Raw genomic sequence first — 72,089 nt, 5'->3', positions numbered from 1 at the left:
GTGTCGGGAGCAGTGAGACCGGAGACCTAGTGAGTATTTAAACTCACTTTCGCGGGCTATCTTTCACAAGCTGTTGTCGGGAGCAGTGAGACCGACGACCCAGAGACTATTTAAACTCACGTTCGCGGGCTATCTTTCACAGGCTTTTGTCGGGAGCAGTGAGACCGGCGACCCAGTGACTATTTAAACTCACGTTCGCGGGCTAACTTTCACAGTCTTTTGTCGGGAGCAGTGAGACCGGAGACCCAGTGAGTATTTAAACTCACTTTCGCGGGCTTTCTTTCAAAGAGCCTGGCGTGGGGAGCAGTGAGACCAGAGATTCAATCAGTATTTAAACTCACTTTCGCGGGCTTTCTTTCACAGGCTGGTGTCGGGAGCAGTGAGACCAGAGACCCAGTGATTATTTAAACACACTTTCGCGAGCTTTCTTACCAATCTCGCTAACCACCGGCGGCATTCCAGAGCCACGTCATGATTCAAAACATTACGCGGGCAGGAGGGAGCAGCTGATTGGGTGAGTGTGGCCAGGGAGTATTTATATTACACTATAGTTTGACAGTTAAGGTTCATAATTTATAAATTTTAGAAGGTCTTAATTTTTTTGTGGTTATTGTTTCTAGTCCTAGTAACAGGGTGCCCTTGAGTATGTAATGTAATTGTAGTGTAATTGGTGGTATTGATTTGATTTAAGTTATTTGAAAGTAATTGAAGGGTAAATCATGGCAGGACAGCTCGGCGTCGTGGTATGCTCCTCCTGCACTATATGGAATATCAGGAACGCTTCCTGTGTCTCTGACGACAATGTGTGCGGGAAGTGTATCCAGATGCAGCTAATGGTAGTCTGCATTGCGGTGCTGGAGCTGCGAATGGAGACATACTGGAGCATTGATGATGCTGTGGACATTATGGATAGCATGATTAGGGCGTTGGTCACACCGCAGGTAAAGGCTGCACAGGCAGGAAGGGAATGGGTGACCGCCAGGCAGAGTAGTAGGCGCAGGCAGGTAGTGCAGGCGTCCCCTGTGGCCATCCCATCTCAAACGGATATACTGCTTTTGATATTGTTGAGGGGGATGGCTTATAGGGGGAAGACAGCAGCAGCCAGCTTCCTGGCACCGTGGATCGTTCTGCTGCAAAGGACGGGAGGAATAATTGTGGGAGAGCTATACTAATATGGGATTTTATTGTAAGGGGAATAGATAGGCGTTTCTGCGGCCGCAAACGAGACTCCAGGATGGTATGTTGCCTCCCTGGTGCAAGGGTCAAGGATGTCTCAGTGTGGCTGCAGGGCATTCTGGAGGGGGAGGGTGAACAGCCAGATGTTGTTGCACATTTAACTGAATATAGGGTATTAGGAGGTAAATTTAAAAAAAGACCTCAAAGGTAGTAATCTCAGGATTGCTATCAGTGCCACGTGCTAGTCAGAATAGAAATAGAAGGATATTTCAGATGAATACGTGGCTAGAAGAATGGTGCAAGGAGGAGGGAGTCAAATTCATGGGGCATTGGAACCGGTTCTGGGGGAGGCTGGCCACTACAAACCGGATGGTTTGCACCTGGGCAGGACTGGGACCGATTTTCTCGGGGGAGTGTTTGCTAGTGCTGTGGGAGAGGGTTTAAACTAAAATGGCAGGTGGCTGGGAACCTGTTCAGGCAGACAGAGGAAAGGGAAACAAGGATAGAAGCAAAACACAGGAAGGAGAAAGGCAAAAGTGGCAGTCAAAGAAATTAATGACTTAAATCAAACATGGCCACATTAAATAATAATTCTAAAATGTCTAAGTGTGTAAAAAATAGCCTGAAGGCGTTGTGTCTTAATGCGGGTAGCATTCATAATAAAGTGGATGGATTAGCTGTGCAAATAGAGGTAAACTGATATGATATGATTTGGATTACGGAAACATGGATCCAGGGTGAGCAAGGCTGGGAGCTCAACATCCAGGGGTATTCAATTTTCAGGAAAGGCAGGCAAAACGTCAAAGGAGGTGGGGTAGCATTGCTGGTTAAAGAGGAGGTTAACGCAATAGTAAGGAAGGATATTAGCTCTGATGACGTGGAATCTGTATGGGTAGAACTGAGAAATATCAAGGGGCAGAAAACGTTAGTGGGAGTTGTATACAGACCCCCAAACAGTAATGCACTGGTTAGGGATGGCATTAAACGGGAAATTAGAAAATCGTGCAAAAAGGGCACAGCAGTTATCATGGGTGACTTTAATCTATATATAGATTGGGCCAACCAAATTAGTAACAATACTGTGGAGTAGGAATTCCTGGAGTGTATAAGGGATGGTTTCCAAACCAAAGTGTCGAGGAACCAACTAGTGATCAGGCCATCTTAGACTGGGTATTATGTAACGAGAAAGGAATAATTAGCAATCTTGTTGTGCGAGGCCCCATGGGGCGGAGCAACCATAATATGATAGACTTCTTCATTAAGATGGATAGTGAAGTATTTGACTCAGAGACTAGGGTCCTGAATTTAAATAAAGGAAACTACGATGATATGAGGTGCGACTTCGGTATGATAGATTGGGGAATGTTACTTAAAGGGTTGATGGTGGATAGGCAATCGCAAACATTTAAAGATCGCATGGAGGAACTACAGAATTTGTTCATCCCTGTTTGGCATTAAATTAAAACAAAAAGGTGATGCAACCGTGGTTAACAAGGGAAATTAGGGATAGCAGAAGATCCAAGGAGAGGACATATAAATTGGCGAGAAAAAGCAGTAAACCTGAGGATTGGGAGCAGTTTAGGACTCAGCAAAGGAGGACAAAGGGATTAATTAAGAGGGAGAAAATAGAGTATGACAGTAAGCTTGCCAGGAACATAAAAATTGACTGTAAAAGCTTCTATAGATATGTGAGGAGAAAAATATTGGTGATGTCAATAGTAGGTTCCTTGCAGTCAGAATCAGGGGAACTTATAATGGAGAAAAAATAAATGGCTGACCAATTAAATACAAACTGAGGTTCTGTCTTCAAAAAGGAGGACACAAGTAACCTCCCACAGATGTCGGAGAGCATTGGATCTAATGAGAGTGAGGAATTGAATGAAATCAGTATTTGTAGGGAAATAGTGTTAGAGAATTTGACGGGATTGAAAGCCGATAAATCCCCAGGGTCTGATAATCGACATCCTAGGGTACTTAAGGAAGTGGCCCTAGAAATAGTAGATGCATTGCTGGTCATCTTCCAAAATTCTATAGACTCTGGAACAGTTCCCATTGATTGGAGGGTAGCTAATGTAACCCCACTATTCAAAAAAGGTGGTAGAGAGTGTTGAGTCTGAGTGTCCCAGATATGCTTATTCTAAATCACTGGACACAGACAACAAGAATAACTTAAACAGGTCTTTACTAATCGAAGGTCAGGGCTGAACTGCTTAGCAAATTACTACACAGAGTTTATATACCGGTGTGGTCACCACCGGTACTACAATATACAGTAGCCAAGAGAAAGTAGTCCATCTCTTAAGGTAGTCTCTTAAGGTTGTACAGGTTACATACACCACAGAGAGGAAACGTGGAATTATAGATCGGTAAGCCTGACATCGGTATTGGGGAAAATGCTAGAGTCCATTATAAAATATGTAATAGCAGAGCACTTGGAAAACATTGACAGGATCGGACAAAGTCAACATGGATTTACAAAAGGTAAATAGTTCCTGACTAATCTACTGGAATTGTTTGAGGATGTAACTGGTAGAATAGATAAGGGACAACCAGTGGCTGTGGTTTATTTGGAGTTCAGAAAGCTTTCGATAAGTTCCCGCAAAAGAGATTAGCGTGTAAAGTTAAGGCACATGGGATTGGGGGCAAGGTACTGACGAATAGAGAACTGGTTGGCAGACAGGAAGCAAAGCGTTGGAATAAACCAATCTAATTCCAAGTGGCAGGCTGTGACTAGTGGGGTACCGCAGGGATTGGTCATAGGACCCGAGCTATTCACAATATATAATAATGATATAGATGAGGAAACTTGATGTAATATCTGCAAGTTTGCAGACAACACAAAGCTGGGTGGGCGTGTGTGCTGTATGGAGGATGCCGAGAAACTCCAGTATGATTTGGACAGGTTGGGTGATTAGGAAGATGCATGGCAGATGCAGTATAATGTGGATAAATGCAATGTTATCCAATTTGTTGGAAAAAACAGGAAGGCAGATTATTGTCCGAATGTCAATAGATTGGGAGGAGGAGAAGGGCAACGAGACCTGGGTGTCCTTGTGCACCAGTCGCTGAAGGTAAGCATGCAGGTGCAGCAGGCGGTTAAGTAGGCAAATGGTATATTGGCCTTCGTAGCGAGATGGTTCGAGTACAGGAACATGGAAGTCTTGCTGCAGTTGTACAGGGCCTTGGTGAGACAATTGTGTACAGTTTTGTTCGCCTTATCTGAGGAAGAATGTTCTTGCCATGGAGGGAGTGCAGCGAACATTCACCAGACTGATACCTGGGATTGCAGGAATGATGTATGATGAGAGATTGGGTCGATTGGGCTTATACTCGCTGGAGTTTAGAAGAATGAATGGGGATCTCTTTGAAAGTTATAAAATTCTAGCAGGACTAGGCAGACTAGATGCAGGAAGGATGTTCCCGATGGCGGGGGATTCCGGAACCAGTGGTCACAGTCTAAGGATAAGGGGTAAGCCATTTAGGACAGACATGAGGAGGAATTTCTTCACCCAGAGTGTGGTGAACCCGTAGAATTCTCTACCACAAAAGGCAGTTGAGGCCAATTCATTAAATATATTCAAGAAGGAGTTGGATAGATGTCTTAAGGCTAAAGGGATCAAAGAATATGGGGAAATGGCAAGGACAGATTACTGAGACTGGATGATCAGTCGTGATCACATTGAATGGCGGAACAGGCTCGATGGGCTAAATGGCCTACTGCTGCTCCTAACTTCTATGCTTCGATGTGTTTATGTTCTTATCCATGTAAGTGTAAAACTGATGAAAGTGTAGAAAAGGGTTTTTAGAATGGATTTTCTTCCGTGGCCGATTTTCCTGCTGGATTTTCATGGCAAGAACTCTGCACTTGGAATATTGCTATAAGGGAAGTAGAATATCCAGGCTGCCTGGCAGAAGACTGATCGATAAAGCGATTGTTTCCCTTGGAAGCAGGAAGGCAGCAGCAGTATACTCACCACTGTTCATTTCACAGAATCAAAGACTCCATTTTTTTTGCAATAGATATGTTTGCAAAAATTAAAAGCTGCTTATGTCTTTGAGTGGGCTCGAAACACCAACCTTTCAGTTAACAGCCAAACGCGCTGACTCATTACACCACCTTTCGCTCACAGCTAATTCTGTACCTCAACTGAAACTTACCGACCAAGCCCCATATACCTTGATCCCCGTAATGTAAAAATCCATCTCGGTTAGGAATGTGCTCAACCTCTGAACAGCCACAGCCCTCTGCGGTAGAAAATTCCAAAGACACACAACTCTTAGAATGAAGCAATTTCTCCTCATCTCAATCATAAATGGCCGGCGCTTATTCTGAAACTTTGACCCCTAGATCTGGACTTCACAGACAGGGTTATCAGCCTCTCAGCATCCGCCCAGTCAGCCCTGAAAGAATTATATGATCTTCCTTCGTACAGTGTGCTGATTTCATTTCAACACAGAAAACAACGTTTAACTGGATGGACAAGCAGCAGGAAATCCAATGCATCTTCAGATTTATTGTCCAACTATATTCTCTGACACGCACGTGGCCGCATGAAGGGACAAAAGCAGCTCACGGGAGAAAAGGCGATTTGAATCCCATTCGTTGTGTCGAATTGCCTCAATTTGGCCGAACGCCATATGAAGCAACAATTTGAATCAGACATTGCACTTCATTTCAGTCTCAAAGTGTTAAGCGATCACACACTGCAAACCGCACGCAAAAAGAAAAGCACAAGGCCCGTGCGAGTCACTAAACCGCATTCAAACGCAGCAACCAAATCAGCTCGCGTCAAAGATTTTGTGATTGGAAATTCATACCTCTAGCATTTGGCTGAAAACAAGAGATTGTCGGCCGCGGCGCCAGCGACAGGAACAAGTCATCCGCTCATAACCCAGTCCTGCAACGTACTGGAGCTGATTGTGACGGAGCAGCTCATTCCTCAGGCCCTGATTGGACACATTCAAATGGGGGCGTTCTCGCGCCGCTGTATGTGATTGAATGGTTGTTGACACGTGATCAGGGTGCGGGTAGATGCAAGGAAGCTGAAGTTGTCTGGCAATTGCTGTTGCTTCAAGCTTTCCGTTCTTATCCGTGTAAGTGTAGAACTGAGGAAAGTGCAGGAAAGGGTTTTCAGAATGGATTATATACTGTGGCCGATTTGCCTGCTGGATTTTCATGGCAAGAACGCTGCACTAGGAATATTGGTATAAGGGAAGTAGTGCTGCCTGGCAGAAGACTGATCGATGAAGCGATTGTTCCCATTGGAAGCAGGAAGACAGCAGCAGCAAGCTCACCACTGTTCATTTCACGGAATCAAAGACTCCATTTTTATACAACAGATATGTTTGCAAAAGTTAAAAACTGCTCACGTCCCTGGGTGGGCTCGAGCTACTAACCTTTAAGTGAACAGTCGAATGCGCGGGCCTATTGCGCCACAGAGACAGACAGAAAATGCCGTGCAATTGGAAATATTCCACAAGAACCCATATGATTATATACCAGATCGTTCACAGCAGAGGCACCCATTTAGTAGCAAGTGACAAGCTGCGTGGATCAAATTAAACATCGGGGTAGTCGTGGCAGTGTGGTAAAGGCGATGAGCTAGAAATCCATTGGATTTTCCGCGTAGGTTCGAATCTTGCCGATTACGGAAATGGGGACGTCGGCCCAAATATCCCATTTTAACTGATGCCTTTCGATTCCTGTGCTAAGTCACATTCAAAGCTACAATCAAACAAAGGTTGAAGTAGAAAGTAAAACAAGCACTTCACCCCATTATTACATCACGGCATCGCGAGAGGCCTTGGCCACAGGAGAAATACTACATTGCTTCATGCTCTTGAAACCGTGAAAGCAATATTAACCATCGAAAATATTTATTTTGCAACCCATTGAAGAAAATGCACGTCGTCCGCGCAGCCATCTTCCAGTTTATGCTACTTCCTTCTGCGATGCTTATTAATGAACTAAGTCAGACCGGCCACAGTTCTCAGCCCCGCCGGCCAAGATCGGCGCATGATAACATAAGAAATAGGAGCAGGATTTTTCCATGCATTTCTCGAGCATGCTCCGCCATTCAATAAGGTTATGGCTGATCCTCCACCTCAACTGTTAATTACCGACCTAGCCCCATATACCTTGATCCCCGTAATGTACAAATCCATCTCAGTTAGGAATGTACTGAACGACTGAACAGCCACAGCCCTCTGATGTAGAAAATTCCAAAGATACAAAACCCTTAGAATGAAGCGATTTCTCCTCATCTCAATCCTAAATGGCCGGACCCTTATTCTGAATATTTGACCCCTAGTTCTGGACTCCACCGCCAGGGTAAACAACCTCTCAGCATCCGCCCAGTCACGCTCTGAAATAATTTATATGTTCTTCCTTCGTACAGTCTGCTGATTTGAGTCCACCACAGAAAACAATGTTTACCTGGATGAACAAGCAGCAGGAAATAGAATGCAGCCGCAGATTTATTCTCCAACCATATCTCTGACAGGCACGCGCCTGTATAAAGGGAGAAAAGCAGCACACTAGAGAAAAGGCGATTTGAATCCCATTCGTAGTGTCGAATTGCCTCAATTTGGCCGAACGCCATATGAAGCAGCAATTTGAATCAGACATTGCACTTCATTTCAGTCTCAAAACGTTAAGCGGTCACACACTGCAAACCAGACGCAAAAAGAAAAGCAGAAGGCCCGTGCGAGTCATTAAACCACATTCAAACGCAGCAACCAAATCAGCTCGCATCAAAGATTTTGGCCCGGTAATTCCGTTCCAAATGCGTGAGTACGGTCGGGGTACTCACGCGTCTGGCCGGTGGAAATACCGGTTTTCAGCATGCACAGCGCATGCGGGGAAAACCGTCATTTCCTGTCCTCTGAACGAAGGGGTTCAGAGTCACAGCACGTTCGACTGCACAGGCAGCACCTGCGCTGTGAACTTCGTCGATTTCATTCATGGATTCAGTGAGGTTAAGTCCTTACAACTTACACATGAAAAAAGCATGAGTAAAGTTGCTCCAGAGGCTGCGGAGGAAGATATATTTTTTATCGTGGAGCTTCTGAAAGGCAATATTTTTGTTTGGGAAAGGGAGGAAAGTTATTTTAAGAAATGAGGAGGTAAGTTTTAAAGTTTAATTTTTTTTTTAAAACGGATTTTCAGTACTGTAGGTAGAACGAGCAATTGTGGCTGTGTTTATTAAATGCGAAAATGACTGTTCTAAAATAAATAATGTAACATTTCCAACATTTTTAAGAAATAAACTTTTCATCAGTAAGTAATTATGTATGTATGTCCGTATATATTCCTTTACATATATGTATGTATGTATATATTCCTTTACTCATGTGAATGAATGTTTGTATTTAATTATGACTTTGAGAGGAAGTAACCTATTGGAAAATCATCTCGGGCTGTGATATTGATCAGGCGGGTATGATGTATTACCAAGACGATAACGCGTTTCTCCTGCCATAGACCGGGGTGATTTTCTAGCCAGTCACTTCATTAAAATTACTTTAACATCTCTTTCCATTTCTTCCTTGCAAGGACGTCTGTGTAAGCAGGTGGCCTGTGAGCGAGAAAAATGCCCGGGAACTGCTAGTCGCCAACACCTTCACGAGCTTGTGGCGCTTTGTACCTCCCCCTCTCCCCGCAAGGCAAAGAAAGGAGCAGACACAATTTAAAGTGAAACAGTGAACTTTTATTGCATCATAAAAAAGTTTTCAGGGTCAGTTTTGATGTAGATAGTTTATAACTTTAAAATGTTAACTAGCTATTTCCTGCTTTTCAAACATTTGTAAACATGAATAGTTCAGAAAAAAATGTGTTAACATTTTAAAGTGACTTATTCTGTTTTCTTCGTGCAATAAAGACATTCAAGGTGGAAACTAGCTATGTTCTAATTTTCAAACAGTTGTAAAAATATTTTGGCTCCGATAAAATTTGCTAATTTTTTTCAAACTGACTACAGGCTGCACTGTTTAAAGGAAAAGGTTACATATCCTTTCAGTCACAAATGAACATTTCAATGAAAATAGCAAACACAACATTTTACATGGCAATAAAATGAAAAATTTAACAATTGCACGATTTGCCCCCTCGCATCTGATACTTAGGTTCCAAGGAGGTGCATTGCGCAAGACGTCATTGTCGTATGTATCCTCACACTGTTCCCTTTTGGGAACTGTATGAAGTGGTGGGAGGATTTCTGGCCACGTTAACGCTCCTTCCATGAACATAACCATCTTCATACCAGCCATTAGGATGACGCGAGTGTTTTACAGGCTCCCACAACCCATCTGAGGGGGGGGCACCCACACTCGTGGACTCAAGTCTCCCGCTGGATGTCCACCCAGAATTTATAGTGGGAGCTCCGACTCCACTTGCCGGGACTGTCTGGAGCGGGGTTCGAAACACTACTCCTTCTGGCCCAGCGGCAGGGATGCTTACCGCTATGCAAAAGGTCCACTCCGCGCAAAAGGTGACACCCATATGTTTCCTGTGCCTTTTCCCTCCCCGTGACTGGAGACCTATGCAGCCACTTGAAAGACCAAGCTATCATCTGTCCTTTTTGCGGCACCTTGGACTTCTCATTAACAATGTTGAGCAGGCGCTGCGCCTCCACCTCATTGAGGAGATTGCTGAGGTCATCATCAGTTCAATTGTGAGTTTTTTTAATGCCGTGAATTGTGCTCATTCCAGCCATTTCACGTTGTTAAACGGAGTGGGCCTTTGGCGTAGCGGTAGGATCCCTGCCACTGGGCTAGACGGGGTAAGGTTTCATAACCCCATTCCAGACAGTCCGAGCAAGTGGAGTCAGAGCTTTGGCTCTAAATTCTGGGTTGACATCCAGAGGCATATTTGCGTCCGTGAGTGTGGGTGCCCCCCTCCCCTTTGTATAGGTTGTGTAGAGCCCGTAAAACCATCCTGCCATAAAACTAACCACCCTAATGGCTGGTACAAAGATGGTTACAGTCACGGAAGGAGCGTTAATCAAAGCCACAAATCCTTCCACCACTTCATACAGTTCCCCAAAGAAAACAGTGTGCAGACACTTGTGTCGGCGGGAACTCAGCGGCAGCAGCGCGGCTATAAAAGTCCCAGAGACCAGATAAGGCGTACCAGTCTCCAGTCTGGGAACTCGGAGGGAAGGAGAGAGCTAAAAAGTAATCCAAGTGCGACGTCACCAGAAAACGGGTAAGTGATTGGTTGGTGAGTATTTCTCCCTTTTTAAGCTTAAATCTCTTTGGTTTATAGTTTCAAAGGTGTGATATTAACCATCAAGAATCGGGGCAGAGGGTATTTAAGAATAATATTAATAAATTTAATTAATTACATAGAATGGGAGATCAGGTGATGTGCTGCTGCTGCAATATGTGGGAGCTGGTGGACACCATTGATGCTCACGGTGATCACATTTGCAGTTAGTGTTGGCTGCTCGAGGAATTCCGGCTCCGTGTTGAAGAGCTGGAGTCCGAGCTTCATACACTGAGACACATCAGGGAGGGGGAGAGTTAGCTGGACTCTATGTATCAGGAGGTAGTCACACCAATTAGATTAATTAATTCAGATGTAGTCCGTGGCCAGGGTCAGAATGGTGTGACTAGAAGTGAGGCAGGTATGTGGATCCAGGAGGTAGTATTGGAGGAGCCGCAGCCCTTGCACTTGTCCAACAGGTTCGGGGCTCTTACTCCCTGTGAGGATGGGAACAGGGACTGCGGGGAGGATGAGCAACCTGGCCACAGCACCGTGGAGCGGGGGGCCATTGAAGTGGGGGGAGTTAAATGAAATGTTTTAGTGGAAGGGGATAGTATCGTTAGGGGGATAGATATAGTTCTTTGCAGCCGAGAGCGAGAGTCCCGAAGGCTGTGTTGCCTGCCCGGTACCAGGGTTAAGGAAATCTCCTCTGGACTGGAGAGAAACTTGGAGTGGGAGGGGTAGGATCCAGTTGTCGTGGTCCATGTTCGTACCAACGACATAGATAGGACAAGGAAGGAGGTTCTGCTGAGGGAGTTTGAGTAGCTAGGGGACAAAGTAAAACGCAGAACCACAAGGGTAATAATCTCTGTATTATTACCTGAGCCACGAGCGAATTTGGGTAGGACAAATAAAATTAGAGAGTTAAATGCATGGCTCAAAGTCTGGTGTGGGAGATATGGGTTTTGCTTCCTGGGACACTGGCACCAGTACTGGGGCAGGAGGGAGCTGTTCCGTTGGGACGGGCTTCACTTGCCCAGTGCTGGGACCAGAGTCCTGGCGGATCATACAATTAGGCTGTAGAGAGGGCTTTAAAATAACTAGTGGGGGGGGAGTTTCCTAGAGTGCAAATAATAAAAATGACAACAGAGAAGGTCATAGACTTAGGTAGCAGTGGGGAAATTAAAAACCAGAGCGTGTCAGGAAGGGGCAGAAGGTATGGAGTAAAAGGTAAAGTAATAAAAAGGGCAAAAGCAGGAACTAAGTGTCACAAAACATCTTTGAAAGTTCTCAATCTGAATGCACGTAGCATTCGAAACAAAATAGACGAGTTAATGGCACAAATAACTACATATGGGTATGATCTTGTGGCCATTACAGAAACAAGGCTGCAGGGTAAGAATGCCTGGGAATTAAACATACCAGGTTATTTAACGATCAGGAAGGACAGGCAGGAAGGAAGGGGAGGTGGGGTGGCTATGTTAATAAAGGAAGAAATCACTGTAATACAGAGAAATGATATTGGGTCAAAAGATCAGGATAATGAAACAGTTTGGGTGGAGATAAGGAATAATAAGGGGAAAAAAACACGAGTGGGCGTGGTCTATAGTCCTCCGAACAGTTGCAACTCTGTTGGACGGAGTATCAATCAGGAAATAGTTGAGGCTTGTAATGAGGGAACATCTATAATTATGGGGGATTTTAACTATCATATTAATTGGACAAATCAAATTGGTCAGGGCTGCCTTGAAGATGAGTTCATTGAGTGTATTAGGGATGGATTTCTTGAGCAGTATGTAACTGAACCGACCAGGGGGCAAGCAACATTAGATCTGGTCCTGCATAACGAGACAGGATTAATTATAAATCTCCTAGTAAAGGATCCCCTTGGAATGAGTGACCAGAACATGATTGAATTCCATATTCAATTAGAGGGTGAGAAGGTTGGATCTCAAACAAGCCTGCTAAGCTTGAATAAAGGAGACTATGAAGTTATGAGAGCGGAATTCAGTAGAGTGGACTGGGAAAATATATTAAACGGTAAGACGATACATGATCAGTGGTGTACATTTAAGGAGTTATTTTACAACTTCCAAAACATTTATATTCCACTGAGAAGAAAAGGGTGTAAAAGAAATGACAGCCATCCGTGGCTAAGTAAAGAAATTAAGGATAGTATTCGACTAAAAACAAGGGCATATAAGGTAGCCAAATCTAGTGGGAGGATAGAGGATTGGAAAAACTTTAAAAGACAGCAAAAAATAACAAAAAGATTGATTAAGAAAGGGAAGATAGATTATGAAAGTATATTAGCAAAAAACATATCAACAGATAGTAAGAGTTTTTATAGTTATATAAAAAGAAAAAGGGTGGCTAAAGTAAATGTTGGTCCCTTAGAGGACGAGACCGGGAAATTAATGGTGGGAAATATGGAGATGGGAAAAACACTGAATGAATATTTTGTATCAGTCTTTACAGTAGAAGACACTAAGAATATCCCAACACTGGACAAACAGGGGGCTATAGTGGGGGAGGAGCTAAACAGGATCAAAATCACTAAGGAAGTGGTACTCGGTAAAACAATGGGACTCAAGGCGGATAAATCACCTGGACCTGATGGCTTACATCCTCGGGTCTTGAGGGAAGTGGCGGTAGGGATTGTGGATGCATTGGTAATAATTTTCCAAAACTCCCTGGAATCAGCAAAGGTCCCGGCAGACTGGAAACTGCTCATGTAACACCCTTATTTAAAAAGGGCAGTAGACAGAACGCTGGAAACTATAGACCGGTTAGCCTAACGTCTGTGGTAGGTAAAATTTTGGGGTCCATTATTAAGTAGACAGTAAAAGAACATTTGGATAATCATAATTTAATAGGACAAAGTCAGCACGGTTTTATGAAGGGGAAGTATGTTTGACAAATTTACAGGAGTTATTTGAGGAAGTAACATATAGGGAGGATAAGGGGGAACCAGTGGACGTAGTGTACTTAGACTTCCAAAAGGCATTTGACAAGGTGCCACACAAAATATTATTGCTTAAGATAAAAAATCACGGGATTGGGGTAATATTCTGGCAAGGATAGAGGATTGGCTATCTAAAAAAAGGCAGAGAGTTGGGATAAATGGCTCATTCTCAGACTGGCAATCAGTAACTAGTGTTGTTCTGCAGGGGTCAGTGATGGGTCCCCAAATCTTTACAATCTATATTAACGATTTGGAGGAGGGGACCGAGTGTAACATATCAAAGTTTGCAGATGATACTAAGATGGGAGGGAAAGTAGTGAGTGAGGAGGACATAAAATACCTGCAAGGGGACATAGACAGGCTAAGTAAGTGGGCAGAGATTTGGCAGATGGAATACAGTACTGGAAAGTGTCAGGTTATGCACTTTGGCAGGAAAAATCTTAGAGCAAGTTATTATCTTAATGGCAAGAAACTGGAAAGAACTGAAGTACAAAGGGATCTGGGGGTTCTTGTGCACGAAACTCAAAAGGTTAGTATTTAGGTGCAGCAAGTGATTAAGAAGGCCAATGGAATGTTGGCTTTCATTGATAGGGGGATAGAATATAAAAATAGGGAGGTATTGCTTCAGTTGTACAAGGTAGTGGTGAGACCGCACCTGGAATACTGCGTACAGTTTTGGTGTACATACTTAAGAAAGGACAGACTTGCTCTCGAGTCAGTACAAAGAAGGTTCACTCGGTTAATCCCGAGGATGAGGGGATGGACATATGAGGAGAGGTTGAGTAGATTGGGACTCTACTCATTGGAGTACAGAAGAATGAGAGGGGATCTTATTGAAACATATAAGATTGTGAAGGGGTTGGATCGGGTGGATGCGGGGAGGATTTTCCCGATGATGGGTGAAACTACAACTCGGGGGCATAGTCTTAGAATAAGGGGCTGCTCTTGCAAAACTGAGATGAGGAGGAACTACTTCACTCAGAGGGTGGTAGGTCCATGGAATATGCTGCCCCAAAAAGCTGTAGAAGCTACATCATTACATAAATTTAAAACAGAAATAGACAGTTTCCTAGATGTAAAGTGAATTAAGGGTTACGGGGAGCGGGCAGGAATTTGGACATGAGTCTCGGTTCGGATCGGTCATGGCCCTGTGGGTAGCGGAGCGGGCCCAGGGGCCGTGTAGCATGATCCTGTTCCTATTTCATGTGTCTAATTCTGTTAGATTCAGGAGATGGTTCTGTGATTGTAGATTGGCGGTTAGGATCAGATCACCCATGATCTTATTGAATGACGGAGCAGGCTCGAGGGGCCGAGTGGCCTACTCCTGCTCCTATTTCTTTTGTTCTTATGTCCTTATGACTACGACGTTGCTAATTAAATAAATGGAATGAAAAAAATGCTTTCAGGGCTTTTAGAATTCTTTAAATTCCTTTAATTCTGTTTAAAACTACGTCAGATTCTTCAAAATAATGAAAACGTTTTTAAAAGTTTATAAAAGTTAGCAAAGGCTTCATAAAAATACCAAAAACCAATTTAAAATGCTGCTCTGCAGCTTGTGAGAAACAGTGGGGGCGTGTCCTATTAAACTGGGACCTCAAGGGGCGTGTCTCGGTTGCACAGCGCGCTGCAGGCTTCGCGCTGGCTGCACTCCAGGACGGCGTGACGTCATACGCTGCACGGGATTCTTCTCTTTCAAAATGGAATTCCAGGCGTCCCTGGAGGTGAACGGCAGGCGCGTCGGGTAAGTGCAGATCGGGGGCTTGCACGCGCGGCAAGCCCCCGATCCGAATTTCTGCCCCTTTATGATTGGAAATACATACCTCTAGCGTTTGGCTGAACGCAAGAGATTGCAGCGGCTGCTCGCTTCTCGGCCGCGTCGCCAGCGAAAGGAGCAAGTCATCTGCTCACAAATCGAGTCCTCGAACGTACTTTAGCGGATTGTGACGGAGCAGCTCATTCCTCAGGCCCTGATTGGACACATTGCAATGGAAACGTTCTCGCGCCGTTGTATGTGGTTGAATGGTTGTTGACACGTGATCAGGCTGCGGGGCGATGCAAGGAAGCTGATGTTGTCTGGTAATTGCTACTGCTTCAAGCTTTCCGTTCTTATCCGTGTAAGTGTAGAACTGAAGAAAGTGTAGGAAAGGGTTTTCAGAACGGATTATATACTGTGGCCGATTTTCCTGCTGGATTTTCATGGCAAGAACGCTGCACTAGGAATATTGTTATAAGGGAAGTAGAATATCCAGGCTGCCTGGCAGAAGGCTGATCGATGAAGCGATTGTTCCCATTGGAAGCAGGAAGACAGCAGCAGCAAGCTCACCACTGTTCCTTTCAGGGAATCAAAGACTACATTTTTATACAACAGATATGTTTGCAAAAATTAAAAGCTGCTTACGTCCCTGGGTGGTTTCGAACCACCAACCTTTTAGTGAATAGCCGAACGCGCTGGCCCAATGCACCACAGAGACAGACGAAAAACGCTTTACAATTGGAAATATTCCACAAGAACCCAAGTGATTATATACCAGATCGTTCACAGCAGACGCACCCATTTTGCAGCAAGTGACAAGCTGGGTGGGTCCAATTAACCGCCGGGGTAGTCGTGGCCGTGTGGTGAAGGCGATGAAATAAAAATCTATCAAGGTTTCCCCACGCAGGCTGGCATCCTGCCGACTACGGAAATGAGGACGTCGTCCCAAATGACCCGTGTTACTTCATCTTAACTGCTGTCTTCCGTTTCATGTGATGAGACACATTCAAAGCGACAATCAAACAACGATTCAAGCAGAAAGTAAAACAAGGCAGCAGCAGTATTCCCACCACTGCTCCTTTCACGGAATCAAAGACTCAACTTTTATACAATACTAGCTAGGGAGCCCGGCGTTGCCGGGGCTGTTTTGGGGCAGGCGGTTTAAATCGAGTGGTAGGCTTTGGGGCGATGTCTGTGTCCGTTTGTGAATCTGGTGCTGGGTAACATTTTAAATCGAATGGCAGGCTTTAGGGCCCTGTGTGTGTCACTGTCTGTGTACGTTTTGAAAGGTTGAAAAATGAAAGTGAAAGTACTTATGGCTTTGGGGCCCTGTCTGTGTACCTTTGAGAATCTGGTGCTGGGTAACATTTTAAATCGAGTGGGAGGCTTAGGGCCCTGTCTGTGTGCTTGTATGTCTACCTTTTAGAAGGTTCAAAAATGAAAGTGAAAGTACTTATAAAACGTTTTTGGTAAATCTTATGTTATTTTTAAAAGACATACTAACTTTGAAAGTCGTTTTAGCTGCAAGCTGAAGTCATTTGAGGTGGAAGGTGAACAGAGCTGCTAGTGAAACAATGGCTGGAAGCTCCCCGAGATGAAAACGAATAGTCCCGCCCACACACACACCGATTGGCCAACCATCAGGGGACCGTACTGTAGGATTGGTCAATCGTGATGGAACAGGATTGGTGGAACCTTGATGTCAGTCAATCAATGCTAGCAGATAATGAGTTTAATTTTGAAGGTTTTTTGCATAAGGCGCGAATAATTTTCGTCCGACCGAAAAGTAAATACGCTTAAAACAGTCTCTGAAGCATAAGCTTTCTTTGGAGGTAACGCGCGCGGAGGTACGCTCTGTAACTTTTGAGTGTATACCCGAAACACGCACAGGAAATGACAGACAGATAGACAGATAGACAGAATGACAGAAGCACCGCTTTATATATATAGATGTATGTTTGCAAAAATTACAAGCTGCTTATGTCCCTGGGTGGGTTCAAACCAGTAATTTTTCAGTTAACAGCCGAACGCGCTGGCCGATTGCGCCACAAAGACAGAAAAGTGATTGCTTGCAATTGGAATTATTCCACAGGAACCCAGGTGATTATATACCAGCTGGTTCACAGCAGAGGCACCCATTTTGCAGCAAATGAGAACCTGCGTGGGCACAATTGGCCGTAGGGGTAGTCGTGGCCGAGTGGTTCAGGCGATAGACTAGAAATCTTTTGGGGTTTCCCCGCGCAGGTTCGAAACCTGTCGACTGCTGAAATGAGGACGTCATCCCAATTGATCCATTTTTACTTCATTTTAACTGCTGCCTTTCGGTTCCTGTGCAAAGTCACATTCAAAGCTACAATCAAACAATGGTTGAAGTAGAAAGTAAAACAAGCACTGCACCCCATTATTAAATCACGGCATCACGAGAGCCCTAGGCCAAAGGAGAAATACTACATTGTTTAATGCTCTTGAAACCGTGAAAGCAGTTTTAACCTTGGAAAATATTTATTTTGCTACCCATTGAAGAAAATGCACATCGTCCGCGCAGCCATCTTCCAGTTGATGCTACTTCCTACTGCGATGCTTATTAATGAACTAAGCCAGACGAGCCACAATTCTCAACCCCGCCGTCCAAGAGGGCACATGAGAACATAAGCAATAGGAGCAGGATTTGGCCATGTGGCCCTCGAGCCTGCTCCGCCATTCAATAATGTCAAGGCTGACCCTCTACCTCAACTGAAACTTACCGACCTAGCCCCATATACATTTATCCCCGTAATGTACAAATCCATCTCGGATATCAATGTACTCAATGACTGAACAGCCACAGCCCTCTGCCGTAGAAAATTCCAAAGTTACACAACCAAGAGAATGAAGCAATTTCTCCTCATCTCAATCCTAAATGTCCGGCCGCTTATTCTGAAAATTTGCCCCCTAGTTCTGGACTCCACAACCAGGGTAAACAGGCTCTCATCATCCGCCCAGTCAAGTTATTCTGCCCTTGCAGCGCGTTCCTATGCAGAGCTAGACAGATAGCTAACAACTTGATAACTTCCCATAAAAATCACAAGGCTTGACTTTTCTTGCAAACTTTACTGAAAGATTCTTATTGGGAAACTGAAATACAATACAGAAATGGAAGCACACATTAGTATACAAGCATATAACTGATATGCATACACAAATTTAGGTAGGCCTGAGCAACACAGTACATTTGGCATTTAACTTACCAAAACACGTGGAAACACAGCTTACTGTGAATATACATTTAGCAAACAGAAAGGCATTCTCTTACATTCACTTTAAATTAGCCCTGTACATAGTGCATCAAAATACAGCTACAAGTTAACCAGCTAGACACAGAGCGAGCACCTCACGGCTAGCTGTGCAGGTGTGCTTACCGAGAAAGGTTACAACTAAACATTTTCTGCAAAATATATTGTACACTAATCATCTATAACATTCTCAAGTACTTACAGACAAACAGTGTCCAAGGCTGGAGCGTGACAAGAAAATAACTTCCCAGACCATGTGTGGCTGCAGGCCTGTGATCTACAGTAGCTTGCTTTACCGCACTTTACTGTCCTTTACTGCACTTTACTGCACTTTACCGCACTTGCTAGGTACCAAATATCCACTAGGTGGCAGCACACAATGGAAATCGACCCAAATTACTCAAACCCCTGAAGTAACTGGAAAACTAACATAAATTCCTAAAGGAAGGCAGCACACAAACCCTGAAAGAATTTATATGGTCGTCCTTCTTACAGTCTGCTGATTTAATTTCACCACAGAAAACAATGTTCACCTGGATGGACAAGCAGCAGGAAATAGAATGCTGCCGCAGATTTATTCTCCAACCATATTCTCTGACAGGCATGCGGCCGTATAAAGGGACAAAAGCAGCACACGAGAGAATGGGCGATTTGAATCCCGTTCGTAGTGTCAAATTGCCTCAATTTGGCCGAACGCCATATGAACCAGCAGTTTGAATCAGACATTGCACTTCATTTCATTCTCAAAACGTTAACGATCACACACTGCAAACCGCATGCAAAAAGAAAAGCACAAGGCCCGTGCGAGTCACTAAATCGCATTCAAACACAGCAACCAAATCAGCTCACGTCAAATATTTTGTTATTGAAATTCATACCTCCAGCATTTGGCTGAAAACAAGACATTGCAGGGGCTGCTCGCTTCTCGGCCGCGGCCCCAGCGACAGGAACAAGTCATCCGCTCACAAACCGTGTCCTCCAACATACTGGAGTTGATTGTGACGGAGCAGCTCAATCCTCAGGCCCTGATTGGACACATTCAATGGGGGCATTTTCGCGCCGCTGTATGTGATTGAATGGTTGTTGACCCGTGATCAGGGTTCGGGGCGATGCAAGGAAGCTGAAGTTGTCTGGCAATTGTTATTGCTTCAAGCTTTCCGATCTTATCCATGTAAGTGTAAAACTGAGGAAATGTAGACAAGTGTTTTCAGAATGGACTATCTACTGTGGCTGATTTTCCTGCTGGATTTTCATGGCAGGAACGCTGCACTTGGAATATTGGTATAAGGGAAGTAGAATATCCAGGCTGACTGGCAGAAGGCTGATCGATGAAGCGATTGTTCCCCTTGCAAGCAGGAGGCAGCAGCAGTATGCTCACCACTGTTCATTTCACGGAATCAAAGACTTCATTTTTATACAAGAGATATGTTTGCAAAATTAAAAGCCAGTCACAGACTTGGGTGGGCTCGAATCACCGACCTTTCAGTTAACAGCCGAAAGCGCTGGCCCATTGCACCACAGATACAGTCGTGAACTACTTTGCAATTAGAATTATTCCAATGGAACCCAAGTGGTTATGTGCCAGAGAATTCACAAGAGAGGCACCGATTTTGTAGAAAATGATAAGCAGCGTGGGGTCAATTGAACGATGGGATAGTCGTGGCCGAGTGATTAAGGCGATGGATTAGAAATATATATCGGGATTTTCCCCGCGCAGGTTCGAATACCTGCTAACTACGGAAATGAGGGCGCCGTCGCTAACGACCCGTTTTTATTTCATTTTAACTGCTGCCTTTAGGTTCCTCTGCCGAGGCACATTCAAAGCTACCATCAAACAACGATTCAAGCAGAAAGTATAACAAGCACTTCACCCCATTATTGCATTACGAGAGACCTAGGCCATAGGAGAAGTATTACATTGTTTAATGCTCGTGAAACCGTGAAAGTGTTGGAATGCAAAAATAGGCCTGTGAATCGAAGCCTGAATCCTCCAGACTCTAATGCATAAATCATTAGGCTGTAATACTAGAAGTCATATTTAAAGGATGTTTAGCTTTACATTATTGAGATATATAAGTATTAAAAGCTTACATGTAGAATTTAGATAGCTGCAAAGCATGATGAGATGCTTGACCACTTTATATTAACTTTTTTTAAAAGGAACTGTATAATTGCTGACCAAAGCAGATTCGCCAGACTGCGGGCCACCATCCCACGTATCTCCAAACATTTTGGAATGTTGTTATCAGCTTCACCGAAGCAGTGTTCACCATAGCTTGCCGTTCTAATAGATAAGGAACACTATCAACAGAGTATATGGTTTCTTTGCTCGCTGGATTGGACACATGACCTTTGAAGTTACAAACCTTCAGTCACTAGCTTCTACTGTAGATTTGGGCTATACACCATTTATAACAGAAGTCTCTAAAACCCCACAACAAGTCCTGGCCAGCAAGTTAAACACAAAAAGGAATGAGCCATTTCTGAGACAATCCTTGCTTCAAACACTTTATCTCCCTTTGGACTGTTTGCTCGAAGCTCGAGCTGACAGTTTTTATGACAGCAAGCTTTTCGCGAGAGATTAATGAAGTAACCGCGCATGTCCAGGGCTAGCACAATAACACCAGGGGTGATGAGCATGGTTGCGGCCTTGCTGAAAGCTACTTTGTGGAGTCTCAATGTCTGAAAACTATGCGCTTACTGATAAGAAGTAAGTACAACTAGTGTGAGATGTTTAGTGTCACAGGACACCTCAAGGCAGGCCCTGACAGCTGAGTGACAACCACGTCATCTAATAAGAGAGTAACTGTAGTGACGCTGTTTGTACGTGTAGGCCCACATTTTTTAACCGGTGGGTGTTGCCCATTGAAAGGTATAAACGTGCTTGTATTTCTGCTTTTCCTTTGAGAATTAGGTGCGAGCTTGAGGAAGCTCGCCTCTCTCCCTTTGTGCACAAGGCCTCCCGGCCGTTTTCTAATAAGCTTTAAATTGAACAGCTGTTCCTTTTATCCATCTGGTTTTTCTCCGAAAATTAGAGTTGGTGTAGGAAGTGGGATGCTTCAGGTAGGACGCTAAATCCTGTATTGTAGGGTGGACGTTTGAGGCAGGGGTTCGCACCTGTGCTCGAGACAGGGAGTTGTCCTGTATAAAGCCCTTGAGGGCGATGTCGTTAGGCCTACAGAATGGAGACGCGTGTCTCGGCAGAAAGTGGCTAGGCTCGCCATTGGAGACAGGGTTTGATGGAAGCACCTGCCACAGTATTAACATTATCCACGTAGTTAAATTATTCCTCACAGAGACCATGGATTGACGGAATTGACTCGACCTGAATGTGTATTTCTGTTATATATTCTAAGTTGATACATTTGTGCCAATTAAAGTATAAGATTAGTGTAAAGTAAGTAAGTTAAAGTATAAGATAGAGCATAACGATATATGTAACGATAGACATGGGTGACGAGGGGAGACCCCTTTTATCGGACGTTCCGGCTATGGCCAGCAGTGTCACTGTTGGTAAACGGGTCCAAGATGATGATTTAAAATAGCAAAAGGAAATTATCAAGAATAGGTGGAAAGAAACGAGTCCGATGGCTGATCAAATAAAGTGGTGGACAGGGCAAAAAGATGCTAAACAAGCTAACTGCGGGGAGGTTTTGTTTGCTAGTTGTTTGGATCAGATGGGACACATAATCGTGGATAAAACGGGAAATCTGTCTCTGCTGCAGGACTTCATGAGACGTGTTCAGGAGGCTAAAGTTCGAGTCAGTAGTCTCCTGCACCTGGAGCCGCCAGAGACTGAGAATTAAGATGATTTAAAGAATTGATGGGGATTGTCGAGGCCATAGAGGCTCATCAAAACAAGACCCCACAAACCACCGGGGGGGTTTGACTGACTGAGTGTTGGAGGGACCAAGGGCCGTCCTCCTCCCAACACCACCCCGTCACGACAGATTCTTTACATGTCCTCTGGACCCCAGGTCTCAAAACGCTTCTCGTTTACTGTCCAGTTCACTCACTATACAGGGACCTTGCTGCCCCAGGGATTCCACAATTCCCCTAGTATTTTTCACGAGAGTGTGGAAAAGGCTCTCCAACCGGCACTAGCGGATAACCTCATCGGCAGCCCCTCGCCCTCAGCTCATTTGGACGCCCTGTCGTGTGTCTTGGAGAGTTTAATCCTGGGAGGGTTGAAACTGAATCCGACCAAAGCTCAAGTTGGGCTTCCCCAGGTTACTTATCTCGGTCAGATCATCTCCCCAGAGGGAAGAACCCTGATTCCCGAGAGGGTTCAAACACTTTTACAAATACTGCGACCTGTCACTGTCTCTGGCCTGCAGAGAGTGATGGGATTGTTCAACCACTGCCGCACATACGTAGCTGACTTCACTGAATTGGCAAGTCCCTTACATAACCTCCTAAAGGGAGGGCTCACGGGAGAGGAAACGCTGGATTGGACACCTGAGGCAGTGGAAGCCTTTGATATGGTCAAAATCACTTTGGCCAGTGCGCCTGCCCTGGGTCTCCCGGACCCCACAAAATCGTTCCACCTGTGGAACTGGGTGGGCAACCGGGCGTATAGTGCAGTGGTGGGACAATCCCGGGACGATCGTCTATACCAGTAGGTTATTATTCTTGCCTGGTACCATCCTCCATGACGGGACAGCCCCCATAAAGCCCATGGTAGGTCCCAGTAAGGTAATCCTACACACCCGTCACAGCCCCGTTAAACTTCTCATGGGAAACTATCTCCAACCAGAGGCAAACGAGATGGGAGAATTGTTTGTTAGTTAGGGGGTCCCGGATCGAGGTGGTAACTGACACTCGAACGACCCCACCATCCTTAATGATAGATGAAGGGACACCTCCCAATTCCAAACTACCCTCCTGACGTACCTATGTATGCACAGTGAGGTCAATCATGCCAATCAGTTTCGAGTTCAACACCGGACAGGAGAGACAACGGAAATCCAAGGTAACTGGGCGGCTGGATGGAACTTTCCAGATCCTCCTTAGTACAGGAACCTCCGTTTTCTTGCAGAAAAAAATGGATGTAAGTTGGAGACACTGGAGCCAGACTTAGCCGGTGATGACGCCCGGGTAAGCAATTTCCCCTAACCCTCAGGAACACTAGGGCTGAGGCTAAAAAAACTGCAGAATGTGTTCCTTGGTCTTCAGTGTACTTTCTCTTTAAAATCCTGCGCTTCCGTTTTCAAGGTTTCAGACAGCACACTCTCTCTCACTCTTTCTCTCGCTCGAGATTGTTACTGCTGCATGAATGCATCTGATTGAAGTTGAGTGGAGCGTGTGTGTGTTTGTGTCAACTAATGTGCAATGTGCATTAAATTAACAAATGAAAACGACCCTATCGTTAAGAATAATGCGTGTTAACTTTCTTTGCATCCAATATATTAGGTTAGGACCAAATTCGGAGGATTACTTCGATTCTTCGGGTTGTTATTTACCTCTCTCTTCCTTACAGATGGAGTCGTGGTTGCTATGGTGAAATCTTCCAAAACAGTTTAATTTGATCTGTTTAAATGTGAAAAACTAAATTTTCTCCAGTTCTATTCAATATTTTTACAATATTTTGGAAAGACACCTGAAGAAAGGACAATAAGAAATATGAAGTAATTTACTGTTTTCTGCAAGAATGTGTTATTTTGTTTTGATTTATTTGTTCACAGTTTTACAAAAGATAAGCTTCAGCCTTGAAGTTACAGTTGCCTATGTGTTTGTAAGAAAATGAATTTGAATGTTTACAAGGCATGAGTGAATCTTTCTTTGCTAATGTGGCTTCTTTCTTTTCCAAGTTAGTTTAAAAAGTGATCTGGATTAAATTGGATTTGTGAGGTTAATTAACCTATTACAACCAGACTTTCATTGTGGCCACGGTGACATTCTGGTTTGTGTAAATTTGTGTAGACTGCATTGAATAAGATAACACTGCTCCGTGAGAACATCCGAGAGTGGCAAGACCCTCTACAATATTTAAGTGTTCATGTTTGGTAAAGTGGGACAACAAAATTGTCTTTTCGATCGGGAAAGTTTTTTTTGTAATTTACGTGAAGTGACGCAATTGCATGGAACCTGATAATGTTCTTCTCCACTTTCTTTATAACCTGCAAAGGAGTTAACACTTTCCACTGAGAGCTGTTTAAGTTCACCGAGCAACAACTTTAGTATGATGTATAATGATATTGGACATTATTAAATTTAAGGTTCTTAATTTTAAGTTAATGTTTCCCCACAGTGATAGAAGCAAAATTATGATTTGATAAATTAACCCCTCAGGCTCTAAGCAGAGTCATAATGGATTTGCTTCTTTCGTTTTTTGTATGGAAGCTACCTTGTTAACTAAAAAAATGGAAAATAAAAGAGTGTTAGTAATTGGATCAAGTGAGACCGTTTGATCTATGTTTTCAATTTTAAAAATTGTACTGGACAGCAAAGTTCCTCCAGGACTCATGAATGAGATATGAATGGTAATTAAGGGGAAGTGATTGAGATAGAAACAGGAGAATTACACCACCAATTGCGAATTTTTCAAAATTTTCTACTGAATGTCAGGAAAGTGTCATTAAGAATAATACATTGATTGCTTTATCTTGGAGACATTTGTGTCTCTGCCTTTAATGAACTTTTTAAGAAAACTGAATTTGATAGCCTGGCCACTATCCAAGACATCAGGACCATGCAGAGGACGATGAGCAAAGACCTCCAGACAATCTTTTGATAAGATCACCTTAAAGCCCAAGAAATGCTTGTATCGGTTGGCATGTGTGACATAATATTTAGATAAGGTATGAGTGTGCAAATGTGATTCGTTACGTATGAGGTATTTACCATCTGGGACTTTATGGTGAGTTTGCACTGAAGAACGGGTCTGAGTCTCAGTCGCAGTTACTTGACAACAGCAAGACCTACATGAAATAGTTAATGTGGCTCAGGAGAGTGAGACAACCGTTAAAGCATTAACACATACTCCATCGAGAAACTATCTAATTAATGAAACAATCAGAATAGAGGTGAAGACACTGATAGCTGTTAGAGGGATTGTAATTGAGTTTGAAGAATCTGGATTGGGAGCATTGAGTGCTAAGGAGAAATCATATTAAGTAAGAACTATCCACAAGCTGGATACGAGTAAAAGAGAGATCTGGAGAATCTTTTCAGGCATGATTTGTTGATTAGATGTTGAACTGTAATGGCACTTGAAATGATTCTAATTCTGAATTTAATTGTGACTGTAATAATTTTGTTTTGTAGGAAACAGAGTGTGGGAAAAACCAGTATGCCTCCAGTATGTGGTGATCAACCAACACGTTTTTTTTAGTATCTGCTGCACTATTGTGTGACAAAATTCGGATACTCAGATACGACATTCCCCTGTTGTTTGAGGGTTTCAGTGAGCTCATGATGCGACTGAACTCCCCCCTAACGCTTTATTATGTTTTGGGGTAAGACAACTGGAGAATGGATATTGAAATTGACAGCATAGAGGACAACTCACGATGGTGGGATATTGGGCTTAATATATGAGCACACCCTTAGGTTTGTATTATTTCACACACTCTGGTAGTTATCCAACTTGTAATGATAGTGTATTTGATATATGTATACACTATGTAGTAAGACTTTGATACATAAGCCAATTGGGTACTCATGCCCATTACTAACCAGCACTAACAAATAAATTGAGCACTCTGAAAGAGAAGATCTGAAGCAACGTAGAGGAAACCCCAGGCGGGGTAACATCAGGAAAGATAGAAAAAAAAAGGATACCCCAGCGGGGCAGAATTGGAACATCAGAACAGTAGGTTGAATTTAAGTAAGGGATCAGATCAGGGCAGTTACTGCCAGATCATATGATGCAGCAATAGGAGCAGCGGGCAGAGGAGAAAGGATAGACTGGGGACTAAGTATACAGATCCACCCATGGATCAGACTGATTTCACACATATTAGTCGTGGTTTCCCAGCATGCTATACCAGCTACTCGTAGGGCACACACTTTCCAACCCCGAATTAAGATTCCCTTACGGGGGTTGGAAGGGGGGAATGTTGGATTGCAAAAATAGGCCTGTGAACCGAAGCCTGCATCCTCCAGACTGTAATAAATTAACCATTAGGCTGTGTTACTAGAATTCATATTGAAAGGATGATTAGCTTTACATTATTAAGATATATATGTGTTAAAAGCGTACATGTAGAATTTAGATAGCTGCAAAGCATGATGGGATGCTTGACCATTATATTAACATTTTTAACTAGTACTGTGGAATAGCTGACCAAAGCAGATTCGCCAGACTGCGGGCCGTCAACCCACGCATCTCCAAACATATTGGAATGTTGTTATCAGCTTGACAGAAGCAGTGTTCAAAATAGCTTGCCCTTCTAAGAGATAAGGGGAACTTGCCACAGAGTATGTGGTGTGTTTGCACGATGGTTAGGGGAGACACATGTCCTTTGAAGTTACGAACCTTCTGACAATTGGCTCCTACTGTAGAATTGGGCTATACAACATTTATAAGAGAAGGCTGTAAAACCCCACAACAAGTCGTGGCCACCAAGTTAAACAGTAAACGGAATCAGCAATTTCTAAGACAATCCTTGCTGCAAAAACTTTATCTTCCTTTGGAATGTTTGGTCGAACAGCTGACATTTTTTATCCCAAGAAGCTTTTCTCGAGAGATTAATGAAGTAACTGCACATCTCCAGGGCTAGCACAGTAGCACCAGGGGTGTTAAGCATGGTGGCGGCCTTGCTGGAAGCTACTAAGTGGTGTCTCAATTTCTGAAGACGTGCGCTTACTGAGCAGAAGTAACTACAACTATTGTGCGATGTTTAGTGTCACACGACACATCAAGGCGGGGCCCTGACAGTGGAGTGAATTACCACGTCAACCAATAAGAGAGTAACTGTAGTGATGCTGTTTGTATGTGTACGCCCACATTTATTAACCTGTGGGTGTTGCCCACTGAAGGTATAAACATGCTTGTAACACTGCTTTTCCTTGAGAGTTAGGTGGGAGCTTGAGGAAGCTAGCCTCCCTCCCGTTGTACACAATACCTCCCGTCCGTTTTCTAATTAAGTTTAACTTTGTCAGCAGTTCCGTTTCTCCGTCTGGTTTTGCTCTGAATATTCGAGTCTAACAAAAGCAATTTTAACCGTCAAAAATATTTATTTTGCAACCTATTGAAGAAAATGCACCTCGTCTGTCCACGCAGCCATATTCCAGTTGAAGCAACTTCCTACTGCGATGATTATTTAATGAACTAAGCCAGATGAGCCACAGTTCTCTACCACGCTGGCCAAGATCGGTATATGAGAACATAATAAATATGAGCAGGATTTGGCCATGCAGCCTTTGAGCCTGCTCCGCCATTCAATATATCAGGGCAGATCCACTACCTCAACTGAAACTTACCGACCTAGCCCCATAGAGCTTGATTCCTCTAATGTCCAAATCCACCTCGGTTAGGAATGTACTCAACGACTGAACAGCCACAGCCCCCTGCGGTAGAGAATTCCAAAGGTGCAGAACCCTTAGAATGAAGCAATTTCTCCTCATCTAAATCCTAATTGGCCGGCCCCTTATTCTGACATATGAACCCTAGTTCTGGACTCCACAGCCAGGGCATAACAGCCTCTCAGCATCCGCCCAGTGAAGCCCTGCGAGAATGTGTATGTTCTTCCTTCGTACAGTCTGCCGATTTCATTTCACCACAGAAAATGTTCAATTGGATAGACACGCAGCTTGAAATAGAATGCAGCCTCAGATTTATTCTCCAACCACTTTCTCTGACTCGCACGCGGCCGTATAAAGGGAAAAAAAGCAGCACACGAGAGAAAAGCCGATTTGAATCCCGTTCGTAGTGTCGAATTGCCTCAATTTGGCCGAACGGCATATGAAGTTGCAATTTGAATCAGAAATTGCCCTTCATTTCAGTCTCAAAATATTCACCGATCACTCACTGGAAACCACACGCAGAAAGAAAAGAAAAAGGCCAGTGTGAGTCATTAAACCACATTCTAACAAAGCAACCAAATCAGCTCGCGTCAAAGATTTTGTGATTAGAAATCCCTACCTATAGCATTTGGCTGAAAACAAGAGATTGCAGGGGCTTCTTACTTCCCGGCAGTGGCGCCAGCGACAAGGACAAGTCATCCGCTCACAACCGAGTCCTCCAGCGTACTGGAGCTGCTTGTGACGGAGCAGCTCATTCCTCAGGCCGTAAACATGCAAACATAGAATATAGGAGCAGGGGTAGTCCATTCGGACCATCAAGCCTGCTCCGCCATTCAATGAGATCATGGCTGGTCATCCAAATTCAGTACCCTGTTCCTGATTTCGCTCCATATCCCTTGATCCCTTTAGCCTTAAGAAATATATCCAAATCCTTCTTGAATATATTTAATGAATTGTCCTCGACTGCCTTCTTTGGTAGAGAATTCCACCGGATCACCACTCTCTGGCTGAAGAATTTCCTCCTCAGCCCTGTCCTAATTTGGCTGAAAACAACAGATTGCAGGGACTGCTCGCTTCTCGGCCGCGGCTCCAGCGATAGGAACAAGTCATCCGCTCACAAACGCTTCCTCCAATGTACTGGAGCTGCTTGTGACGGAGCAGCTCATTTTAGCCATTGGTACCGATATGGATTACGAGCTCTGGCTGTTCACCCTTGCCCAGAGAGTGTCCTGCTGCCGCTCTGTGACATCATTCAAACTGGCACCAGGGAGGCAACATACCATGCTGGAGTCACGTCTGTAGCTACACAACAGCTTCTCTGTTCCCCTAACCAATGAGTCACCTATCACTATTGCTCTTCCACTACTTTTCCTGCCGCCCTGCGCAGCTGAGCCACCCGTGGTGCCTTCGCCTTGGATTTGGCCTCTCTCCCCAGAGGAGCCATCACCCCAACCAGTTTCCCGAACTGTGAACCGGTTAGCGAGCGAGTTACACTCTGGAAATTCCTGCCCTACATGCCTGGTCCTCCTTCTCTGTCTGGTGGTCACCCATTCCCTCTCTGCCTGCACATTCTGAGGCTGCGGGCTGAGCACTTCTAGAAACGTGCTTTACAAGTATTTCTCAGCCTCGCAGATGCACTGTAGTGAATCCAGCTGCCGCTGTAGCACCATAACCCAGTGCTCGAGATGCTGCAGTTGGCGACACTTCTCACACACGTAGTTGCCAAGGCCGCAAAAGCGTTCAGAAATTTCCACATGCCACAGGATATGCAAATCACGGTACTAAGCTGGTCTGCCATGCCCCTATTTCCCAGACTATGGGGTAATTTTGCAGAAATAAACTTAAAATTTTACAAGAAACACTCACCAGCTACCAACCAATCATCACTTCCCACTGTTAGATAGGCTATGAACTTCTTAGCAGAAATATACTCATAAAAGAACAAAAATTACTTATGAGAGATATTCACCCTATAATCTCCCGATACTAAGAGAGAATAAAATAAGGAAATAGAAAAAAATAAACATAGAAGATAGGCGCAGGAGTAGGCCATTCGGCCCCTTGTTCCTGCTCTGCCATTCAAGGAGATCATGGCTGATCATCCAAATTCAGTACCCTGTCCCTGCCTTCACCCCACATCCCTTGATCCCTTTAGTCTTAAGAAATATATGCAACTCCTTCTTGAATATATTTAATGAATTGGCCTCTACTGCCTTCTGTGGTAGAGTATTCCAAAGGTACACCACTCTCTGGGTGAAGAAATTCCTCCTCATCTTAGTCCTAAATGGCTTACCCCTTATTGTTAGACTGTGACCCCTGATTCTGGACTCCAAAGCCATCGGGAACATTCTTTCTGCATCTAGTCTGTCTAGTCCTGTTACAACTTTATAAATTTCAATGAGATCCCCTCTCATTCTTCTAAACTCCAACGAGGATATTACCAATCGACACAATCTCTCCTCATACGTCATTCCTTTCATCCCAGGTATCAGCCTGGTGAATCTTCGCTGCACTCCCTCCATGGCAAGAACATCATTCCTCAGATAAGGCGATCAAAACTGCACACAATACTCAAGATGTGAGCTCTCCAAGGTCGGGTACAACTGCATCAAGACATCCTTGTTCCTAAACTCAAACCCTCTCGCTACGAAGCCCAACATACCATTTGCCTTCTTAGCCGCCTGTTGCACATGCTTGCTTACCTTCAGTGACTGGTGCACAAGGACACCCAGGTCTCGTTGCACGTCCCCTTCTCCCAATCTATTGCCATTCAGATAATAATCTGCCTTCCTGTTTTTGACACCAAAGTGGATAACCTCGCACTTATCCACGTTATATTGCATCCGACATTGCTTCTGCCCAATCACACAACCTGTCCAAATCATACTGGAGTTTCTCGGCATCCTCCTCACAGCACACACGCCCACCCAGCTTTGTGTCGCCTGCAAACTTTGAGATATTACATCTAGTTCCCTCATCTAGATCATTCATATATATCTTGTGACTAGATGGGGTCAAGGGCCGATCCCTGCTGTACCCCACTAGTCACTGCCTTCCACTCGGAAAAAGGCCAGTTTATTCCAACTCTTTGCTTTCTGTCTGCCAACCAGTTCTCTATCCAAGTCAATAAATTGCCCACCAATCCCATGTGCCTTAACTTTACATGCTAATCTTTTATGCGGGTCCTTATCGAAAGCCTTTTGGAAGTCCAAATACACCACATCCACTGGTTCTCCCTTATCTATTTTACCAGTTACATCCTCAAAATATTCCAATAGATTAGTCAAGCACGATTTACCTTTTGTAAATCCATGTTGACATTGTCCGATCCTGTCACTGTTTTCCAAGTGCTCTGCTATTACATCTTTTACAATGAACTCCTGCTTTTTCCCCACTGCCGATGTCAGTCTTACTGGTCTGTAATTCTCCCTTTTCTTTCTGCCTCCTTTTTTAAATAGTGGGGTAACATTAGCTAATCTCCAATCCATGTGTACTGTTCCAGGTTCTATCGAATGTTGGAAGGTGATCATTAATGTAGCTATTATATCTAGGGCCACTTCCTTAAGTACCCTAGGATGTAGATTATCAAGCCCTAGGGATTTATCGGCCTTCAATCCCGTCAATGTCCCGAACACCATTTCCCTACAAACACTGATTTCTTTCAGTTCTTCACTTTCATCAGACCCTATGTAGCCCGACATCTCCGGGAGGTTATTTGTGTCCTCCTTCTTGAACACAGAACCGAAATATATATTAAATTGGTTTGCCATTTCTTTTTCCCCATTATAAATCCCCTGATTCTGATTGCAACGGACCTACGCTTGACTTCACTAATTATTTTCACTTCACGTATCCATAAAAGGTTTACAGTCAGTTTTTATGTTCCCTGCAAGCTTACTGTCATACTCTATTTCCCCCCTCTTTATTAAACCGTTTGTCCTCCTTTGCTGAATCCTAAACTGCTCCCAATCCTCATGTTTGCTGCTTTTTCTGGCCAATGTATATGTCCTTTAGTTGGATCTTATGCGAGCCCTAGTTTCCCTTGTTAACCACGGTTGAGTCAGCTTTTCTGTTTTATTTTTATGCCAAACAGGGATGAACATATTCTGTTGTTCATCCATGCGATCTTTACATGTTTGCCTTTGCCTATCCTCCGTCGACCATTTAAGTAACGTTCCCCAATCCATCCGAGCCAACTCGCGCCTCATACCATCGCAACTTCCTTTATTTAAATTCAGGACACTAGTCTCTGAGTCAACTATTCACTCTCCATCTTAATGAAGAATTCTATCAGTTTATGATCGCTCCTCACCAAGGGGCCTTGCCCAACAAGATTGCTAATTATTCAATTTTCATTACATAATACCCAGTCTAAGATGGTCTGACCTCTAGTTGGTTCATTGACATATTGGTCCAGGAAACCATCCCGTATACACTCTAGGAATTCCTCCTCAACAGTATTGTTACAAATATAGTTAGCCCAATCTATGTGTAGATTAAAGTCACCCATGATAACTGATGTGCCCTTATTGCACGCATCTCTGATTTCCCTTTTAGCACCATCCCCAACCTCAGCATGACTGTTAGGTTGTCTGAATTCCACTCCCACTAACGTTTTCTGCCCCTTGTTATTTCTCAGCTCTACCCATACAGATTCCACATCATCAGAGCTAATACCCTTACTTACTGTTGTGTCATTGCCCTCTTTAACCAGCAATCTGCCCCACATCCTTTACCTTTTTGCCTGTCTTTCCTGAATGTTGAATACCCCTGGATGTTGAATTCCCAGACTTGCTCACCCTGGAGCCTTGTCTCCGTAATTCGAATTACATCATATCCGTTTACATCTATTTGCACAGATCATCATTCCACCTTATTATGAATGCTCCTCGCATTAAGACACAAAGCCTTCAGGCTTGTTTTTTAAAAACACCTAGTCCTTTTAGAACTATTAATCACTGTACCCCTGTATGGTTTGCACCCTTGATTTCTCTGCCATCCACTTTTGCTTTTCTCCTTTATGTCTTTTGTTTCTATCCTTGCTTCCCTTTCCCCTGTCTCCTGTCACAGGTTCCCAACCCCTTGCCATTTTAATTTAAACCCTTCGCAACAGCACTAGCAAAAACTCACCCTAGGACATCTATCCCTGTCAGACCCAGGTGCAAACCGATCCCTTTTTACTGGTCCCACCTCCCCCAGAACCGGCTCTACTCTCCCAGGAATGTGAATACCTCACCCTTGCACCATTCCTCTAGCCACGTATTCATCTGAAATATCCTTCTCTTTCTACTCTGACTAGCATATGGCACTGGTAGCAATCCTGAGATTACTACCTTTGAGAGCCTATTTTTTTCATTGACCTCCTAACTCCCTATATTCAGGTTTTAGCACCTCATCCCGTGTGTACCTATATCGTTGGTACCTATATGCACCACGACAACTGGTTGTTCACCCTCCCCCCACCTGAGAATGCCCTGCAGTTGCCCGAGTCATCCTGGTCCCTTGCACCAGGGACGACACATACCATCCTGGAGTCTCTTTTGCGGCTGCAGAAATGCCTATCCATTCCGTTTAAAATTGAATCCCCTATCATTAAAGCTCTCCCAGGCTTTTTCCTTCCATGCTGTGAGCAGAACCACCCATGGTGCCAGGAAGCTAGCTGCTGCTGTCTTCTCCTGATAAGACATCTCCCGCAACAAAGTGGTATTTCTGTTTGAGGGGGTATGGCCACAGTGGTCACCTGCGCTACCTGCCTGTGCCTACTACTCTGACTGGTGGTCATCCATTCATTTCCTGCCTGTGCAGCCTTTACATGTAGTGTGACCCACTCCTTAAACGTGCTATCCACGATACCCTCAGCATCGCGAATTCTACAGTATGTATCCATTCGCAGCTCCAGCGCCGCAATGCGGTCTGTCAGTAGCTGCAGCTGGAAACACTTTCCACACACATGGTCTCCGGGACACAGGAAGTGTCCCTGATTCCCCACATAGCACAGGATGAGCATGCCATGGGCTGAGCTGTCCTGCCATGAATTACCCTTTAATGAATATTAATTAATTGAAATCAAATCAAAACCACTAATTACACTACAATTTAATGATACACTCAAGCTGCCTTGGTCAGCTGCACTCCCCGATACACTACAGAGACCTTAGAAACTATAACCACACAAAGTAATAACTTCTAAACTTTTCAAACTATTTGTCTTAACTTTCAAACTATAGATTAGTATAAATACTCACCTTATTCACCCATTCAGCTGCTTCCTCTTGCCCGCACCACTTTTTCAATCGTAATGTGGCTCCAGAAAGATGCCGTCGGTCTGTGAGATTGGTAAGCTCCTCCCGACACCGGCCTCTGTAAAAAAGCCCGTGAAAGTGAAAACAGCCTATCCCTAGAAATACTGATTTCATTTATTTTCTCCCTCTCATTAGACCCTATTTTCCCCGACAGCTCTGGGAGGTTATTTGTGTCCTCGTTTGTGAAGACAGAACCAATGTAAGTATTTAATTGGTCTGCCATTTCTTTGTTCCGCATTATAAATTCCCCTGATTCTGACAGCAAGGGACCTATGCTTGACTTCAGGAATCTTTTTCTCCTCACATATCTATAGGAGCTTTTACAGACAGTTTTTATGATCCCTGAAAGCTTACTTTCATACTCTATTTTTCCCCTCTTAAGTAATCCCTTTCTCCTCCTTTGCTGAATCCTAAACTGCTCCCAATCCTCAGGTTTGCTGCTTTTTCTGGCCAATTTATATGTCTGCTCCTTGGATCTTATGCTATCCCTAATTTCCCTTGTTAGCCACGGTTCAGCCACCTTTCCTGTTTTATTTTTATGCCAGACAGGGAAGAACAAATTCTGTAGTTTACACATGCTATCTTTAAATGTTTGCCATTGCCTATCCACCGTCAACCCTTTAAGTAAAGTTCCCCAATCATCCTTGCAAACTCGCACTTCATACCATCATAGTTCCCTTTATTTAAATTCAGTACCCTAGTCTCTGAGTCAACAGCCTCACTCTCCATCTTAACGAAGGGTCCCAAGGGACCTCGCACAACTTTACATAATAACAGTCTAAGATGGCCTGATCTCTAGTTGGTTCCTCGACATGCTTGTCCAGGAAACAAATCCCGTATACACTACTCCTCCACAGTATTGTTGCTAATTTGGTTGGACAATCTAAATGCAGAGTAAAGACAACCATGATAACTGCTGTGCCCTTATTGCACGTATCACTAATTTTGTGTTTATTGCCATCCCCAACCTCACCATTACTGTTTGGGTGTATGTATACAAATCCCACTAACGTTTTCTGCCTCTTGTATTTCGCAGCCGTTTGGTATTTACAGACATTGAGGAGACAGAGAGCGAGACACAAAGTGGGTGATGGACCGAGAGCGACACTATTGGGGGAAGTGAGACAGACCGGGTTTCTGGACAGAAATTGAAAGACAAAGAGAGTGAGAGGTTGGGGGAGAGAGGCGGCTGGAGACAGGCTGCACGAAGACAGATGATGGGCGAAACTTAGACTGCCAGATGAGGGGCACAGACTGGAGGAAGCAGACCAGTGTGATAGATAGAAGGTAGACAGAGAGAGACAGGGGAGTCTGAGGTTAAGTCAGAAAGAAAATAGATGCGATTGAGACAGAGAGAGAGGCAGGTGCAGTGTGAGAGAGACCGGAGGAAAGACTGGGTGAGGCAGATTGAGGAGAGACGGATTGGGGAGACAGACAGTGAGACAGGTGGCAGGATTGCCTGCGGTGATATACTGGGGAGACAGAGCGAGAGACAGACAAATGAAAAATATGGTGGAGGAGAGACTGATGGAGATAGACTTGGTTGAGACAGACTGGTTAGTCAGAGAAAGAGACAGACTGGGGGACAGAATGACGGGGCCGAGCAATATAAAAGGAGACAGATGCAGGGAGACAGAGAGTTAAAGATGGGTGCACCAGAGAGAGGGAGGGGCATATGGGGGAGAAGGCAAGAGTGACAGACGATCGTGAGACACATAGAGATACAGACGTTGGTGAGATAGATCGTGGAGACTGAGGGAATGAGACACAGAGAGAGAGAGAGAGACATGGATGAAAAAGAGTGTGCGAGAATGACAGCAGAGGCAGAAGGAGATGCCAGGCCTGACTAGACAGAGAGAGGGTGAGATACAGGATATACAGACTGACTGGGATGACATGTGAGGGGCGTTAGAGTGAGAGACAGATGGGGAGATAGGCGTTGGGGAAAGAGTGAGAGAGAGAGAGACAGAGAGAGAGAGACAGAGAGAGAGAGAGAGAGACAGAGAGAGAGAGGGAGAGACAGAGAGAGAGGGAGAGTGAGAGAGTGAGAGACAGAGAGACAGAGACAGAGAGACAGAGAGAGAGAGACACAGAGCGAGAGAGAGACACAGAGAGAGAGACAGAGAGAGAGAGAGAGAGAGAGACAGAGAGAGAGAGATAGAGAAAGAGAATGAGAGAGAGAGAGAGAGACTGGCGTGAGGGACTCATGGGGAGGATTCCGAAAGGGTGTGATAGACAGAGAAAAAGAGACGGGTTGAGACAGGGCAAGAGAGACAGATGGGGAGACAGTGAGAGAGAGACAGTGGAGAAAGACGAGGGAGACAGAAAGAGAACAGCTGGTATTAGAAAAATGAGAGCGAGAGACAGACAGAGGATACAGATGCAGGAGAGACAGAGCGAGACACAGACAAATGGCGAGACAGACGGCAGGAGACAAACGGGGAAAACAACCTGCATAGACAGACTGGAGAGACAGACAGGTGACACTGTGAAAAAGAGGTACGGAGAAGACAGAGAGAGAGGAAGACCAGGGGGAGAAGGACGGGAGGAGAGTGGAAGGCAGACAGACGTTTGAATATAGATGGTGAGGTGACAGACGGGGAGACAGATTGTGTGGGACAGAGTCACTTGGAGACAGATGCAGAGTAGAAACAGAGAGAGTGAGATGGACGGTGGTGTTAGACGGGATTCGACATATGGGGTAAACAGAAGGAGGAGACAGACCCTGGGGTGGGTTTGTATGGATGGTGGGAGAGGGACTGATGGAGACAGACGAGGGAGACAGATCAGGAGAGACAGAAGAGGGTAGCAGAGAAAGAGAATGACATGGGCAGTCAGTCGAGGAGACAGCTGGTGTTGGGGAGTCAGACAGAGCGGCAGATGCGAGTGGACAGAGACAGACAGATGGGGAGACAGACAGAGTGAGAGATGTGGAAGATAAGGAGAGTGTGATGGAGAGGGGAAAAAGACAGTTGGAGACAGAGGGAGAGGGACAGAAACGGATATGAAAGAGTCAGAGATAGAGACAGAGAGGGGGGTCATTTGGGGGGAGACAGACAGGGGATACAGAAGTGTTACGCCTGGTGGCAGAAGACGGTAAGAGAAGCAGCCAGGGGAGAGAAAAGCTTTGGAGATAGAGAGTGTGAAAGGCAGACAGGGAGACAGAAAGGGGAGATAAATGCAGGGAGACGGACACGGGGAAGACAGACAGGGGAGGCAGGAATGAATGCAGACAGGGAGACAAAGAGAGAGAGTGTTGCAGAAGTGAGGACACAGACGTGGATATACATTGAAAGATCGAGACACGTTGGAGGCAGACGGGGCGGGCAGGTGAGGGGGTCAGATAGAGAGACTATCAGCGGAGAGCGAGACAGGGAGGAGACAGTCCTGAGGAGAAACAGAGAGAGGCCAACAGGGTGGGGGGAGACAGAGAGACAGACATAGAGTGGTAATAGAGAAGGAGCGACCGACCAGTCGGGCAGAGACAGACCGATGGGGAGAGACAGAGAGTCAGAGAAACAGTGGCAATAGAGAAGGAGCGACTGACCAGTGGGGCGGAGACTGGCCGATGGGGAGTGACAGAGAGACAGACATACAGTGGCAATAGAGAAGGAGCGACCGACCAGTGGGGCGGAGACAGGCTGATGTGGAGAGAGACAGCTGGAGATAGCTTGTGAGCAGACAGGTGGTGGGTGACAAAGAGAAAGGCAGATGAGAGGAGACCGACCAGAGGAGGCGGAATGGAGATACAGATGGAAGGGAGGCAGAGAGAGACTGACAGCGGAGACAGACGGGGAGGCAAAAAGCGATTAGTCGGGGTTGAGACAGAGACAGATAGACAGAAGTCGGGGTGGTGACACAGTGAGGGAGACGGGTTGGAAGGGAAGGACAGAGAAAGAAACAGATGTGTATATGACAGACGCGAGTGATACAGATGGGGAACAGATGCGGGAAGGCATACAGGAGAGTCAGACAGCGAGACTGACGGGGGAGGTTCAGAGTGAGAAATGGATGGGGAAGAAAGAAACTGCGGAGACTGAAGGGGTGAGACAGAAAAGGAAACAGACGGGGTGGAGACAGACTGGGAGGAAAGTTGATGGGGCAAATATAGCGACAGATGGGGGAGAGAGAGAAAGATAGGAGAAAGCCCGGCAGCGAAAGCGATTTAGACTGACAGGGGGAGACAGAGAGAGAGACATACTATGGGAGATAGTGCATGAGCGAACGACAGGCGGGTGGAAACAGGCCGATGGGGAGAGACATGGATGGATACACCCTGAGGGAGAGAGAGTGAGACCGATAGTGGGAGACAAAGAGAGAGAAACTGTGGGAGATAGAGAGGGAGTGACTGGCCGGCACGTGGACACAGGCCGATGGGGAGAGACAGAGAGAGATATATTGGGGGAGAGGGATGGTGGATGAGCCAGAGGGAGAAAGAGGGGGCAAGTAGCTGGGAGGATGCAGAAGGGAGATACAAACGGAAAGGAGACTGAGAGAGAGAGACAGGGGCGACAGACGGGCAGACAGAATTAGATCAGATGGGTTTTAGACAGAGAGCGATAGACAGCAGTTTTGGTGGTGAGACTGGGAGAGAGAAAGACGGGGCGAGACAGACCTGTGAGAGACAGAGAGAGAAATAGATTCGTGGGAGACAGAAGAGGTGTTTAAAATGCTAGACAGCGACAGAGATAGACGAGGAGAGAGGCGGGGAAGAGAGACAGGGGGACAGACGGGGGACAGACGCAGGAGACAGATAGATAAGACAGATGTGGACACTGACGGAAGGAAGACAGAGAGATAGACTGGTGACAGACGGGGGGACACAGACGGGGTTGGAGAGATGCGGTGAGACAGAGAGAGAGAGAGACAGACGGGGAGCAGATAGAGCAACAGAGACAGACGGGGGGAAAGACAGACTGTGGTAACAGAGTGAGAGAGAGAGAGAGAGACAGAGGGGGGAGAGAAATGCCAGGAGACAGAAATGGGGAGACAGACAGGTCAGAGAAGGCAGACTGGAGACAAAGAGTGACAGGCAGACGGGCGAGACAGATATGGACAGACAGAGTGAGAGAAAGAGAGACGGGGTGAGAGAGATGTGGAGGACACAAACTGTGGAGGGGTGGGTTTAGACAGACCAACGGGAAGCGAAACAGATGAAGACAGCCTGCAGGCAGAAGGATTTTGGATGACACAGAGAGAGACAGATGAGTGACACAGATGGGAGGAGGCAGGCAGGAGAGAGAGATGGAAGGGGGACAGTGAGAGACAGCGGAGCTATATGGGGGGACATAAAGAGAACAGGCAGAGTTGGAACATAGTGATAGACAGACAGACGCAGTATGAGACAGAGAGGGATTCAGACTGGAAGACATTGTTTGCAAGATGGACAGACAGCGATAGATACAGAGGCGCGGACAGACAGGCAGTCAGACGGCACAAGACAAGTGGTGGAGACAGACTGGGGAGACCGAGCCAGAGATAAAGGAGGGGAAGAAGGTTGGGGGAGATACTGATGGAGATAGAGGTTGGAACAGAGAGAGAGGCAGACTGAGAGACAGATGCGGGCTACAGAGTGATTGACAGATGGGGAGACAGATGGCGGGGAGAATTTTGCGAGAGAGAGTGAGAGACAGAGAGTGACAGAGAGACAGAGAGAGAGAGAGAGAGGGAGAGAGAGACCGGGGGACAACAGACATTGCAGACAGAAGGGGAGGCAGATGGGGAGACAAAGAGCACAAGACAGCCGAGGTGAGACAGAAGTGGATAGGCAGAGAGGGAGACAGACTGGGGAGAGAAACGAAGGGATAAAACACATCGTGGGAAAGAGATTGACATATGGTTGGAGAGAGGGACTGAACGACAGGCTAAGTCAATGAGAGATGACGGGTAGAGACGGGGCGCGAGAATGCGAGAGACATAAAGACATGGGAGGTAGATGGGGGGCTATAGGCTGTGGTGAGTGGGTCAGTTCCTCTGAGCACTCGCTGAGGTTGTGGACAGTGGGTCAGTTTCTGTGTGCTCGTTCAGGTTGTGGTCTGTGGGTCACATTCTGAGTGCTTGGTAAGGTTGTGGTCAATGGGTCATTTTCTGTGTGTTCTGTCAGGTTGTGGTCAGTGGGTCAGTTTCTGTGAGTTCAGTCAGGATCTGTTCAGTGGGTCAATTTCTGTGTGTTCGGTCAGGCTGTGGTCAGTGGGTCAGTGTCTGTGTGGTCACTCAGGTTGTGGTCAGTGGGTCAGTTTCTGTGTGTTCGGTCAGCTTGTGGTAACTGGGTCAGTTTCTGTGTGCGCAGTCAGCTTGTGGTAAGTGGGTCAGTTTCTGTGTGGTCGGACAGGTTATGGTCAGTGGGTCATTTTCTGTGTGTTCGGTCAGGTTGGGGTGATGTACAGCCAAATATAGAGGAAGAAATGTCAGACTGGAAGGCACAGCAAATATGTAACGGCACAAGGAAGTAGGGCAAGGCTAAATGGCATTTATTTTAATGCAAGAAGTCTTACGAATAAGGTGAATGAACTGAAGTTGTTGATGAACACATGGGAGTATGATATTGTTGCTATCACGGAGACATGGTTGAGGGTGGGGGAAGACTGGCAGCTCAATATTCTGGGGTATAGAATCTTCAGGCGAGAAAGGGGGGGTAAAAGAGGAGGGGGTGTCGCAATATTAATTAAGGAGATAATTACTGCTGTAAGGAGGGATGATATAATAACAGGTTTCTCTAATGAGGCCATATGGGTTGAACTTAAAAACAAAAAGGGGGCTAGCAGTTTGTTGGGAGTGTACTATCGGCCCCCAAACAGCCAGGGGGAGTTAGAGGAACAGATATGTCGGCAAATCTCAGAGAAGTCTGCAAATAATAGGGTAATTATAGTGGGGGATTTAAACTTCCCCAATATAATCTGGGATAGTAAGAGTGTGAAATGATTAGAGGGTGCAGAATTTTTAAAGTGCATCCAGGAGAGCTTTTTAAGCCAGCATGCAGAAAGTCCTACAAGAGAGAAGGTGGTACTGGACCTAATTCCAGGGAATGTGGCTGGGCAAGTGGTAGAAGTGTTAGTAGGTGAGCACTTTGGTGACAGTGACCATAATTCGGTGAGATTTAAGGTAGTCATGGAAAAGGACAAGGATGGACCAGAAATAAAGGTTCTAAATTGGGGGAAGGCCGATATTAATATGATAAGGCAGGATCTGGCCAATGTGGACTGGGTTCAGCTACTTCAAGGAAAATCCACATCGGAGCAATGGGAGTGTTTCAGGACGGAAATTGAGAGAGTACAATGGCAACATGTTCCCGTAAAGGTCAAGGGTGGGACCAACAAGCCCAGGCCACCTTGGATGTCAAGGGATATACGAGAATGTATTAGGAAAAAAAGGGGGGCTTTTGGCAGATACAAAGGAATAAAGACAGAGGAAGCCTAGAGGAGTATAAAAAGTGCAGGGGGATACGTAAAAAAGAAATTAGGAGAGCGAGGAGGGGCCATGAATTAACACTGGTGAGCAACACAAAGGAAAATCCTAAGGTGTTTTGAAAGTATACTAAGGGCAAGAGAATAACTAGGGAAAGAGTAGGGCCCATTAGGGACCAAAGTGGCAAACCGTGTGTAGAGCCAGAGGATGTTGGTGGGGTATTAAATGAATATTTTCATCTGTGTTCACTATGGAGAAGGACGATGTGGACATAGAAATCGGGCAGGGGGACTGTGATATACTTGAACATATTATCATCGAGAGGGACGAGGTACTAGCGGGTTTAGCATGCTTAAAATTGGATAAATCCCCAGGCCCGGACGAGATATATCCCAGGCTACTATGTGAGGCAAAGGAGGAGATTGAAGGGGCTCTGCCACAAATTTTCAGAACCTCTCTGGCCACAGGGGATGTGCCAGAAGACTGGAGAACAGCTAACGTAGTACCATTATTCAAGAAGGGTAGCAGGGATGAACCAGGGAATTACAGGCCAGTGAGCCTAACATCAGTGGTAGGGAAATTATTGGAAAACATTTTGAGGACAGAATTGGTCTCCACTTGGAGAGGCAGGGATTAATTAGGGGTAGCCAGTGTGGCTTTGTCAAGGGAAGATCATGTCTGACCAATTTGATTGAAATTTTCGAGGGGGTGACTTGGTGTGTGGATGAGGGAAGTGCAGTGGAGTGGTTTACATGGATTTCAGTAAGGCTTTTGATAAAGTCTCGCATATGAGACTGGTCAGGAAGGTAAGTGCCCATGGTATCCAGGGTGCCTTGGCTCATTGGATCCAAATCTGGCTTTGTGGCAGAAGGCAGAGGGTGATGGTGGAAGGTTGTTTTTGTGACTGGATGCCTTTGTCTAGTGGGGTACCGCAGGGATCGGTGCAGGGTCCCTTGCTGTTTCTGGTCTACATTAATGATTTGGATGTGAATGTAAAAGGTATGATCAGTAAGTTCGCAGATGATACGAAAATTGGTGGGGTGGTAAATAGCGAGGCGGGAAGCCCCAGGCTACAGGACGATATAGATGTGTTGATCAGATGGGCGGAATAGTGGCAAATGGAATATAACCCTGAAAAGTGGGAGGTGATGCATTGTGGACGGACTAACAAGGCAAGGGAATACACAATGAATGGTAAGACCCTAGGAAAGACAGAGGGTCAGAGGGACCTTGGTGTGCATGTACATAGATCCCTGAAGGCAGCAGAGCAGGTGGATAAGGTGGTTAAAAAGGGTTATGGGATATTTGCCTTCATTAGCCGAGGCATAGAATATAAGAGCAGGGAGGTTATGATGGAGCTGTACAAAACGCTGGTAAGGCCACAGCTGGAGTATTGTGTGCAGTTCTCGTCGCCACACTATAGGAAGGATGTGATTGCTTTGGAGAGGGTGCACAGGAGATTTACCAGGATGTTACCTGGGCTGGAGTACTTCAGCTATGAAGAAAGGTTGGACATGCTGGGGTTGTTTTCCTTGGAGAATGGAGGCTGAGGGGGGACCTGATTGAGGTATACAAAATTCTGAGGGGCATAGATAAGGTGGATAGAAAGGAACTTTTCCCCTTACTAGAGGGGTCAATAACAATGGGGCATAGATTCAAGGTAAGGGGCAGAAGGTTTAGATTGGATTTGAGGAAAAACGTTTTCACCCAGAGGGTGGTTGGAATCTGGAACTCACTGACTGAAAGGATGGGAGAGGCAGGAACCCTCACAACATTCAAGAAGCATTTGGATGAGCACTAGAAATGCCATAGCATACAAGGCTATGGATCAAATGCTGGAAAATGGGATTAGATTATACAGATCTTTTTCCTTCTTTATCTCTCCGTCTCCCTCCTGCACTTTATGCTTAACCACCTGGCTATGTTTCTCGCTTAACCCGTTGTGTTTTCTTTGAGACAAACTTTCCGAAATGAAGTTCATCATATTTTTTCCAAAGGGGACTCAGTCTCCTGTGATTAAACGATCCGTCAATTATGAATTCATGTGCACTCCCCTCGGGGTTTATCCCTCCTCAAGAGCAGCAGCTGATCAGGAAGCTCCTTTCGAGGTTGGATCTATTACACAATTGTTACCTATATTCTTATACTCTATCTTATACTGCATTGGCACAAATGTGTCACTTTATACTCAAAATTAGAAATATAGATTTATCAAAAATATACACTTATGCCTAATCAATTCCGAGAGTCCGCAGTCTCCATGAGGAATAATTTTGCTGTGTGGGTAATTTAATACTGACTGACCATATATGGTTTAGCCCTACTGGTGATGAGCGAGTCCGTGTTCCTCCTAAAAGCCTTCCTCTGGCTTCTCTGCTTAGGAGACGACGCGGACCTGCCTTAACCGCCACTCAGCGTATTTTAACCCCTATGGTCCTCTTACCTGCAGTATCCCACCTGACACCAACTGTTAGATTCGAATTTTGGAGAAGCCGAGGCGGAGACGGAATTGAGGATAATTACAGAATTTAATAAACAACTTAGAGAAACTTGTATACAAGGGAGAGTCACCTGCTTCCTCAAACAAGAGGTGTACTCACAAAGGAAAAACAGTGATCATTCACGTTATACACTTCTATAAGCAACGCCCACTTTACCACAGAAATGGGCGAGCACATACAAACAGTGTCATAACAGTTGCTCTTCATTGCTTTATGTGGTTAGTCGCTCAGCTCTCGGGTCCACACTTCAACTGTCGGACCCGCCCCCTTGAACTCAAGTACCCTTGGACCATGCTAGTCAGAGAGGTGGATTGTAACCCTAATCCCCACATTTCTGTTGTTATCCCTTCTCCGTTGGAAGCATGGTCAATTGCTTGAGAAACATGTTTTCTTCTTAACCGTCGAACAAGGCAGGTAATTGCAAGGCCACAGTGATTCATGTGATTGGAGTCTATTCGAATTTAGTTGGTAATTGTACTCTTAGCTCCTAGGAAGACAGGGCAGTGTTTCTGTGAGCACATATACCCATGCCCTTATCACTTCTATGTGTCTTTGATGTATGATATTCGACCTTGCTGCATCCCTATTATCTGTTACCAGCTGCATTTGCCAGTCTCTGTTCTAACAACTGAGAACGCATCTTTATCTTAAAAATCTAACATAGTCAAATATCCCAGAATTCATTGGGGGAAGCTGGAACTTTCAGTTAAAAATAGTCAAGTACACGAGAATTCATTGGGAACAAAATGGATCCTTCAGTGTGAAACCCCATACATTCCTGGCAGGATCCTGATAAACTGTGAAACCCCATACACATCTGGCAGGATCCTGATACACTGTGAAACCCCATACACATCAGGCAGGATCATGATACACTGTGAAACCCCATACACACCTGGAAGGATCCCGATATACTGTGAAACCCCATACACACCTGGCAGGATCCCGATACACTGTGAAACCCCATACAAACCTGGCAGGATCCTTATACACCGTGAAACCCCAGACAAACCTGGCAAGATCCTGATACACTGTGAAACGCCCTACACACCTGGCAGGTAACTGAAACACTGTGAAACTCCATACAAAGCTGGCAGGATCCTGAGACACTGTGAAACCCCATAAAAACTTGGCAGAATCCTGAAACACTGTGAAACCCCATACACACCTGGCAGTCTCCTGATACACTGAAAACCCGTGCACACCTGGCAGAATCCTGATTCAGTGAGAAACCCCATAAAGGCCAGGCAGGATCCCAATACACTGTGCAACCCCATGCACACCTGGCAGGACCCGGACTCAGTGTGAAACCCCTTACACACTTGGCAGGCAACTGCGACACTGTGAAACCCCATAAACACCTGGCAGGATCCTGATACACTGTGAAACCACATACACACCTGGCAGGATTCTGATACACTGAAAACTCATACACACCAGGCAGGATTCTTATACACTGTGAAACCCCATAGACACTTGGCAGGATCCCAATACACTGTGAAACCCCTTAAACATCCGGCAGGTTCCTAATTCACTGTGAAACCACATGCACACCTGGCAGGATCCTGATACACTCTGAAACCCCATAGACACCTGGCAATTTCCTGACACAATTTGCAACTCCTTAAACACGTGGCAGAATCCTGATTCGCTGTGAAAGCTCAAACACACCTGTCAGGATTCTGATATACTTTCATACTGCATACACATCTCGCAGGATTCCGATACACTGTGAAACACCAGACGCATCTTGCAGGATCCTGATACACGGTGAAAGCCCATACACACGTGGCAGGATCCTGATACACTGTAAAACCCCATACACACCTGGCAGGATCCTGATACACTGAAAAACCCCATACACACCTGGCAGGATCCTGATACCTTGTGGACCCCATGAAACCTGGCAGGATCATGATACACTGTTAAACCCCATACACACCTGGCTGGATACTGATACACTTTGAAACCCCATACACACCTGGCAGCATCCTGATTCACTATGAAACCCCATACACACCTGGCAGGATCCTGATACACTGTGAATCCCCATACACACCTGGCAGGATCCCGATACACTGTGAAACCCCATACACACCTGGCAGGATCCTGATACACTGTGAAACCCCATACACACCATGAGGATCCTGATACACTGTGAAACCCCGTACATACCTGGCAGGATCCTGATACACTGTGAGATCCCATACACACCTGGCAGGATCCTAATACACTGTGAAACCCCATTCACACCAGGCAGGATCCTAATACACAGTGAAACCCCATACACACCTGGCAGGATCCTGAATCAGTGTGAAACCCCATACGTAAGGAGTCACACAACACCAGGTTATAGTCCAACAGTTTTATTTGAAATCACAAGCATTTGTATCGCTGCTCCTTCGTCAGGGGAAGTGGAGAGATGCCTATAGACACAGATTATATAGTCAGAGAATAATGTCGGATGATTACAGGTAATCTTTCTACTGCCATTTATCTGATACGCTGTGGAACCCCTTAAACACCTGGCAGGATCCTGATTCACTTTGAAACCCCAAACACACCTGATATGATTCTGATATACTGTGAAACCGCATACTCATCTGACAGGATTCTGATAAACTGTGAACATAAGAACATAAGAACATAAGGAGTAGGAGCAGGAGTAGGCCATACGGCCCCTCGGGCCTGCTCCACCATTCAATAGGATCATGGCTGATCCGAATCTAGACTCACGTCCATTTCCCTGCCCTCTCCCCATAACCCCTAATTCCCTTATCTGCTGTTTTTATACTCCATGCCCCTCGCAATAAAAGCCAAGGTTCCATTGTCCTTCCTGATCACCTGCTGCACCAGCATACTAACTTTTTGTGTTTCATGCACCAGGACCCCCAGATCCCTTTGTGCTGTCGCACTTTGCAGTTTCTCTCCATTTAGATAATAACTTTCTCTTTGATTTTTTCTGCCAAAGTGCATAACCTCACACTTTCCAACAATATATTGCATCTGCCAAATCTCTGCCCACTCACGTAGCCTATCTATGTCCTTTTGCAGGTTTTTTATGTTCTCCTCACTCACTGCTTTCCCTCCCATCTTTGTATCATCGGCAAACTTGGATATGTTGCACTCGGTCCCTTCCTCCAAATCGTTGATATAGATTGTAAAGAGTTGGGGTCCCAGCACTGACCCCTGCAGAACACCAATAGTTACTGATTGCCAGCCCGAGAATGAACCATTTATCCCAACTCTTTGTTTTCTGTTAGATAGCCAATCTTCCACCCATGCCAGTATATTACCCCCAATCCCGTGATTTCTTATCTTGATCAGTAATCTTTTGTGTGGAACCTTGTCAAATGCCTTTTGGAAGTCCAAATACACTACATCCACTGGTTCCCCTTTATCCACCCTGTATGTTTCATCATCAAAGAATTCGAGCAAATTTGTCAAACATGACTTCCCCTTCATAAAACCATGCTGACTCTGTCCTATTAAATTATGTTTATCCAAATGCTCTGTTACTGTTTCCTTAATAATGGACTCCAATATTTTGCCAACCACAGATGTTAGGCTAACTGGTCTATAGTTTCCAGCTTTTTGTCTACTTCCCTTCTTAAATAAGGTTGTTACATTTGCAGTTTTGCAATCTGCCGGGACCTTTCCTGAGTCCAGGGAGTTCTGGACAATAATCACCAATGCATCCACAATCCCTACCGCCACTTCTCTCAAGACCCTAGGGTGTAGGCCATCAGGTCCGGGGGATTTAACCGCCTTAAGTCCCATTATATTACTGAGTACCATCTGCTTAGTGCTTTTTATCGTATTTAGCTCCTCCCCCCCCATTGCCCCCTGTTTGATCAGGGTTGGGATATTTTTAGTATCCTCTACTGTAAAGACTTATACAAAATATTTGTTCAGCGTCTTTGCCATCTCCATGATCCCCACCACTAGTTTCCCGGTCCTATCCTTTAAGGGACCAACGCTCACTTTATCCACCCTTTTTCTTTTTATATAGCTGTAGAAACTCTTGCTCTCTGTTTTCATATTTTTTGCTAGTTTACTTTTCTTAATTAATCTTTTAGTTATTCTTTGCTGGCTTTTAAATGCTTCCCAACCTTCTATCCTCTCACTAGATTTGGCTACTTTATATGCCCTTGTTTTCGGTCGGATACTATCCTTTATTACTTTACTAAGCCACGGATGGCTGTATTTTCTTTTATTCCCCTTTATCCTCAGTGGAATATATTTATCTTGAAAGATGTTAAATATCTCCTTGAATGTAGACCACTGCTCTTGCACCGTCTTACACTTTAATCTGTTGTCCCAGTCTACTTTAGTCAATTCTGCTCTCATACCTTCATAGTCTCCTTTATTTAAGCTCAGTACGCTGGTTTGAGATCCAACTCTCTCATCCTCAAACTGAATTTGGAAGTCAACCATATTATGGTCACTCATTCCAAGGGGATCCTTTACTAGGACATTTTTTATTAATCCTGTCTCATTACACAGGACCAGATCTAAGATTGCCTGCCCCCTGTTTGGTTCATTTACATACAGCTCAAGGAACCCGTCCCTAATGCTCTCTATGAACTCTTCCTCAAGGCTGCCATGCACAATTTGATTAGTCCAGTCAATATGAAAGTTAAAATCTCCCATGATTATAGCTGTTCCCTTATCACAAGCCCCAACTACTTCCTGATTTATACTCCAACCAACAGATTTTCAACTGTTAGGAGGCCTTTTGACTACGACCACTAGTGACTTTTTCCCCTTATTATTCCCTACCTCCACCCAAACTATTTCGCTATCCTGATCCTTTGACCCAATATCATTTCTGACTATTGCAGTGATTCCATCCTTGATTAACATAGCAACCTCTCCTCCCTTTCCTTCCTGTCTGTACTTCCTAATTGTAAAGTACACTTTTATGTTTAGTTCCCAGTCATGATTAACTTGCAGCCATGTTTTTGTAATGGCCACCAGATCAGACCCATGTGTAGTTATTTGTACCGTCAACTCGTCAATTTGGTTACGAATGCTGCGTGCATTCAGATAAAGAACATTCAAATATGTTTTCTGATCATTTATTCCTGCTTTTACCCCTATTACTACTTTACCTTTATCATTATACATTCTGTCCCTTCCTGACATGCTCTGGTTTTTAATTCCCCCACTGCTACCTTGCTCTATTGCCTTCTCCGCTGTCATTTTTATTTTTCACTCTCTTAAAACCTCCACCCGACTAATTAGTGTAAAGTCCTCTCTACAGCCCCAGTTATTCGATTCGCCAGGACTCTAGTTCCAGCACTGGCAAGTGAAGTCTGTCCAAACGGAACAGCTCTCTCCTGTCCCAGTACTGATGCCAGTGTCCCAGGAAGCAAAACCCATTCTCCCACATCAGTCTTTGAGCCACGCATTTAACACTCTAATTTTATTTAAACTAGCCAAATTTGCACGTGGCTCAGGTAGTAATCCAGAGATTATTACCCTTGTGGTTCTGCTTGTTAATTTGGCCCCTAGCTGCGCAAACTCCCTCAGCAGAACCTCCTTCCTTGTCCTACCACCAGATGCATCAAGCAGAATCCTGATATACGGTGAATCCCCATACGCACCTGGCAGAATCCTGATACACTGTGAAATTCCATACACCTGGCAAGATCATGATACACTGTGAAACCCCTTAAGCACTTGGCAGGATCCTGATTCACTGTTATACCACAAGCACACCTGGCAGGATCCTGATACACTCTGAAAACCCATACACACCTCGGAATTTACTGATACACTGCGCAGCCCCTTAACCACGTGGCAGGATCCTGATTCACTCTGACACCCCAACCACACCTGACAGGGTTCTGATATACAGTGAAACCGCATACTCATCTGGCAGGATTCCGATACACAAGACGCATCTTGCAGGATCCTGATACACGGTGAAACCCCACACACACCTGGCAGGATCTTGATACACTGTAAAACCCCATACACACCTGGCAGGATCCTGATACACAGGGAAACCCCATACACACCTGGCAGGATACTGATACAATTTGAAAACCCATACACACCTGGCAGGATCCTGATACATTATGAAACCCCTTAAACAACAGGCAGAACCTGATACACTGTGAAACCGCATATAAACCTGGCAGGATCCATATACACTGAATCCCCATACATACCTGGCAGGATGCTGATTCACTATCAAAGGGCATGCATACCTGGCAGGATCCTGATACACTGTGAAACCCCATACAAACCTAAGACTCCTGCTACACTCAAACCCCGCTTACACCTGGCAGGATCCTGATACACTGAAACGCCATACACACCATGCAGGATCCTGATAAACTGTAAAACCCCTTACACTCCTGGCAGAATCCTGAATCAGTATGAAACACTATACAAACCTGGCAGGATCCTGTTACACTGTGAAACCCCATACACAACAGGCAGGATCCTGATACACTGTGAGACCCCATACACACCTGTCAGGATCCTAATACACTGTGAAACCCCATACACACGAGGCAGGTTCCTAATTCACAGTGAAACCCCATACACACCAGGCAGGATCCTGATTCAGTGTGAAACCCCATAAACACCTGGCAGTTTCCTGATACACTGTGAAGCCCACACACACCAGGCAGGTTCCTGATACACTGGGAAACCCCTTAAACACCTGGCAGGATCCTGATTCACTGAGAAACCCCATACACATCTGGAAGGATCATGATAATGTGTGAAACCTCATACGCACCTGGCAGGATCCTGATATTCTGTGAATCTCCATACAAACCTGGCAGGATCCTGATGCACTGTGAATCCCCATAAACAACTGCCAGGATTCTGATACACTGTGCAACCCCTTAAACGCTTGGCAGGATCCAGATAATCTTTGAGACCCCAAACACACCCGACAGGATTCGGATAAACTGTGAAACAGCATACTCATCTGGCAGGATTCCAATACACTGTGAAACACCAGACACATCTGGCAGGATACTGTTTCACTGTAAAACCCCATACACACCAGGCAGGATCCTGATACATTGTGAAACCCCATACACACCTGGCAGGATCCGGATAAACTGAAAGCCCATACACTCCTGGTAGGATCCTGATTCACTATCAAACCACAGGCACACCTGGCAGGATGCTGAAACACTGGGATACCCCATAAACACCTGGCAGGATTCTGATACACTTGGAGGCCCAATACACGCCTGGCAGGACCCTGATTCACTGTGAAACCCCATACGAAGCTGGCAGGATCCTGGTACACTGGGAAACCCCATACACACCTGGAAGGATCCTGATACAGTGTGAAACACCATACACACCTGACAGGATCCTGATACATTGTGAAACCCTATACAAACCTGTCAGGATCCCGATACAGTGTGAAACACCATACACAACTGCCAGGATCCTGATACGCTGACAAACCGCATACACACCTGGCAGGATCCTAATACACTGTGAAACCCCATACACATCTGGCAGGATCCTGATACGCTGTGAAACCACATACAAATCTGGCAGCATCGTGATACACTGTGAATCCCCATACAACTCTGGCAGAAGCCTGATACACTGTGAAACCCCGTACACACTTGGCAGGGACCTGATACAGTGTGAAATCCCATACACACCTGGCATGATCCTGATACGCTGTGAAAACACTTACACACCTGGCAGGATCCTGATACATTCTGAAAGCTCATACACACCTGTCAGAATCCTGATACACTGTGAAATCCCATACACACCTGGCTGGATCCTGATACACTGTGAAACACCATATACAACTGGCAGGATCCGGATGCACTGTTAAACCCCATACACACCTGGCAGGTTCCTGTTAAACTGTGTAACCCCATACACCCCTGTCAAGATCCTGAAACACTGTGAAACACCATACACACCTGGCAGGATCCTGATACACTGTTAAACCCCATACACACCTGGTAGGATCCTGATACACTGTGTAACCCCATTCACCCCTGGCAGGATCCTGATACACTGTGAAACCCCATACACACCTGGCAGGATCAGATACACTGTGAAACCCCATACACACTTGGAAGGATCCTGATAAACAGTGAATTTCCATACAAACCTGGTAGGATCCTGATACACTGTGAAAGCCCATACACACCAGGCCGGATCCTGATACACAGAAACCCCAGACACACCTGGAAGGATCCTGATACACTGTCAAACCCCACACACACCAGGCAGGATCCGATACACACTGAAATCCCATATACACCAGGCAGGTTAATGATACACTGTGAAACCCCATACACACCTGGCAGGATCCTGATACACTGTGAAAACACATACACAACTGGCAGGATCCTGATACACTGTGAAACTCCATACACACCTGGCAGGAACCTGATACACTGTGAAACCATATGCAAACCTGGCAGGATCCTGATAAAGAGTGAAACCCCATGCACACATTGCAGTATCCTGATACACAGTGAATCCTTATTCACACCTGCCAGGATCCTGAGACACTGTGAAACCGCATACATATCTGGCAGTATCCTGATACACTGTGAAACACCATACACACCAGGCAGGAACCTGATACACCGTGAAACCCCATACAAACCTGGCAGGAACCAGATAAACTGTGAAACCCCATACAAACCTGGCAGAATCCTGATACACTGAGAAGCGCCATACCCACCTGGCAGAATCCTGATACACTGTGAATCGCCATACACACCTTGCAGGATCCTGATACACTGTGAAACCCCTTACACACCTGGCAGTGTCCTGTTACTCTGCGAATCCCCATACACACCTGGCAGGATCCTGATACACTGTGAAACCACATACACACCAGGCAGGACCCTGATACACTGTGAAACCACACACACACCTGGCAGGAAACTGATACAGTGGGAAACCACATATACACCTGGCAGGATCCCGATTAACTTTGAAACCACATTCACACCTGGCAGGATCCTGATACACTGTGAAACCACGTACACACCAGGCAGGATCCTGATGCACTGTGAAATCACAAATACACCTGGCCAGATCATTATACCGTGTGAAACAAATGCCTTTGTCCCTGATCTGGAAGTTATCTCTGCCCCATGGCTGCTATTCAGCACAAACTGTCGCAAATGTGGTGGAGAATTGTGAAAAGTTTAAGCATTACCATTGTACATCACCTCATGAACAGTAGATAGTGTTTCATCTAACCTGAGAAGATGTTCAGAGTTTCACACAATTAAACATTAACTGAGGAGGAACATGAGGAATAGGCCATGTTATTGGTGATTTGAAGTTGATTGGGCCGATTCCCTCTGGCAGTAAAACAGAAAAAATAGGCTCAGAGAATCTTGTTGTACTGAAAAACCGTCATTCCATTCAGATGGATTTTGAATCCCAATTTACTGATTATTGTAGTGTATGTACTTTGCAGAAGGAACTATATTCTGCAGCCCCTATATACTGCAGTACAGGTAGTGACCACCCCTGTATATAAGCCTGTGCAGTAACTTTGCATAGTAGTTCCAGTGTTGTCTCCACTCAGTAAACATCTGTTGTAACCAACTCCTGCAGTCCGTGTCTCAATTACACACGGACGTTACACTGGCGACGAATAGATCCGAAGTGACCTACAGTCTGCACCACCTCATGGGGATCCATCGCTGAAGCAAAGCTGTTAGTGGTCGAGGCAAGAAGGAAGAAAGAAAAAAAAAACAAACAGAAGAAACGGGCGTCGACCGTGGGCAACTGCCTCTGATTCATTGGAGTTGAAGATTTGCAGGAGAGGCTGTCGAGAGCATGGCTTGATTATCCTGTCTATGGTGTTCCAGCTAACCGGGCTGGTGGCAGGTAGTACACTGATCCTTCCTGGGCTGCGGTGGGCTAGAGCTCGATTGGGTGGCTTCTCAACGGGGCCGAGCAGCGTTGTCGGGAAGAGGAGAGAGAGAGAGAGGGTGGAGCACACAGGGCGCGGCCGGTGCTACGAAGCCGGGCAGCGTACAGACCCGAGAAGAGGGAGGAAAGTGCCCCATAGGGTTTGCTCTGACGACGGGAAAATAAAAGAAATTAGAAGCGCAGAAAGCCGCGAGGAGCTGCAGTTGCTACGGGGACTGCGGAGAGCGGCGTTAGCAGCAGCACGGGGGGAGAAGTGCGCGAAGACCATAGGGCTTCGCCATCAAGGCATATAAACGCCAGCAGCAGCACTAGCAGCAGCGGAGAAGACAGAAAGCGCGGGAGGCGCCATCTTAATCCAGCGGTGAAGAAGGCAAAGCGCGGGAGGCGCCATTTTGTTCAATCGGGGAAGAAGGCAAAGCGCGGGAGGTGCCATCTTAGATTTCCAAGATGCCAAAGACTGGCAATATCACTGCCTCTGATAATGCAATAGAAGACTGGACCACGTATGTGGAAAGAGTCGAAGTATATTGCGAGGCAAACAAAGTAGCCGATGAGAAAAAGGCATCGGTACTACTAAACTTCATGGTCGCAAGAACATACGGCCTATTGCGGAACTTGATTACTCCAGCCAAACAGATGGCGAAGAGTTTTAATGAAATTGTTGATATCCTACAGGAACACCTAAATCCTACACCGCTGCTGATAGCAGAAAGATTTAAATTCCTCAAGAGAAATCAGCATAAATATGAGAGCAATGCTGATTACCTTACAGAACTAGGCAAGCTATCAAAGCACTGCCAGTTCGGAGCAGGACTTGCAGATACCCTTTGGGACAAATTTGTCTGTGGACTCCTGAGTGAAGGAACCCAGAAGAGGTTACTCTCAGAGAAAGAGCTGACGCTAGATATGGCTTTCAGCGTGGCAGTATCGTACGAAGCAGCAGCAAGGGGAGCTGCGGAAATACAGCAAAAGCCACAGGAATACGGCACCCATGAAATGACACGGGAATTTCAAAAATGTTATCGCTGCGGCAGAACAACCCATGACCAAAATGACTGCTGGTCCAAGGACAAAATATGCAGGCAATGCGGAAAGATGGGACACATTGCACGAATTTGCAGGTCTGGGAAGAAGACGAGCGACAACAAAAAGGCTACTAAGGAACAGTCCAGGAAAGTACAAAAGATGAAGGACAGTAGTTCCGAAGACCAGAAGAGAGATAGTGAATCCGGGAACAAGAGACTAAGCTGTCTCAAACTTCACAACGTAATCGCAAAAGAGGATCACCGAACTATTTGGGTCACCCTCACGATAGCAGGGTCCCAAGTCAAAATGGAATTGGATACAAGATCAGCTCTGACCGTCATGAATCGACGAGACTACGAGCGGCTATTCTCACACATACCCTTGAAAGAGACATCCATTGTCTTGAAGACATATATGGGGCAGAAAGTATACCCCAGAGGGAAAATAAGGGTGCCTGTCGAATACAACGGCAATGAAATACAGAAATTGTATCTGTACATACTGCAAGATGGTGGACCACAGTTATTGGGACGTGAATGGATCAGAAAGATAAGTTTAGACTGGCACTCCATTCAGGCACTGACTGTGGCTGGTAAAAAGGATGACGACATCACACCTGGTCGATTGTCAAAAATCTTAGCTAACGCCAAAGAGGTATTTCAACAAGAACTGGGAACTCTTAAAGGCACAACCGCCTCGATAAAAATAGAAGAGAAAGCAATTCCCAAGTTTTTCAAAGCAAGACCGATACTGTATGCAATTCGCCCAGCCGTCGAGGCAGAGCTGGAGAATCTGGAGAATGCAGGTGTGTTATCTAAGGTGGACTGGAGCGAGTGGGCGACACCCATCGTTCCTATCATGAAGAAAACGTTAAACAATAAGTCTGAGGAACCAAGGAACGTTCGCATCTGTGGGGACTTCAAGGTGACGGTGAACCCAGTCCTTCACACAGTACAGTATCCTCTCCCGAGGATAGAAAATATTTTTGCTCACTATCTGGAGGGAAGCGTTTTACAAAAATTGACCTAGCACAAGCATATTTGCAGATGGAGGTTGAAGAATCCTTTAGGAAGTATCACACGATAAACACTCACAAATGTCTTTACCAGTATAAGCGACTGGTATTCGGAGTAGCATCAGCTCCGGCGATATGGCAAAGAGCGATGGAACAAGACCTGCAAGGGATTCTGGGGACTCAGTGTTACTTGGACGACATCCTAGTGACAGGTGAAGATGACAGTGAACACCTTGCCAACCTAGAGCAGGTACTCACTAGACTAAGAGAACATGGGCTACGAGCCAATCGCTCCAAGTGCGAGTTTTTTAAGAAACAGATATGGTATTGTGGCCACATGATTGATGAAGAGGGGTTACATAAGTACCCTGACAAAATTGAAGCGGTAGTTAAGGCTCCAGCGCCTGAAAATGTGTCGCAACTGAGGTCATTCCTCGGATTGGTGAATTACTACCATAAGTTTTTGCCGAATTTGTCCACAATTCTGCACCCACTGAATGCCCTTCTACAAACTGGAGTAGCATGGAAATGGAGCGATGAATGTAAGCGGGCCTTTCAGAAGAGTAAAGACCTAATCACTTCAAGAGAAGTATTGGCTCACTGCAACCCATCACTACCAATAAGACTGGTGTGTGATGCGTCTCCCTACGGCACTGGAGCGGTACTGTCACATAAATTCCTTGATGGTTCAGAGAGGCCGATAGCTTTTGCGTCACGCTCGTTAACTTCAGCCGAGCGTAACTACGCCCAGATTGACAGAGAGGCCCTCAGCCTGGTGGGGGGGGGGGGGGTGAAGAAGTTCAATCACTAGCTGCATGGTCAGGAATTTACGTTTCTAACTGATCATCAACCTCTTTCCTCCATTTTCAACCCTCAGAAGGGCGTCCCGATAATGACAGCACAACGGCTACAGAGGTGGTCCCTTTTCCTAGGGGCACACCAATATGACATCGAGTACAAAGGAACTAAACAGCATGGGAATGCTGATGGATTGTCGCGCCTACCATTGCCGATGGTGGATGAAGCACCTGCAGTGCATCCTGTGGAGATATTCCATTCGACCATCGTCGAATGTCTACCTGTGACGAATGCAAACATAGAAAAGGTAACACAAAATGACCCAGGGTCTATGATTTAACGGTGAAGGGATGGCCAACACATGGCGAACTACTGTTGCCAGCATTCTCGCCGAGAATAGAACAGCTGTCGGTGTGCAGAGGAACCTTGATATTTGGATCCAGAGTAGTAATTCCACCCAAATTGAAGGATAGAGTGCTCAATGAGCTTCATGAGGGTCACCTGGGAGGGGTAAAAATGAAGAACTTAGCCAGAGCGTTTGTGTGTTGGCCGGGAATCGATAGAGAAATCGAAGAGATGACCAAGAGCTGTACAGGATGCCAGAAGGTCCAAAACGCCCCACCTCAAGCCCCTTTACATCCATGGGAGTGGCCCTCATCTCCATGGCAAAGGGTGCACATTGATTTTGCTGGTCCATTTATGGACTCAATGTTTTTAGTTACGGTGGATGCACATTCAAAGTGGCCAGAGGTAATAAAAATGTCCTCAACCACCACAGAAAAAACTATCACAGTCTTACGAACCATAATCGCCAGAAATGGGCTGCCTGAACAGGTTTGCTCCGACAATGGACCACAGTTTGTGTCTGAAGAATTCCGGAGGTTCTAAAAGAACAATGGTTTTAAGCATTACACATCGCCCCATATCATCCAGCCACCAATTGATTGGCTGAGATGTTCGTTCAAACATTCAAGAAGGCTATCAAGGCAATGTGAAATGAAGACATACCCCTACAACACAAGGTGGATAACTTCTTGTTTGCCTACCGGAATGCGACACATGCGGTTACCAACCAAACTCCAGCCATGATGTTCTTCAATCGAAGACTACGATGCCGCTTGGATTTGGTTAAGCCAAACATCAGAAGAGATGTGGAGAACAGGCAGTTTCAGAATATGAATGAAAGGCCGACCAGGAGTTTTAAGATAGGTCAACCAATTTTGGCCCGGGACTACCGCACAGAGAAATGGCAGCCATGTACGATCTGCACACGGCAAGGACCTCTAATGTATACCGTGGACGTTGGAGAGAGCATTGTAAGACGCCATGCTGACCAGATTCTAGAGTCACTGGAAAACCTCAATTCCACACCACGATCCGATACACCTGGTGATGAAACCGAAGTACCAATTTCATCTACCTCAGATTCGGTGATATTGGAAGCAGACGAAACAAACAACGACGTTGATTCCGAATCAACTTTGCCAGAAGAACCTGATACCCCAAAGAAACGTTATCCAGACAGAATCAGGAAGCCTACTCAAAGACTGAACTTATAATTGCTTAACTTCAGCTAATGTATAGCGACTGTAATTGTAAATATGTTATTTAGTTATTAATTGAATGTTATGTACTGTTTAGCTAAAAGGGGAGGAATTGTAGTGTATGTACTTTGCAGAAGGAACTATATTCTGCAGCCACTGTTTACTGCAGTACCGGTAGTGACCACCCCTGTATAAAAGCCTGTGCAGTAACTTTGCATAGTAGTTCCAGTGTTGTCTCCACTCAGTAAACTTCTGTTGTAACCAACTCCTGTAGTCCGTGTCTCAATTACACACGGACATAATAATTATTACAAACATAATTGTAATTTTCAATACAACATTATGGAAAACTCGTATCCAAATGCAACGATGGAGTTTAATAATAGTAACTTTTGAAATGAATACTCAGTCTTTTCTACCCTAACGTAATACTGAGTGAAGTGGGCGGTAGTTCTATTCCTGATACTGTTCGGTTATCTGATGAGATTATCTAAAAATAATATAAATGTAAAGTTACTGAAAGCTGATCGCATTTTCTGAAACACAACAGGAGGAGGTTTAGGGGAATAAAAGGCCACTTTGGTCCAAACCAGTCTGTCCCTGATAGAGAGGGGCCCACCTGCCCCTCCTCTCAGTTTATCCACAGAAGCACAACCAATTGTCTCCTGTCCCCAATCACACTGCCCCTTAGTGTCCTCCCTGGTAACTGGTCTCACGCTCTATTACCCTTTGGTGAAAAATATTACCCTGATTTCACACAGAAACACAACCAATTGTCTCTTGTGCCAAATTACACAGCCCTTTATTGTCCTCCCTGGTAACTGGTCTCCCGCTCCATTACACTTTGGTGAAAAATATTACCCTGATTTCCCTTCATTGTCCTGGCGTGTTCGAGTCTGTTTTCTCTTAATTAATTGTGTTCATTATTAATCTCATTCCGGTATTAATTTTGTGACTTCCGTTAGAAATCCTGATCAATTCCTGACACACACAATCATTTTATTACTCTCTGCACCTTCACCATCTCAATAATATTCTTCCTGTGATTAGAAGGGCATACAATACCTGCCAGGGACTGAGAGACAAACGGTGGAACTTCTGTACATTCACAGTCCATCCCTCTCCCAGTGCACACACTAAACCAGATAGCATGCACAGGACCTGACACACTAATGGTAGAACTTCTGTCCATTCTCTGACTGTCCCTCTCCCAGTGCCCATACTACCAAAGGTAACCTGCCCAGGGCCTGTCACAGTAACGGTGGAACTTCTGTACATTCACAGTCTGTCCCTCTCCCAATGCCCTCACTATCCCAGATAACCTGCCCAGGACCTGACTCACTAATGGTGGAACTTCTGTCAATTCACAGTCTGCCCCTCTCCCAGTGCGCACACTACACCAGAAAACATGCCCAGGGTCTGACACACTAACGGTGGAACTTCTGTGTATTCACTGTCTATCCCTCTCCCAGTGCACACACAACCCCAGATAAATTTTCTGGGCCTGACATAATAACGGTGGAACTTCTGACCATTCACAGACTTTCCCTCACCCGATGCCTGCTCTACCCCAGATAACCTGCCCAGGGCCTGACTCACTAATAGTGGAACTTCTGTCCATTCATGGTCTGTCCCTCTCCCAGTGCCCACACCTCCTCCGATAACCTGCCCAGGAACTGACACACTAACGGTGGAACTTCTGTACATTCACAGGCTGTCCCTCTCCCAGTGCCGACACTTCCTCCGATAACCTGCCCAGGGCCTGGCACCCTAAGGGTGGAACTTCTGTCCATTCACAGACTGTCCCTCTCCAAAGGCCCACTGTACCCCAGATAACCTGGCAAGGAACTGACACACTAACGGTGGAACTTCTGTCCATTCACAGTCTATCACTCTCCCATTGCTCTCACTACCACAGATAATCTGCCCAGGGCCGAACACTCTAACGGTCGAACGTTTGAACAATCACAGTCTGTCCCACTCCCAGTGCGCACACTACCCCAGATAATCTGCCCAGGACCTGACACACTCATGGTGGAACTTCAGTCCATTCACAGCCTGTCCCTCTCCCAGTGCCCACACTGCCCCAGAGAACCTGCCCCAGGACCTGACTCACTAGCGGCCGAACTTCTGTCCATTCACAATCTGCCTCTGCCCCAGTGTGCACTCTAAACAATATAACCTGCCCAGGACGTGACACACTAACGGTGGAACTTCTGTCCATTCACCATCTGTCCCTCTCCCAGTACCCACACTACCTCAGATAACCTGCCAGGGCCTGACACACTAATGGTTGAACTTCTGTCCATTCAAAGTCTGTCCCTCGCCCAGTGCTTACACTAACCCAGATAACCTGCCCTGGGCCTGACACAATGACGGTTTAACTTCTGCCCATTCACCGTCTGCCCTCACCCAGTGCCCACAGTACGCCAGATAACCTGCCCATGGCCTGACACACTAACGGTTGTAATTCTGTCCATTCACAGTGTGTCCCTCTCTCAGTGCCTACACTACCCAAGAAAACCTGCCCCAGGACCTGGCACACCAATGGCCGAACTTCTGTCTTTTCACAGGCTGCCGCTCTTCCAGTGCCCATACTGCCCCAGATAACCTGCCCAGGGCCTGACACACTAACGGTGGAACTTCTGTACATTCACAGTCTCTCCCTCTACCAGAGCCCACACTAACCCAGATAACCTGCCCAGGACCTGACACACTAACGGTGGATCTTCTTTCCATTCACAGTCTCTCCCTCTACCAGAGCCCACACTACCCCAGATAACCTGCCCAGGGCCTGACAAACTAATGGCTGAACTTCTGTCCATTCACAGTCTGTCCCTTACCCAAAGCCTTCACTATACCAGATAACCTGCCCAGGACCTGACACATAACAGTGGAACTTCTGCCCATTCAAAGTCTGTCCCTCTCCCAGTGGCCTCACTAACCGAGATAACCTGCCCAGGACCTGACACACTAACGGTGGAACTTCTGTTTATCCACAGTCTGTGCCTCTCCCAGTGCCCACACTACCACAGCTAAATAGCCCAGGACCTGACACACTACCGGTAGAACTCCTGTCCATCCACAGTCTGCCCCTCTCCCAGTGCCCACACTATCGCAGATAAACTGCTCAGGACCTGACACACTAACGGTGGAACTTCTGCCCATTCACTTTCTGTCCCAATGCCCACACTACCACAAATAACCTGTCCACGTTCTGATACATTAACAGTGCAAGTTCGGTCAATTCACAGTCTGGCCCTCTCCCAGTCTACAAACTAACCCAGATAACCTGCCCAAGATCTGATAAGCAAACGGCGGATCTTCTGCAAATTGTCCCTCTCGGTGAGCGATCAATCCCGTTTTCTATTGCTGCAGAGGGGAATCACCACTGGCGGTTTCAGAGATTGATTCACTAGATATTCTACTGTCGTATAAATAGGATCATGTGTGGATTAGTAACGTGATTTCTAAAGCACAGGACAGGCCGGATAATATTAACCATCAGAGGGAAAATATAAGAACATAAGAACATAAGAAATAGGAGCAGGAGTAGGCCAATCGGCCCCGCGAGCCTGCTTCGCCATTCAATAAGATCATGGCTGATCTGATCCTAACCGCCAATCTACTATCACAGAACCATCTCCTGAATCTAACAGAATTAGACACACGAAATAGGAGCAGCATCAGGCTACATGGCCCCTGGGCCCGCTCCGCTACCCACAGGGCCATGACTGATCCGAACCTAGACTCATGTCCAAATTCCTGCCCGCTCCCCGTAACCCATAATTCCCTTTACTTCTAGGAAACTGTCTATTTCTGTTTTAAATTTATGTAATGATGTAGCTTCTACAGCTTTTTGGGGCAGCATATTCCATGGACCTACCATGAGTAGTTCCTCCTCATCTGAGTTTTGAAAGAGCAGCCCCTTATTCTAAGACTATGGCCCCTAGTTCTAGTTCCACCTATCATCGGGAACACCCTCCCCGCATCCACCCGATCCAACCCCTTCACAATCTTATAAGTTTCAATAAGATCGCCTCCCATTCTTCTGAACTCCAATGAGTAGAGTCCCAATCTACTCAACCTCTCCTCATATATCCATCCCCTCATCCCCAGGATTAACCGAGTGAACCTTCTTTGCACTGACTCGAGAGCAAGTATGGCTATCCTCCCACTAGATTTGGCTACCTTATATGTCCTTGTTTTTACTCGAACACTATCCTTAATTTCTTTACTTAGCCACGGATGGCTGTCTTTTCTTTTACACCCTTTTCTTCTCAGTGGAATAGATATTTTTTGGAAGTTGTAAAATAACTCGTTAAATGTACACCACTGATCATGTATCGTCTTACCCTTTGATCAATTTTCCCAATCCACTCTACTCAATTCCGCTCTCATGCCTTCATAGTCTCCTTTATTGAAGCTTAGCACGCTTGTTTGAGATCCAAACTTCTCACCCTTTAATTGAATATGGAATTCAACCATGTTATGGTCACTCATTCCAATGGGATCCTTTACTAGGACATTTTTAATTAATCCTGTCTCGTTACACAGGACCAGATCTAAGGTTGCTTGCACCATGGTCGGTTCAGTTGCATAATGCTCAAGAATCCCATCCCTAATACACTCAATGAACTCATCCTCAAGGCAGCCCTGCCCAATTTGATTTGTCCAATTAATATGATAGTTAAAATCCGCCATGATTATAGATGTTCCCTTATTACAAGCCTCAGCTATTTGCTGATTGATACTCCGTCCAACAGAGTTGCAAATGTTCGGAGGCCTATAGACTACGCCCACTAGTGTTTTTTTCCTCTTAATATTCTTTACCTCCACCCAAACTGTTTCATTATCCTGATCTTTTGACCCAATATCATTTCTCTGTATTACAGTGATTCCTTCCTTTATTAACATAGCCACCCCACCTCCCCTGCCATCCTGCCTGTCCTTCCTGTTCGTTAAATATCCTGGTATGTTTAATTCCCAGGCATTTTCACCCTGCAGCCATGTTTCTGTAATGGCCACAAGATCATACCCATATATAGTTATTTGTGCCATTAACTCGTCTATTTTGTTATGAATGCTACGTGCTTTCAGATAGAGAACTTTCAAATATGTTTTGTGACACTTAGTTCCTGCTTGTGCCCTTTTTATTACTTTACCTTTTACTCCATACCTTCTGCCCCTTCCTGACACGCTCTGGTTGTTAATTTCCCCACTGCTACCTAAGTCTATGGCCTTCTCTGTTGCCATTGTTATTATTTTCTCTCTAGGAACCCCCCCCCCCCACTAGTTAGTTTAAAGCCCTCTCTAAAGCCCTAGTTATATGATCTGCCAGGACTCCAGTCCCAGCACTGGCCAAGTGAAGCCCGTCCGAACAGAACATCTCCCTCCTGCCCCAGTACTGGTGCCAGAGTCCCAGGAAGCAAAACCCATTTCTCCCACACCAGTCTTTGAAACACACATTTAACTCTCTAATTTTATTTGTCCTAGCCAAATTCGCTCGTGCCTCGGGTAATAATTCAAAGATTATTACCCTTGAGGTTCTGTTTTTTAATTTGACCCCTAGCTGCTCATACTCATTTAACAGAACCGGCTTCCTAGTCCTATCTATGCCGTTTGTACCAACAAGGACCACGACAACTGGATCCACCCCCTCCCACTGCAAGTTTCTTTCCAGCCCAGAGGAGATGTCCTTAACCCTGGCACCGGGTAGGCAACACAGCCTTCAGGACTCTCACTCTCGGCTGCAGAGAACTCTATCTATCCCCCTAATAATACTACCCCTACCACTACAATATTTCTATTTACTCCCCCCTCTTGAATGGCCCCCCGTTCCACGGTGCTGTGGCCAGGTTGCTCATCCTCCCTGCAGTCCCTGCTCCTGTCCCCACAGGGAGTAAGAACCTCGAACCTGTTGGACAAGAACAAGGGCTGCATCTCCTCGAGCTCTACGTCCTGGATCCCCGTACCTGCCTCACTCATAGTCATACCGTCCTTTCCCTGACCATGGGCTACATCTGAATTAATTAACTTCATAGGTGTGACCACCTCCTGATACACAGAGTCCAGGTACTTCTCCCGCTCCCTGATGTGTCACAGTGTCTGAAGTTCAGACTCCAGCTAATCAACACGGAGCTGGTGTTCCTGTAGCAGCAGACACTTGTCACAGACGTAATCACCGTGACCCTCAATGGGGTTCACCGGCTCCCACATCTCGCAACAGTAACACATCACCTGCTCAATTCTATGTAATTAATTAAATTTTTTATTGTTAGTTATGGACACCCTCTGCCCGATTTTAGATGCTAGTATCCCGTTTAATTAATTGGATTTAAATTAAATCAATTCCTCTAGTTACACCAGTTAAATGGTTTACCAACAGTCACCTTCATAGAAATCTCCATGTTCTATGTATATAAGAATCAAGTGAGGATTTGAAACTTATCTCGGCCATTGTTCACTTTCAAATGAGGTTTCCATTAACTGAGATTTAATTTCTACATGCACCTCTATTGAAGCTGTGAATTAAACCGTGCAATATTTTACTGAACATTAAATGGAATTGAGAAGTTATTTTTTGTCAATACAACTAACATTGACACCACTTTCTGTCTGTTCTAATTAAAGGTGTTCAACAGAAACACAAGGAAACACTCCGGGTACAAACTGAAACACTGAAAGTGAACACTATCCTAATAAAGGAGAAGGTTAAGGTTTTCCAGCTGGTTGATCGATACGCTGAACTAACGGTCATTTCTACTGTGCGCGATCGGACACTTGTAGAACATGAACTGCTGGCAAGAGGCCGAGACCATGAAGAGTGGAGAAAGAAACACCTCCGGAGAGAGCTGGAAAAAATCCGAACTGATCAATTGTTCCAGAGCTGTTTTTCCCAGAGAGAATCTAAATCAGGGAGTTCAGGAGCAGTGAGCGGAGTCCCAGGGTTTGGATAAACAACAATGGTACGAAAGATTGTTCATGACTGGGCCACTGGGAAAATATACCCACACTTTCAATTTGATTTCAGTTTTAAATTCCGGGATTTGAACGCTATTAACTGTAGAATAAACCTGAGGAATCTGATACTCTTTTTCTATCCTTACTTCGGGAAAGTTCTGGGAGAGCTCTGGAAGAACCCAGAGGGATTGCTGATTATATTCGATGGTTTGGATGAATGCAATGACCGGATCGATTTTGCTGACAATCGGAGAAGCACAGAACCGCAGCACACGTGCACAGATCCTAAAGACTGGTGTGAAGTGTCTGACATTGTGTACAGTTTAATACAGCACAAGCTGCTCCCAGGATGTTCAGTGCTAGTGACCAGCCGCCCCACTGCATTACATTTATTGGAAAAGGCTGAGATCAGTGTCTGGGCTGAAATCCTGGGATTTGTTGGTGAAGAGCGGAAGGAATATTTCAACAAGTTTTTTGAAGATCGGGCGGTGGCAGCAGCTGTTTTCAAACACGTGGAAGAGAACGAGATCCTGTGCACAATGTGCTACAATCCTTCCTATTGCTGGATACTTGGTCTGTCACTGGGTCCGTTCTTTACACAAAGAGACAGGAATCAGCAGTGAGTTCCCAAGACCATCACCCAACTATATTCCTACTATATTTACAACATTCTGAAAAACCATGGCCGAGAGATTGAAAGCCCCCGTGATGTGTTACTGAAGCTTGGTGAGATGGCCTTCACAGGAGTTTCCGAGAACAAGATTGTGCTTAGAAATGGAGATTTGATAAAGTACAATCTACAACCTTCCCAGTTCATGTCTGGGTTCATGATGGAACTTTTGGAGAGAGATAATTCTGTCCAGAACGTGGTGTACACATTCCCGCACCTCACCATCCAAGAGTTTGTAGCTGCACTCACACAATTCCTGACTCCAGATCCCGGGGACCTCCTGAAACTCCTCAATGAAGCCCACAGCAAGGAAGATAGGCGATTTGAGATATGTCTCCGTTTTGTTGCTGGTCTCTCCTCCCCACAGGCAGCTCGGCCGCTGGAGGAGTTTCTGGGTCCATTTCTTCATCAAACAAACTGCCGAGCGATTGACTGGGTGAAGGAGAAGGTTGAAGGATTGATTGGGAACACAGTGAGTGAAACTGGTAAAAGGAACCTCCTAAACACATTCCACTACCCGTTTGAGTCTCAGAATAAAGCACTGGCTCGGACCACAGTGGGATCTGTGGAAACACTTACATTTAGAGGATTGCCATTGACCCCGATTGACTGTGCAGTCCTGTCTCACGTCATTGGACTCTGTGATACAATAAAATAACTCGATCTAGGAGGCTGCTCCATTCAGTGTGAAGGACTCCAACGGCTGGGACACGTACTGCACAAATGCCGGGTGTTGAGGTAACTGTTTATTTGTCTCTAAATGTTGGGCGAATTGTAGAACAGTCAGTGATTGTGTTGTTGCTCCGTAAGGTAGGGAAACAAACAGTTCAGTTAAACCAGAGAGAAGCAGATTCAATACAAATTTGACCAATAATAAGAGGATCGGTCAGTAATTCCCTAAGGACTGGAGAATCTAAAATGCATCCTTTTGAACAAGTAGGGATTTTATATTTTTTATTAGATCAGCAAATAAAGGTCACTGAGAGTCTGATAATTTAATTAAAATAAATCACTTTTAATAAAGCTGGACAGCGGAATGTAAACATAAAATATAATCCGGCAGTAAAGCTAAAATTAATTAATAATCTTTTCCATATCCACCATTTCAACGAGAAACAGGAGTGAATCCCGAGTTTAAATCACTAACAGTTCGATATTTACTCCAATACCGTGCAGAGTGTGTCCTGTCGAGGGGGTAGTTTCCTGGATTGGGAGGATTGGGGAATTGGGAATTCTTTCAGCACTAAATGCTTACAATTATTCACAGTCCTGAACATTGAGTAAAGATTGATTTTCAGGATCTTAAACCTGCCGGTGAAAAGGTTCCAATCTAACCGGAGTACAGACACACACCAGCCATCAGTGGGGCCTCGCACACAGCGGGCGGCTCCTGAGTAAACCGGGGGCAGTGAACCGGTGAATTCCCCATAACCCACCCCCTGTGTGAGGCTCCTTTCGGGGAGGGAACTTCCGAAAATTCCCAAAAAAATTTCGGGCCAGTTACACCTGAATTATATGTAGAGCCAGTTTAATGGGGAATAAAGTGAGAAACTCCCCTCCCCTATAAATTAGGAGCTCAGGGACATTTAAAACTTGTAACGGGACTGAATAAACTCTATTGCTGCTATTGACAAACATTCACTATAAGCTCTCTGACTCCCAGAGCTACCTGGAATACACTTCCTAACAACTCGCTTCCTGTAAGGACGCTGGTCCATTCTTCCAGTTTTTTTTGTCCCTGCCGCATCTGCTCTGATGATGTCACATTCCATACTAATGCTTCCGACATGTCTTCCTTTTTCCTCAACCGAGGATTCCCCTCTACCGTGGTTGACATGGCTCTTGACCATGTCCATTCTATTTCACGCACTTCTGCTCTCACCCCTTCCCCTCCCTCCCAAAACTACGATAGGGTTCCCCTTGTCCACACCTTTCACCCCACCAGCCTCCGCATTCAATGAAACATTCTCCGCCATTTCCGCCACCTCCAGCGTGCTCCCACCACCAAAGATATCTTCCCCTCACCCCCCCTTCCAAAATTCTGAAGGGACCGCTCCCTCCACGACATCCAGGTCCACTCCTCAATCACCCCAACACCCCTGCTCCTTCACACAGCACCTTCCCGTGCAAGCGCAGGAGGTACTACACCTGCTCTTTTACCTCCTCCCTTCCCAGTGTCCAGTGCCCAAAACACTCCTTCCAGGTAGGACAGTGATTTACTTGTACTTCTTGCAATTTAGTATTCTGTATTCACTGCTCACGATGCGGTCTCCTCTACCTTGGGGAGAAATATGCAGATTGGTGATCACTTTGCGGAACACCTCTGCTCAGTCCATAAGTGTGATCCCCGAGCTTCTGGTCGCCTATTGCTTTAATTCTCTGCTCCACTCCCACTCTGATCTCTCCATTCTTGGCCTCTTACACTCTTCCAACAAAGTAAAACATAAGATCGAGGAACAGCACCACACCTTTCAATGAGGCACTTTAAAGCCTTCTGGACTCAACGTCGAGTTCAACAATTTCAGACTATAACCTCGGCCACTATTTTATTTTTTTAATATTGTTTTTCCTTTTCGGTTTTTTTCTCTCGAATGACAGCTGTTGATAACTTTGCCATTGTCATTCACACCGCATGTAGATTCATCTTTTGATTTTTAACTTATCCCATTACCATCTCCTTTTGCCTGCACCATCATCCCTTTTGTCTTTTAATCTCTCCTGTCTTCCACCCTATCACAGACCTTCCCTTTTGTTCTTTCCTCCGCTCCCCCCAACTTTCCCTGCCCCTACACATGCTTAAAAATATGTTACAGCTGTAACTCATTCCAGTTCTGACGAGGCGTCCTTGTCCTGAAATATTTACTCAGTTTCACTCTCTATAGGTGCTGCCTGACCTGCTGGGTATTTCCATCATTTTCTGTTTTTAATTCAGCATAAATTCTCCTTGTTATATAAAATGCTGGGGGCCGGATTTTACAGCCGCAGATACTCTTTCACAATATAACTCACCCCGAGATAATAAACAGATTAATATAATGCACAGAGTATATAGTACAGGGAATCACCACTTTATCATTTAATTCTGAAAACATCGCTTCATTCCCATAAAATCCGGGATTTAAGGAGCAGCAGAAATGAGACAACTTTCTCCAAACATGACAGGACCGGTCACTGAGCGCCAGGAGGTTAATTCTGATCATCAGGGAATGAGACCGGTCTGAGGGACACCCGATCCGTTCCCCGGCCGCCCCCGCCCCGCCCCAACCCGACCCGCCCAGGTGGGAAATCGCGGGGGGAAACCAGTGATTAATGCCCTGAAGTACTTTCAGTGATTGCTATAATATCCGAGAGTGAATAATGTTTCAGGTCCGGGCGTTGATTCAGTTTGTTTCTGTTTGTGTTTAGACTGAATCACAAATAACTGGGAGATTCAGGAGTGAAGCCAATGTTTATGGCTCTGAGGAACCCGGACTGTAAAATACAGAAACTGGAGTAAGTACCAGACTGTGTGAGATTGTGTTTATATTAACTTGTTGTCTGACACTGTACATTATTATTAGTACCAGTAACAGTGTTATTAATAAACTCTGGGGATTTACTCTGATTCCTGTTATTTCTCTCTCTGATCCCCAGGTTGGATGGTGTCGGTCTCACAGTTTCTTGTGCTGAGGATCTCACCTCTGCTCTCAGTACAAACCGCTCACTGACTGATCTGACCCTGGCTGTCAATAAACTTAAAGATGCAGGAGTGAAACTACTGTCTGCGGCTCTGAGGAACCCGGACTGTAAAATACAGAAGCTGTAGTAAGTACCAGACTGTGTCAGATTGTGTTTATAATAACTGGTGTCTGACACTGTTCATTATTATTAGTATCTGTAATAATGTTATTAATAGATTCTGTGGATTTACTCTGATCCGTCTTATTTCTCTCTCTCTGATCCCCAGTCTACAGGCTGTCGGTCTCACTGATTCTTGTGCCGAGGATCTCGCCTCCGCTCTCAGTACAAAGCACTCACTGACGGATCTGAATCTGAGTTATAATAAACTGGGAGATTCAGGAGTGAAACTAGTGTCTGCGTCTCTGAGGAACCCGGACTGTAAAATACAGAAACTGGGGTAAGTACCAGACTGTGTGAGATTGTGTTTATAATAACTGGATGTCTGACACTGAACATTATTATTAGTATCAGTTATAGTGTTATTAATAAACACTGGGGATTTACTCTGATACCTGTTATTTATCTCTCTGATACCCAGGCTGGATGAAGCCGGTCTCACAGATGATTGTGACGAGGATCTCGTCTCCGCTCTTAGTACAAACCGCTCACTGACGGATCTGACCCTGGGAGGAAACTCCTTCACAGATGGATCTGTCCCCGCTATCCGCCGCCTCATACTGGCCTGCAGGAGTCTGGAACGGATCCGGTGAGTGTTTGTGTTAATTTTTAATGTAATAAAAAAAATCAATGTGATCCAGTCTGGGTAATTTTTGTCTGTAATTATTATTGAAATATTGAAATATTAACCCCAGTCTCGCGGTTTTTTACAGTGTTGTTCAATCTGTTTATTTCCTGTTTAATCTTTAATCTGTGTCAGGCTGTGGGAGAATCAATTCAGTTCAACTGGAGAGAGACTCCTAAGGGCGCTGCAGGGAACAAGACCCGGACTGAGAGTGATTGTATGAACATTCCTATTGATGACGTCACTGCTCCCATTGTGTGACCATTTCCGGCCGTTGATTTGATTTTAATTTAAGTGTTTCCAGTTCGAGCTGATTGCGTCATCTCCCATTATGATGTCAGAGGCCCAGCCACAGGCTCAGCTGTCTCAGCCGCTTCCAGGCTGCACCCCTTTCATAATGGATGTGAGAGTGTGAGTGTGTGTTTCTGCAAAATGTAGAGACTGTCTGTGTGTGTCTGTATGTGCGTGGGTGTCTGTGTGTCTGCAAATTGCAGTCTGTCTGAGTGTGTGTTATGTTACTGTAAATTTTATTTAAATGTGGGTGGGAGAGAGACCGTGTGAGTGACTGGCAAACAGACAGACGTCAATGAGAGCGAGAGATACATGAATTCAGAAGGCAAGCAGCAGCATAGAAAGCCTGTTTCTGTCGGCCACAAAGTGAAAAGATAAGATACAGAAAAGTGTATTTTTGGTTTTAATCTACCAACACAGCAGTCATCGCTCTGCAGGCTGTGAGTGTGTGTGTGTTGAGAGAGCGAGAGATGGCAACAGCTGGTGTTTGAATGAGATGTGGTCTGTTGTCTTATTATCTGCTGCTGCTGTATTGAACCTTATTGGTTTCATTCTGGCCTGGTCCACATTAAATGCTGTTGTGTATCACTTTATTGCATTTTTATTATTTCACTTCAATTTAAGACAGATAGTCAGCCAGTGGGATACTGAAAAATGTCTTTGTGGACTGTCTGACAATAAAAGCTGCCCTGGGACCTTTGCATTGATTCCACTCAAATCAAGACAAGACAGGCAGGCTGGCAGGCAGTGAGAGGGACTCGTGAAATTAAGACAACCTGCAGAATAGAAATAAAAACAGAAAATGCTGGAAATACTCGGTATGTTAGGCAGCATCATTGGCGATACAGAGACACAGAGTAAATATTTCAGCTCGATGACCTTTCGTCAGATACTTGCCAGAATATGACAAAAGGTAATCGAGCTGAAATATTAACTCTATTTCTATCTCTCTCCACAGATGCTGCCTTACCTGCTGAGTATTTCCAACATTATCTGACTTTATTTCAGATTTCCCACATCCACAGCATTTGCTTTTGATGCAGAAGAAAAAGCCTGTTTCTGTCGGCCGCAAAATGAATAGATAAAATACTGAAAACTGACGGACTGTTTATAAATTGCCAAACAGAGCAGAGCAATGTCAGAAATCAACTTTCTTTCATTGCTGACAGTGATTTGTGGCAATTTTATGGCTGGCCTGTGTGTGTGTGTGAGAGAGACAGAGAGTAAGGGAGAGACAGCAAAAGCTGTTGTGTATGCAGGGCTTGTCTGTGTTCAAGTTATCTGCTATTTAAGGGGTGGTGTGTCTGGGTCAGTTTTGCCTCTGACTCCCTGAGCAGTTCGAATCGCTCCCACTCCCTTCGT

General features: G+C 45.3%; 1 pseudogene; it reads left to right on the top strand.

Moving 5' to 3' along the window:
• The first annotated feature begins 23,289 nt into the window (after positions 1-23,289).
• On the top strand, positions 23,290-70,659 carry LOC147088205 (NACHT, LRR and PYD domains-containing protein 3-like; annotated as a pseudogene).
• Positions 70,660-72,089: the final 1,430 nt, after the last annotated feature.

Source organism: Somniosus microcephalus, unplaced genomic scaffold, assembly GCF_052327205.1.
Source record: "Somniosus microcephalus isolate GS21.2 unplaced genomic scaffold, FLI_Smic_1.0 unresolved_chr5, whole genome shotgun sequence".
In the NCBI taxonomy this organism is placed as follows: Eukaryota; Metazoa; Chordata; class Chondrichthyes; order Squaliformes; family Somniosidae; genus Somniosus; species Somniosus microcephalus.
This window is presented reverse-complemented; position numbering and strand designations above follow the sequence as displayed.